The following is a 72,089-nucleotide window of genomic DNA, read 5'->3' on the forward strand; positions in this document are numbered from 1 at the left end:
TTATATTTATGTCAAATTTGAACTGACACATTGAAAGAAATGAAAAAAAGAAAGAAAATTGGAGATATAAATATTCAAATATTTGTGCAGAACTCAGCTCTTTCAAGACTGGGGGAATGCATGTGAGGTGATTGATGTGTGTGTCGGCTGTTTGTAGGTTGTAAGTGATCTCCAAGAAAAGTATTTATGACTTATAAATTTAAAGCAAATAGTGGCAGAGCTCTAAGCACTCCATTTCTAGTTTTTTCTGGGGTAAAAGGCTGAATTCTTCAAGAGGAATATCTCTGGCCCCTTGGTCCCTTTTTCTCGATCCTGAACTCAATTTGCTCCTGGTGGAGAGTTCTATCCACAGTTTTCACCCTCCGTCCTGTCTTCTAATGTGGTGCATTTTGCATGGAGCTGAATTTGCCAACTCCCAGCACCAGCCTTCTCCTCAGTCTGGCTACTGGTTCTACCCTGGTGAGTGCGTATTGTGCATCCCCCACTATTAGCTGGCAGACCAACTCCCCTGCCTGCACTCCTCAGAGCTTCTTGACTGTCTTGCACAGCACCCCTTGGGAGGGGCAGTAGTGGGATTGAGGTCTTTTCCCCTACAGGTCATCTGGCAGCATAAGGGGGGCAGTGCCATTGGCCCTGGAAAGATCCATCCTAGTTCTTGGTTTCAGCTGGAGTCAAAAACTTTAGTCGATCTTGGGAGGGCATCAGTTGGTCACTGTTTTCCCCAAAAAAGAATACAAGAAAGTGTTGGATGGAACCGTGAATTATTCTCAGCCACTGAGACCGCATTCCAGTCCATCATTATTTTGCACACCATTACACCTCTGTTTGATCCTAGCATATGAAAATCTGTCTCAACCCTGTTCAAATAGGACTATTTTATTTGAGGAAATATACAGACTCTGTCTAGGTCCTTGCTTGGGCACAGACAAAACACGTCTGTGCCCCTGCGAGGAACTCGACACTCTTTGAACTGTTGATTACTGTAAAAAAAAGTCCAAACATACAAAGAGTTTGTCTTCTTGCTTGGGCGGAGGCACACATGCCAGTCCCCCAGCGAGAAGCCAGATATCTATTAAATTATTTTTAACTTAAGAAAAATCTAAACTGCAAAGGACTTCTTGATTGGGCACAGAAATCTGTGCATCTGCCCTAGAAAGAAGCTAGAGACTGTATGTTTTTAAAGTCCAAGAAAGAAAATCCGAACAGTGTCTTTTTTCTTGAAGAATTTCAGAAGCATGCTGTGCCCCAGCAAGGAGCCAGACACAGGGGTTTTAATGAGTTTTTTAAGTCTAAGAAACACACTGCTGGGCCTCAAGCCAACCAGCACCTAAGGAAACCTACCAACACCAGGCGTTTCTGAACTCTGGATTCTTGGAAGAGACTTGGGTGGTGTAGTTTTCATGGAGCACAAAATTTTTTGTTTACCGGAATTCCCTTCCCTTGTCAAACATTAAAATAAATCCAGGATTTGTAATGGAATGGTTAGAATGTATGACTAACAGCAAAAGTCCAATAACCCAGAGCTCCCACCCACTAAAAATAGTAACTCACATGTATGGCTAGGCCTTGTGTAACTGACAGAAACAGCCCAAATCAGTTTCTGTGCAAAGTCAATTTAATGTCGAAGCGAACTTCCCATGGTTTCCATTTAGTCTATTCGTGTCCCATGCAATAGCCCCAACGCACATACCAGACTTGAAACACTGCAGACATACTTCATGCAATCTTCCCAAATAAAATTATTTTGATGTATCAGGTGTGTAGACTCCTCTCAAAGCCAAGGGAAATCCACAGGTCTGATAACCCCAGACTCAGAAGAGCTAGGGGGACACTGATTTGGCAGAGGTATGGTCCTGTGGCTTAAGGATTGAAAGAACCTGCTATGTTCTGGGCAAAACTATGCTGAAGGTTTCTTTCCCCACATTGTCCAACTGAGCGAATGAGGGTGAGGGCCGTTGGGCACCCAGAAGTAGAAACCCTGTGATATCTATATATTGATACTATATGGTTGTGGTAGGTTTCCATACATGCCTAGAGTGACACCTACAAACATTAGACGGGTAGCCTAACCTGGCATTACTCTTGCAGTTGTTCTCCAAATTCCAACTTGCACTGCAATGAATTTGTTGACTTTGGGCACCATAAACCCATAGAAATCCCATGCATGTCTGAGCTACCCATGCTGTGATGACCCAGAGGAACAAAACTGGAATATGTTTTAGTTGAAGAGAGACTGGTGGGAAACGTCCAGGTTTGGGAAAAAATGGAAACAATCTAATAAACATAATATTCAGAGTGTTATGCCTTACAGACTAGGGATTGAGAGGTTTGGATTGCACCAATAGATTCCTTAGGTAGTAAAGAATTACAATATATATAGGATTTATTCTTTCCACGTGGTCTTACGTTTTTTAATTTGGCATCAAATAAAGAGTGGACTATAAAAAGTGATTCTTCCAAAATTTTGTGATCTGTGGTAATTATGCATAAATTATTGTGTAAACTACATTCCTGAGGAAAACCCACACATATTTGGTCTTGCCAGAGTCCAGACAGTCTGAGCATTTCCTTAGCTATCTTTCTGGATTCATGTTTGTTCATTTGAGAAATTCAACAAAATATTGAGTATATTTGTTGAAGAACTCAAAATATCTCCACATTTTTCATTATATCTTCAGGCTGCTGTGAAATGATTGCACAACCGATTAGTCCTGAATGTGTCAGAAATATATTTTGTTTGTGTGGATGAACAAAGAGACATTCATTTAAACAACTTATTTAAAAGCTCCAGAACAGAGGTATGTAAACGCCCTTGGGGTGAAAGGGTTAATAAAATTAATAGGGAGATGAAACTTGTTTTACTGCTTTTTTGGAATTTCTCCTGTTTATTTTCCCATCGAGAAACGTTCTTGTAGGCGGGCTGGAGGATAGCGATAAGATATTAGGATTCGAGGGATGTCATCTACTTCATGCAGCCTGGTGTTTGATAAAATATGTTCCAGAGATTCAATGCAAAGTGTTTCATATTCTCCCTGGCACTGAGCTTGCCTCTGGCTGCAGTGATGGGTGGAAAGATGTTGATAAGGACCCAATAACTCCTCTGGGAGGAGCAGTACCCAAAAAGAAATGTGTGTAATAGGAATAGGCAGTAGACATGTTATCACTGAAACTATTTCATCCATTTCATTCTAAAGCTGAAAAGTCATGGATGGACAGCATCAGTTCTGAAAAGTACATAAAAAGATGAGAGTAAAGTTTCTGCATTCCCTGGAGTTTGGAATGTCCTTCTTTGGAGCACCCATGTAGATTATGTGCAGGAGCGACCGAGTAGAGCCCTAGTGGTTCATTTCCAGTAAAGAAAGGATCCTTTCAGCATCCTTATTGGATGTTGATCTTCTTTGCACCGGATGTACTCCATTGGCTGGAGGAGAGCTCATGATCAGAGCACGCTCTCAGGAGAGTCCCCCTTTGCAATGCTGCCCGCCTGCCATGGATTCCGCAGCTATCCACATCATTACACTGGGTCAATTTTCAAGGTAGAAACTTGGGGACACATGCACAAAGCATTTCTAAGGTCGCAAACAGCCCAATTTGCACAATTGGGCCATTTGCGACCTCAAAAATGCTTTTTTGAGGTCCCAACAGTGATTCTGCACAATTGCGGTTTGGGTTTGCTTATCGGTATTTGAAAGGGGTGTGTTTAGGGCAAAAAAAAACAATACAGTTTCGAGCACAGCACTTTGTCCCAGCTTAGAAAAACAATCTTAAATGTTGTGATTTTTTAGCTATTTTCTTTGTTCCTTCCAAGGGAATCAGCAAACCTTGTATAAATAATAATGCACACATGTGCAAACAATAGGGGAGTGCCCCCACGACTCCTCAATAAAAGGTCCTGATTGAAGACCCCCCCACCACCAAGGCTGATTAATTATAATTAAATTACTTCCCACCCTATTTCCCTATAAACCCACAACCCGTTACAGAAATAAATTACGCAAAATTCAAATAACATTAAATTCATTAATTAAATTACATTATAACATAAATAAACACTTTTAACACATAACATACACTATAAAAAAATTGATATTATTAAAAGTTCGATATTTTTATTAACCTATATTATGTACTTCGATATTTTGACTATCTATATTTTAAAATTTGATATTACATTACTTACCTTCAAGACGATATTTTTGATGTCTATATTCTTTCGATTCGATATTCTGTCCAGCCTATATTTTGTACTCAATATTATGTCCATTCGATATTTTCTAGTCGATATTTTGTCTGTTTACCAATGTGAGGGTTCTAACCTCACAATAATTGGATGACATGAAATGTGTGGAAAGTCTGTAATTTGTGATATCTCCAGTCTTAAAATGAGTATGAGGGTTCTGTTGTAAGGAAAGATCTTATTTTATTATCATCGCTTCCAGCAGCAATTTGTATATGTAATATATCTAAGATTAATGTGAAGTCTTTATTGTCTTATGAGGACGTTGATGTGAAGAGTCACTTACATATATTTATGTTTCTTACACAGGTTATTTTATATAATAAAATCTTTAGGAGGGGAGTATTCTTGTTGTCCTGAAGAAGGTATTAAATTTGTGGGACATAGAATCACAATTTGATAAAAAATTGTTTTCTGCAATGGGTTGTTTTTATGGAATCCTACAAATTGACTTGATTTTATGACAAATGTGAATGTCTTATGTGTTATCTCTCTTTTTTCATTATTGTATTCATGTGAGCCTTAAGTACCCGTTTTTATATTTATATTTATTTCAATTTTGAACTGACACATTGAAAGAAAAGAAAAAAAAAGAAAGAAAATTGGAGATATAAATATTCAAATCTTTGTGCGGAACTCAGCTCTTTCAAGACTGGGGGAATGCATGTAAGGTGATTGATGTGTGTAGGCTGTTTGTAGGTTGTAAGTGATCTCCAAGAAAATTATTTATGACTGATAAATCTAAAACAAATAGTGGCAGAGCTCTAATCACTCCATTTCTAGTTTTTCTGGGGTAAAAGGCTGAATTCTTTAGGAGGAATATCTCTGGCCCCTTGGTCCCATTTTCTGGATTCTGAACTCAATTTGCTCCTGGTGGAGAGTTCTATCCACAGTTCTCACCTGCCGTCCTGTCTTCTTAAGTGGTGCATTTTGCATGGAGCAGAAATTGCCAACTCCCAGCACCAGCCTTCTCCTCAGTCTGGCTGCTGGTTCTACCCTCCTGCTGGCGAGTGCGTATTGTGCATCCCCCCACTATTAGCTGGCAGACCAACTCCCCTGCCTGCACTCCACAGGCCTCAGAGCTTCTTGACTGTCTTGCACAGCACCCCTTGGGAGGGGCAGTAGTGGGCTTGAGGTCTTTTCCCCTACAGGTTATCTGGCAGCATAAGTGGGGCAGTGCCATAGGCCCTGGAAAGATCCATCCTAATTCTTGGTTTCAGCTGGAGTCAAAAACTTTAGTCGATCTTGGTAGAGCATCAGTTGGTCACTGTTTTCCCCAAAAAAGTATACAAAAAAGTGGTGGATGGAACCGTGAATTATTCTCAGCCACTGAGGCCGCATTCCAGTCCATCATTATTTTGCAAACCATTACACCTCTGTTTGATTCTAGGATATGAAAATCTGTCTGAACCTGTTCAAATATGACTATTTTATTTGAGGAAATATGCAGACTCTGTCTAGGTCCTTGCTTGGGCACAGACAAAACACGTCTGTGCCCCTGCGAGGAACTTGACACTCTTTGAACTGTTGATTACTGTAAGAAAAAGTCCAAACATACAAAGAGTTTGTCTTCTTGCTTGGGCGGAGGCACACACGCCAGTCCCCCAGCGAGAAGCCAGATATCTATTGAATTATTTTTAACTCCTTGATTGGGCACAGAAATCTGTGCATCTGCCCTACAAAGAAGCTAGAGACTGTAGTTTTTAAAGTACAAGAAAGAAAATCCAAACAGTGTCTTTTTTCTTGAAGAATTTCAGAAGCATGCTGTGCCCCAGCAAGGAGCCAGACACAGGGGTTTTAATGAGTTTTTTAAGTCTAAGAAACACCCTGCTGGACCTCAAGCCAACCAGCACCTAAGGAAACCTACCAACACCAGGCATTTCTGAACTCTGGATTCTTGGAAGAGACTTGGGTGGTGTAGTTTTCATGGAGCACAACATTTTTTGTTTACCCAGAATTCCCTTCCCTTGTCAAACATAAAAAAATATCCAGGATTTGTAATGGAATGGTTAGAATTTATGACCTACAGCAAAAGTCCAAGCACCCAGAGCTCCCACCCACTAAAAATAGTAGCTCACATGTATGGCTAGGCCTTGAGTAACTGACAGAAACAGTCTAAATCAGTTTCTGTGCAAAGTCAATTTAATGTCGAAGCGAACTTCCCATGGTTTCCATTTAGTCTATTCGCGTCCCATGCAATAGCCCCAACGCACACACCAGACTTGAAACACTGCAGACATACTTCATGCAATCTTCCCAATTAAAATCATTTTGATGTATCAGGTGTGTAGACTCCTCTCAAAGCCAAGGGAAATCCACAGGTCTGATAACCCCCGACTCAGAAGAACTAGGGGGACACTGATTTGGCAGAGGTATGGTCCTGTGGCTTAAGGATTGAAAGAACCTGCTATGTTTTGGGCAAAACTATGCTGAAGGTTTCTTTCACCACATTGTCCAACTGAGCAAATGAGGGTGAGGGCCGTTGGGCACCCAGAAGTAGAAACCCTGTGATATCTATATATTGATAATATATGGTTGTCGTAGGTTTCCATACATGCCTAGAGTGACACCTACAAACATTAGACGGGTAGCCTAACCTGGCATTTCGCTTGCAGTTGTTCTCCAAATTCCAACTTGCACTACAATTAATTTGTTGACTTTGGGCACCATGAACCCATAGAAATCCCATGCATGTCTGGCCTACCCATGCTGTGATGACCCAGAGGAACAAAACTGGAATATGTTTTAGTTGAAGAGAGACTGGTGGGAAACGTCCAGATTTGGGAAAAAATGGAAAACAATCTAATAAACATAATATTCAGAGTGTTATACCTTACAGACTAGGGAATGGGAGGTTTGGTTTGCACCAATAGATTCCTTAGGTAGTAAAGAATTACAATATATATAGGATTTATTCTTTCCACGTGGTCTTAAAGTTTTTTAATTTGGCAACAAATAAAGAGTGGACTATAAAAAGTGATTCTTCCACAATTTTGTGATCTGTGGTAATTATGCATAAATTATTGTGCAAACTATATTCCTGAGGAAAACCCACACATATTTGGTCTTGCCAGAGTCCAGACTGTCAGAGCATTTTCTTAGCTATAGTTCTGGATTCATGTTTGTTCATTTGAGAAATGCAACAAAATATTGAGTATATTTGTTGAAGAACTCAAAATATCTCCACATTTTTCATTATATGTACAGGCTGCTGTGAAATGATTGCACAACCGCATAGTCCTGAATGTGTCAGAAATATATTTTGTTTGTGTGGATGAACAAAGAGACATTCATTTAAACAACTTATTTAAAAGCTCCAGAACAGAGGTATGTAAACACCCTTGGGGTGAAAGGGTTAATAAAATGAATAGGGAGATGAAACTTGTTTTACTGCTTTTTTGGAATTTCTCCTGTTTATTTTCCCATCGAAAAACGTACTTGTAGGCGGGCTGGAGGGTAGCGATAAGATATTAGGATTCAAGGGATGTCATCTACTGCATGCAGCCTGGTGTTTTATAAAATATGTTCCAGAGATACAATGCAAAGTGTTTCATATTCTCTCTGGCACTGAGCTTGCCTCTGGCTGCAGTGATGGGTGGAGAGATGTTGATAAGGACCCAATAACTCCTCTGGGAGGAGCAGTACCCAAAAAGAAATGTGTGTAATAGGAATAGGCAGTAGACATATTATCACTGAAACTATTTCATCCATTTCATTCTAAAGCTGAAAAGTCATGGATGGACAGCATCAGTTCTGAAAAGTACATAAAAAGATGAGAGTAAAGTTTCTGCATTCCCTGGAGTTTGGAATGTCCTTCTTTGGAGCACCCATGTAGATTATATACAGGAGCGACCGAGTAGAGCCCTAGTGGTTCAGTTCCAGTAAAGAAAGATCCTTTCAGCATCATTATTGAATGTTGGTCTTCTTTGCACCTGATGTAATCCATTGGCTGGAGGAGAGCTCATGATCAAAGCACGCTCTCAGGAGAGTCCCCCTTTGCAATGCTGCCCGCCTGCCATGGATTCCGCAGCTATCCACATCATTACACTGGGTCAATTTTCAAGGTAGAAACTTGGGGACACATGCACAAAGCATTTCTAAGGTCGCAAACAGCCCAATTTGCACAATTGGGCCATTTGCGACCTCAAAAATGCTTTTTTGAGGTCCCAACAGTGATTCTGCACAATTGCGGTTTGGGTTTGCTTATCGGTATTTGAAAGGGGTGTGTTTAGGGCAAGAAAAAACAATACAGTTTCGAGCACAGCACTTTGTCCCAGCTTAGAAAAACAATCTTAAATGTTGTGATTTTTTAGCTATTTTCTTTGTTCCTTCCAAGGGAATCAGCAAACCTTGTATAAATAATAATGCACACATGTGCAAACAATAGGGGAGTGCCCCCACGACTCCTCAATAAAAGGTCCTGATTGAAGACCCCCCCACCACCAAGGCTGATTAATTATAATTAAATTACTTCCCACCCTATTTCCCTATAAACCCACAACCCGTTACAGAAATAAATTACGCAAAATTCAAATAACATTAAATTCATTAATTAAATTACATTATAACATAAATAAACACTTTTAACACATAACATACACTATAAAAAAATGATATTATTAAAAGTTCGATATTTTTATTAACCTATATTATGTACTTCGATATTTTGACTATCTATATTTTAAAATTTGATATTACATTACTTACCTTCAAGACGATATTTTTGATGTCTATATTCTTTCGATTCGATATTCTGTCCAGCCTATATTTTGTACTCAATATTATGTCCATTCGATATTTTCTAGTCGATATTTTGTCTGTTTACCAATGTGAGGGTTCTAACCTCACAATAATTGGATGACATGAAATGTGTGGAAAGTCTGTAATTTGTGATATCTCCAGTCTTAAAATGAGTATGAGGGTTCTGTTGTAAGGAAAGATCTTATTTTATTATCATCGTTTCCAGCAGCAATTTGTATATGTAATATATCTAAGATTAATGTGAAGTCTTTATTGTCTTATGAGGACATTGATGTGAAGAGTCACTTACATATATTTATGTTTCTTACACAGGTTATTTTAAATAATAAAATCTTTAGGAGGGGAATATTCTTGTTGTCCTGAAGAAGGTGGTTTTATTCTGCACAACCCACCGCAACGTGTCGATGCTTAGAAGGTATTACATTTGTGGGACATAGAATCACAGTTTGATAAAAAATTGTTTTCTGCAATGTGTTGTTCTTATGGAATCCTACAAATTGACTTGATTTTATGACAAATGTGAATGTCTTATGTGTTATCTCTCCTTTTTCATTATTGTATTCATGTGAGCCGTAAGTACCTGTTTTTATATTTATATTTATGTTAAATTTGAACTGACACATTGAAAGAAAAGAAAAAAATGAAAGAAAATTTGAGATATAAATATTCAAATATTTGTGCAGAACTCAGCTCTTTCAAGACTGGGGGAATGCATGTGATCTGATTGATGTTTGTAGGCTGCTTGTAGGTCTTAAGTGATCTCCAAGAAAATTATTTATGACTGATAAATTTAAAGCAAATAGTGGCAAAGCTCTCAGCACTCAATTTCTAGTTTTTCTGGGGTAAAAGGCTGAATTTTTTAAGAGGAATATCTCTGGCCCCTTGGTCACTTTTTCTTGACCCTGAACTCAATTTGCTCCTGGTGGAGAGTTCTATCCACAGTTCTCACCCGCCGTCCTGTCTTCTAAAGTGGTGCATTTTGCATGGAGCTGAATTTGCCAACTCCCAGCACCAGCCTTCTCCTCAGTCTGGCTGCTGGTACTACCCTCCTGCTGGCGAGTGCGTATTGTGCATCCCCCCCCACTATCAGCTGGCAGACCAACTCCCCTGCCTGCACTCCACAGGCCTCAGAGCTTCTTGACTGTCTTGCACAGCACTCCTTGGGAGGGGCAGTAGTGGGCTTGAGGTCTTTTCCCCAACAGGTCATCTGGCAGCATAAGGGGGGCAGTGCCATTGGCCCTGGAAAGATCCATCCTAATTCTTGGTTTCAGCTGGAGTCAAAAACTTTAGTCGATCTTGGTAGGGCATAAGTTGGTCACTGTTTTCCCCAAAAAAGTATACAAAAAAGTGGTGGATGGCACCGTGAATTATTCTCATCCACTGAGGCCGCATTCCAGTCCACCATTATTCTGCACACCATTACACCTCTGTTTGATCCTAGCATATGAAAATCTGTCTCATCCTTGTTCAAATAGGACTATTTTATTTGAGGAAAGATACAGACTCTGTCTAGGTCCTTGCTTGAGCACAGACAAAACACATCTGTGCCCCTGCGAGGAACTTGCCACTCTTTGAACTGTTGATTACTGTAAGAAAAAGTCCAAACATACAAAGAGTTTGTCTTCTTGCTTGGGCGGAGGCACACACGCCAGTCCCCCAGCGAGAAGCCAGATATCTATTGAATTATTTTTAACTTAAGAAAAATCTAAACTGCATAGGACTCCTTGATTGGGCACAGAAATCTGTGCATCTGCCCTAGAAAGAAGCTAGAGACTGTATGTTTTTAAAGTCCAAGAAAGAAAATCCAAACAGTGTCTTTTTTCTTGAAGAATTTCAGAAGCATGCTGTGCCCCAGCAAGGAGCCAGACACAGGGGTTTTAATGAGTTTTTTAAGTCTAAGAAACACACTGCTGGGCCTCAAGCCAACCAGCACCTAAGGAAACCTACCAACACCAGGCATTTCTGAACTCTGGATTCTTGGAAGAGACTTGGGTGGTGTAGTTTTCATGGAGCACAACATTTTTTGTTTACCCAGAATTCCCTTCCCTTGTCAAACATAAAAGAAATCCAGGATTTGTAATGGAATGGTTATAATGTATAACTAACAGCAAAAGTCCAAGCACCCAGAGCTCCCACCCACTAAAAATAGTAACTCACATGTATGGCTAGGCCTTGTGTAACTGACAGAAACAGTCCAAATCAGTTTCTGTGCAAAGTCAATTTAATGTCGAAGCGAACTTCCCATGGTTTCCATTTAGTCTATTCGCGTCCCATGCAATAGCCCCAACGCACACACCAGACTTGAAACACTGCAGACATACTTCATGCAATCTTCCCAATTAAAAACATTTTGATGTATCAGGTGTGTAGACTCCTTTCAAAGCCAAGGGAAATCCACAGGTCTGATAACCCCAGATTCAGAAGAACTAGGGGAACACTGATTTGCCAGAGGTATGGTCCTGTGTGTTAAGGATTGGAAGAACCTGCTATGTTTTGGGCAAAACTATGCTGAAGGTTTCTTTCACCACATTGTCCAACTGAGCAAATGAGGGTGAGGGTCACCCAAAAGTAGAAACCCTGTGATATCTATATGTTGATAATATATGGTTGTGGTAGGTTTCCATACATGCCTAGAGCGACACCTACACACATTAGACGGGTAGCCTAACCTGGCATTTCGCTTGCAGTTGTTCTCCAAATTCCAACTTGCACTTCAGTGAATTTGTTGACTTTAGGCACCATGAACCCATAGAAATCCCATGCATGTCTGGCCTACCCATGCTGTGAGGACCCAGAGGAAAAAAACTGGAATATCTTTTAGTTGAAGAGAGACTGGTGGGAAACGTCCAGGTTTGGGAAAAATGAAAAACAATCCAATAAACATCATATTCAGAGTGTTATACCTTACAGACTAGGGAATGAGAGGTTTGGTTTGCACCAATAGATTCCTTAGGTAGTAAAGAATTACAATATATATAGGATTCATTCTTTCCACGTAGTCTTAAAGTTTTTTAATTTGGCATCAAATAAAGACTGGACTATAAAAAGTGATTTTTCCACAATTTTGTGATCTGTGATAATTATGTATAAATTATTGTGCAAACTACATTCCTGAGTAAAACCCACACATATTTGGTCTTGCCAGAGTCCAGACTGTCAGAGCATTTCCTTAGCTATCGTTCTGGATTCATGTTTGTTCATTTGAGAAATGCAACAAAATATTGAGTATATTTGTTGACGAACTCAAAATATCTCCACATTTTTCATTATATCTACAGGCTGCTGTGAAATGATTGCACAAACGCATAGTCCTGAATGTGTCAGAAATATATTTTGTTTGTGTGGATGAACAAAGAGACATTCATTTAAACAACTTATTTAAAAGCACCAGAACAGAGGAATGTAAACACCCTTGGGGTGAAAGGGTTAATAAAATGAATAGGGAGATGAAACTTGTTTTACTGCTTTTTTGGAATTTCTCCTGTTTATTTTCCCATCGAAAAACGTACTTGTAGGCGGGCTGGAGGGTAGCGATAAGATATTAGGATTAAAGGGATGTCATCTGCTTCATGCAGCCTGGTGTTTTATAAAATATGTTCCAGAGATACAATGCAAAGTGTTTCATATTCTCTCTGGCACTGAGCTTGCCTCTGGCTGCAGTGATGGGTGGAGAGATGTTGATAAGGACCCAATAACTCCTCTGGGAGGAGCAGTACCCAAAAAGAAATGTGTGTAATAGGAATAGGCAGTAGACATATTATCACTGAAACTATTTCATCCATTTCATTCTAAAGCTGAAAAGTCATGGATGGACAGCATCAGTTCTGAAAAGTACATAAAAAGATGAGAGTAAAGTTTCTGCATTCCCTGGAGTTTGGAATGTCCTTATCTGGAGCACCCATGTAGATTATATACAGGAGCGACCGAGTAGAGCCCTAGTGGTTCAGTTCCAGTAAAGAAAGGATCCTTTCAGCATCATTATTGAATGTTGGTCTTCTTTGCACCTGATGTAATCCATTGGCTGGAGGAGAGCTCATGATCAAAGCACGCTCTCAGGAGAGTCCCCCTTTGCAATGCTGCCCGCCTGCCATGGATTCCGCAGCTATCCACATCATTACACTGGGTCAATTTTCAAGGTAGAAACTTGGGGACACATGCACAAAGCATTTCTAAGGTCGCAAACAGCCCAATTTGCACAATTGGGCCATTTGCGACCTCAACAATGCTTTTTTGAGGTCCCAACAGTGATTCTGCACAATTGCAGTTTGAGTTTGCTTATCGGTATTTGAAAGGGGTGTGTTTAGGGCAAGAAAAAACAATACAGTTTCGAGCACAGCACTTTGTCCCAGCTTAGAAAAACAATCTTAAATGTTGTGATTTTTTAGCTATTTTCTTTGTTCCTTCCAAGGGAATCAGCAAACCTTGTATAAATAATAATGCACACATGTGCAAACAATAGGGGAGTGCCCCCACGACTCCTCAATAAAAGGTCCTGATTGGAGACCCCCCACCACCAAGGCTGAAGCTGTGTGAAAGGTAGATGCTTGCACGCTTGTACTGCAAGTCAGCACAGAAGTGACCATGGTGCCACTGCAGGGGGCCTGGTAGGAAGCAGCTCTGGTGAGATAGAAGGAATGGTGGTGTAAACCTGGCATTGAGAGACCCTGAGGCATACTACTAGGAAACTGTTGGAGCACGGCGCTAAGCCAAGAACGCTTTTGCCGCAATCCGACAGTTTCTAAATGCAGTGATGCGCCTTATTCACAAGAATACAGTGCACCCCTGCATTTCCCCCTGCGCTGGCACTAAATGTAGCTGCCTAGCGCAAAGGCAGGCGCTCTTGCACCATTGTGCAAAGGTGCCTGTGTAGCAGACCATTACATTGCAAAACACCATTACTGATTGTTTATGTGCAGCAAGAAACACCTTCCTGCACATAAACAATCAGTAATGGTGTGTTGTAACTTCTGTGTGTGCTGCAGAATGCAGTGCACATAGAAGTTGCAACTCGTCATTTTTTTTAATGATTGTTTTAGTGCAGGAAGGGGCGCCTTCAAAGACATAAACAATCAATGCCGTTTTGCTGTTTCTACGTGTGCTGAACAATGCAGCACACATAGAAACAGCAAAAAAGCGGCAAAATAAAGCATTTTCCTTGTTTCACTATATTAAGACCAGGTCTTCCCTGGTTCTAATTTTGGCACTGCCTCCTATTTACGCCACCCTTGTAAATATGGGGCAGCGTCATATTTAATAGGTTTTGCGGTGGAACGCTCACTGCAGCACCCATTGCCCACCCCGTTCACGCTAAGTGAAATCTGAATAAGGCAAAGCCCCTATCGCCATAGGAGCGTGAGAAAATGTGGTGATAGGGGCTGGTAAATATGCCCCCCAGTGCCTTGGAGAGAGGCCATTCTCGTTAGGGTGAATAGGGAGGGTCCGAGGACCCGACATGAATAAGACACTCTGCGGGCAAGAGGGAATAACCAAACACTGAACAGAAAGAGGCTGTACAGGTTCATCTCTCCAAGTTATGCAGATCTGTAAAGCGCACTCATACCCTGAGGGTGTCCAGGCATTGCAACCCAGCACTTTAGTAGTAACTGAAGTTATGTATGCCCCCCCCCCCCTACCCCTTCAAATGTTGCTGTCTCCATTTGTTCTTGTGGTTAATCAAAGCAGAGCAGAGCGAGGCCCTAACAGCTAAAACAAGATGTGTATAAATCCCGTGGTGAAAAGCAAGATCCTCCTCTACACTGACATTTCTTCGGTGGGCTCACTCTGTGAAGGTGGTTTACTCTGTGAAACATGCCTTGTACCTGGACTCGAGCAACAGTAAATCTGCTGTTAAGAGGCATTTTTGCTCAAACCAGCCTCCTACATAAACTTCACGAGATTTTTAAAACGAGCTAATCCCTTTCCTTTTCTAAGCAAGGCACAGCTGACACATTTCATGAAATGTCATGCATACATTTTTGCATAAAAAATCGTCCTATTTCTCCCATCCCAAATTGTTATAACAAAATCCCCTCTGAGATGGTCAACCTGTGGATGGATAAAGAGATGCACTCATAGCCCTACCTAAACAGCATTAAAATAAACTCTTCTTTTGGATGGGACTGAGCCACTTTGAGCTTTTACATGTGATTTATTTCTACTTTATTTTTCAATTTTACATCATATAGCATGGGCATGGCCATTGGCGTCAGTACAGAACACACAGTTGCATGCACAAAACATTCTCAAATGGTTGCAGAACCCATGAATAATGGATAAATGAATATAATGCAGGATTATAGAAATGAGCAACACTAAGAACTATATACAGATTCCTTGTATCCATTTAGTGTCAGACGGAGAAAGCAACTATGTTGGGTTGAATGATTTACCAAAACTCTGTCATATCCAAGAATGACATCCAGTCATCTCAGATTAAGAGGACCTGTGCAATTAAACAAGGGATGGGAAAAAGAGAGTACTCAGCATTTGTTGCCGAGGTGCAATAGAAGGCAAGAGTGTAGTGCATTATGGGAGAAGAGGAATAAGAAGTGGAGGAGTGAGGGTCAAGAAGACAAATGTAGGAGAATGAGGGTGCCTGGAGAGAGAGGGGGTAAAAGATGTGAAGACACATGTAGGAGAAAGAAGGCGCCGGGAGACCCTGTTGGGTAGCCGTGTGCTATCAGTTTATAATAATAATAAAGAGAGAGGCGGTAAAAGACATAGATGGCAAGTGCAGGAGAGCAATCAACAGGGGGGGATTCAGGGGTCCAGGTTGGAAGTGTCTTTCAAAGAGAAGCTTTTTGAGGTCTTTCCTTAAAATCAAGTCTAAATAGTAGTGAGGAGCCAGGAAGGGAATACATTATTGATCTTAGTGGTGCATTCAGGAAACAGTTCACCTGTATTGCAGTTTCTGTAACATTGTGGGTTTGATAAGGAGATATTTTGCACTTCCATAAATCATTGGCCGTCTAAGATTTTTAGCTCTTTGTCAGATATTGTGCAATGTGCGTGTACCTTTATGAGTAATGGGTGTATGCAATGCTTCCCCCTTCCAGAAAACACATATCCCTTCCCACCTCTACTCCCCGGCCTCTACTCGCACCCCCATGGATCCAGCAGTGCCACACACATTTAGCACCTTCTGAAAGCAGGTGGTAAATGTATGTTTAAACCCTATGGGATTCGGAATTTTGTGGTTTTAAAACTGGTAAAATTGGCCCCACGCAATAATTCCCCAATCCATGAAGTTTGGCTTGTATTTGCACAGTACTGGGCAGATTTAACACATGGCCACAGCAAAATATCCTGCATTTTTACTGTGCCCCTAGGCAGTGGCGGCTGGTAAACTTTGAAAGTGGTTAGGCCTAAATTTCTTCCTAAAACTGGAGCAAGTAAACTAGTGGAACAAGTGACCCTAAAGTCCTTGAAGAATGTTTGGGGGTGGGTCTGGTATTGACCTATTCATATTGAAGGTATGTAAAGTTACCTCGGCCTATCGATTTTCAAAAGCATCTTTCTACACTTCATCATCCCACCCAGTCCCTTCAAAGGAGGTTCTTAGACATATGTGTGGGCTGAGGTCCTACATGGGAGGGATAGTGTGAACAAGTCAAAGGTTACACAAATCTCACATTCACAGGGCATAGAGATCACAGCTTGACAATCTAACAGGCTCACACAGCAGGGCCACTCCTCACTTCTCAAGAAACCCCATGATTGGCGAGCAGAGAGACGGCATCAATCTTACAGGCTCATGGCTCAGACAGTACTGCTGATAATATAAATAATTTACCAATAAAGAGAGTAAAATGCCTCTACCCCAAAATGTCACGCATTGGCCTCGAAATAGGAGCTCGCTTACCAAGTCATCATACAAATACATACATGTGCACATACAGTAACACCTAACCTTTAGTAGACAGAGATTAACACTCACCTGAGTTTTAGCAGGTTAATACAAATCATATGGTTATTAAAGTAAATAGCTTCGCTCCTACACCAAACAGAGGCCTCTCTTACTCTGCTCAGTGGTAGGCCGTCATCTCATAAAGATTTAAAGGTTGAGTGCCCTCTGCTGGCATTCCAAGCTATGCCCCGCACATAGCTATCTGCAGCAAATAGTCTATCCCACTGAGTTACCTTATTGTTACCTGGTCCACCGATTCATTTCACCACTTCCTGCTTTCTTTTACTTTGGCTGCACCCTCCAGAACTGTTATAAGCTAAAATATCACCCACAAATAGTTTATCAGGCAGCTACCCATAAAAAAGACTATGGACAATAAAGTGAGCTCAACCAGGCGGTGTAAGGCCACTGTCAGCGAGTGCAATATTGCGGCAGTGCCCAAGCTCACACGTGGGAGGGAGGGGAAGAGTGTGCTCACAGAGGATCCCCCTGCAGGTTGCAGACAGTCACATTGAAGACATTCTCAGACAAGGCTTTCAGAGCTGAAAAAAGACAATGGAAAAAACTTGCATGCGAGAGAGCTGGGCTTTGAAGTCTCTTCAGTGATTATCAATTATTTAAATCTTGCTTTTCTGCTATTATTTAAAGCCATTTCACTCAGGGAGTAAAGAGCAATAAAGCAGCATCGCCAAAGAGCCCCCAAAGCACTTTTTAAATATAGTGGCCTTTACTCTTTTGGAAGCAGATTCACTCTGCTCTTTGGGTGTCTCTTGCAACCCATTTCTGCTTCCAAAACTCCTCCCTGGGATTTCTGTTGATGAACCCACTGTCACAGAAGAACCTTTGTCCCACGTGGCAAGATGAAGCACACAGTCACATCGATCAGGCATTTAGGCCTTCCTTTCATGAAAGTCGCTCGCCATTACTGATTTGGTGCATGGCAGCAAAGACAATCAGAGTGGCGGGCAGTCTGCTTAAAGAAAAAAATTGAAGAAGAACTGCCATAGTAGCTGGGGGGGGGGGGGGTCAACGTCATGATCTATTTTAACAAGTGTGGAAAGTGTGGAGGGACTGCCCACGCACGATGTTGGTTATAGTGAAAGAGCACTGGCCTGAAACCTAATCTCTTAGTCAAATGGTCAAAGCTTTCCCCCCATTGGTCATATGGATCTTTGCTAGCTGACATGAAGCATTGAAAAGGAGTTTTCATCAACAATACATTTCTAACTTGGGACTCCTCAATAAAGGCTAGGAATCACTAAATATAGTTTAAAAGGGTGTATTTTAGATTATCAATGAATACATGCAAATTAGAAATAAGTTCAGTAAATGAAGGAATACAAAAGGTAAACTGAAGTATCTCAGTAGGTTAAGGCGCAACAGAATAATATGTTGAATTGCAATCATCACAAATGTATGAATACAGATTAAAGCAAACATGTGTTCCATAAAGAAACTTTGAAAAGGAAGTTTCCCTCTCCTAACATAAAAGGACATCTAATAAAAAATCTCTAAATAGAGAGTTTAGGATAAAAAAGGAAGAAAGGTGTCTGCATGATCAGGCTTCAGTAGACGTCTAAAAGAAAAGCAAATCAGTGTTTAGCATAAAGCTTCACACTTGCAAGAACAGGGCAAGCAGAGACATCTGTACCTCTCCAAGGGCCACATGTACAAAGAATCCCATTTGCGACTTCCTAATTGTGACTTTTTGTGACTCGCAATTTGGAAGTCGCAAACAGCGCTGTGCAAAAATGTTTACGATTCACAATATGGTCGTAAAAACCCTGCTGCATCAATATTTATGAGGAAGGTCACAATTTGCAAACCATTGGGAATCACAAAATACACAGGGATGGTGGCCTGCTTGGCACAGCAAACCACCATATCTGTGTTTGTTTTTAGGGCTTGCCTGCTGATGCGCTTGCGCATAGCTGGCGAGCTATATTGCGGCTTAAACAGAGCTTAACCATCTCGGCGATTTGTTGCAGTGCCCGAGAAAAACAAGCGCGTGCACATCAAAGCCACCAGCCTCCTCAGGCATCTCAAGCTTCCCCCAGCCGGCATTTCTCCTCCCCTAATTATTCACTGCATGGCCGGCCAGCCGGCACATCAAAGGCTGCTGCTCCCGGCCCCTATTCTTCCCTTCTTGCCTCTCCCCGCCCCCCTTCCCACCACAGCAATGCCGAGGGCTTGTTTATCTTGCAGCCTAACCATCTCCCACACTGCTCTTGAAACAATAACCGTTGTTGGTCATGATATAATTAAACGCTCTAAATATTTTATCAGGGCCACACAGAATTTTATAAAGTCTTTTGCTGGCATTTTCGTTTTATGCTGATTGCTATTTTACACCTTTCACATGCTGGCGATTTTCTTCAAAGGAATACATTCATCCTGAATCCTGTTACTAGAGTTTTCTCCTCTTCTGCTATATATGGGTTTTAGTTGAATTTCATTGATCTCTTTTACTAATGATTTATAAAAAGTGCCACCCATCACACAGCTCCACCTACACAGCTCCACCGATGCACCCACCACACAGCTCCACCGATGCACCCACCACACAGTTCCACCGCTGCACCCACCACACAGCTCCACCGATGCACCCACCACACAGCTCCACCGAGGCACCCACCACACAGCTCCACAGATGCACCCACCACACAGCTCCACAGATGCACCCACCACACAGCTCCACAGTTGCACCCACCACCCAGCTCCACCGAAGCACCCACCACACAGCTCCACAGATGCACCCACCACACAGCTCTACAGATGCACCCAGCACCCAGCTCCACCGATGCACCCACCACACAGCTCCACTGATGCACCCACAACCCAGCTCCACCGATGCACCCACCACACAGCTCCACCGACACAGCTCCACCGATGCACCCACCACACAGCTCCACTGATGCAACCACCACACAGCTCCACCGACACAGCTCCACCGATGCACCCACCACACAGCTCCACTGATGCAACCACCACACAGCTCCACCGACACAGCTCCACCGATGCACCCACCACAGAGCTCCACAGATGACCCCACCACACAGCTAGACCGACACAGCTCCACCGATGCACCCACCACAGAGCTCCACAGATGACCCCACCACATAGCTACACTGATGCACCCACCACACAGCTCCACCGAGGCACCCACCACACAGCTCCACCGAGGCACCTACAACACAGCTCCACCGATGCACCCACCACACAGCTCCACCGATGCACCCACCACAGAGCTCCACCTATGCACCCACCACACAGCTCAACAGATGCACCCACCACACAGCTCAACAGATGCACCCAACAGATGCACCCACCACACAGCTCAACAGATGCACCCCCCACACAGCTCAACAGATGCACCCACCACACAGCTCCACAGATGCACCCACCAGCAGGCCCGGACTGGCTACCGGGCATTTTGAGATTCTACAGAGCTGGGGGCTGATGTCACTGTGGTGGGGGCTAATTTTGTAGATGGAGACCTGCGTGTGCTTCGAAATCAACAATGCAAAACGAATTTCGTTTTGCACACGCAGGTTCCCATCAACGAAATCCGCCCCTAGCTCTGTAGAATGTCAAAATGCCCGGTAGCCAGTCCGGCCCTGCCCACCACACAGCTCCACAGATGCACCCACCACACAGCTCCACCGAAGCACCCACCACACAGCTCCACCGATGCACCCACCACACAGCTCCACCGATGCACCCACCACACAGCTCCACCGAGGCACCCACCACACAGCTCCACCAATGCACCCACCACACAGCTCCAGCGATGCAGCTACCACACAGCTCCACCGACACAGCTCCACCAATGCACCCACCACACAGCTCCACCGATGCACCCACTACACAGCTCCACCGAGGCAACCACCACACAGCTCCACCGATGAACCCACCACACAGCTCCACCGAGGCACCCACCATACAGCTCCACCGATGCACCCACCACACAGCTCCACCGATGCACCCACCACACAGCTCCACAGATGCATCCACCACACAGCTCCACAGAAGCAGCCACCACACAGCTCCACCGATGCACCCACCACACAGCTCCACCGATGCACCCACCACACAGCTCCGCTGAAGCACCCACCACACGGCTCCGCTGAGGCACCCACCACACAGCTCCGCCGAGGCACCTACCACACAGCTCCACCGATGCACCCATCACACAGCTCCACCAATGCACCCACCACACAGCTCCACCGATGCACCCACCACACAGCTCCAGCGATGCAGCCACCACACAGCTCCACCAACACAGCTCCACCAATGCACCCACCACACACCTCCACCGATGCACCCACCACACAGCTCCACCGAGGCACCCACCACACAGCTCCACCGATGCACCCACCACACAGCTCCACCGAGGCACCCACCATACAGCTCCACCGATGCACCCACCACACATCTCCACCGATGCACCCACCACACAGCTCCACCGATGACCCCACCACACAACTCCACCAATGCACCCACCACACAGCTCCACCGATGCACCCACCCACCACACAGCTCCACCGAGGCACCCACCACACAGCTCCACCGAGGCACCCACCACCCAGCTCCACCGAGGCACCCACCACCCACCTCCACCAATGCACCCACCACACAGCTCCACCGACACAGCTCCACCGATGCACCCACCACACAGCTCCACTGATGCAACCACCACACAGCTCCACCCACACAGCTCCAAAAATGCACCCACCACACAGCTCCACTGATGCAACCACCACACAGCTCCACCGACACAGCTCCACCGAGGCACCCACCACACAGCTCCACCGAGGCACCTACCACACAGCTCCACCGAGGCACCCACCACACAGCTCAACAGATGCATCCACCACACAGCTCCTCAGAGGCACTCACCACACAGCTCCACAGATGCACTCACCACACAGCTCCACCGATGCACCCACCACACAGCTCCACCGATGCACCCACCACACAGCTCCACCGACACAGCTCCACTGATGCACCCACCACACAGCTCCACCGATGCATCCACCACACAGCTCCACCGATGCACCCTCCACACAGCTCCACCGAGGCACCCACCACACAGCTCAACAGATGCACCCACCATACAGCTCCAAAGAGGCACCCACCACACAGCTCCACAGATGCACCCACCACACAGCTCCACCGAAGCACCCACCACACAGCTCCACCGATGCACCCACCACACAGCTCCGCCGATGCACCCACCACACAGCTCCGCCGATGCACCCACCACACAGCTCCGCCGAGGCACCCACCACACAGCTCCACCGATGCACCCACCACACAGCTCCACCGATGCTCCAACTAAGCTCCACCAATGCACCCACCAAACAGCTCCACCAATGCACCCACTAAGCTCCACCGATGCACCCACCACACAGCTCCGCCGAGGCACCCACCACACAGCTCCACCGATGCACCCACCACACAGCTCCACCGATGCACCCACCACACAGCTCCACCGATGCACCCACCACACAGCTCCAGCGATGCAGCCACCACACAGCTCCACCAATGCACCCACCACGCAGCTCCACCGATGCACCCACCAAACAGCTCCACCGAGGCACCCACCACACAGCTCCACCGATGCACCCACCACACAGCTCCACCGAGGCACCCACCATACAGCTCCACCGATGCACCCACCACACAGCTCCACCGATGCACCCACCACACAGCTCCAATGATGCACCCACCACACAGCTCCACCGATGCCGCCACCACACAACTCCACCGATGCACCCACCACACAGCTCCACCGATGCACCCACCACACAGCTCCACTGGGGCACCCACCACACAGCTCCACCCAGGCACCCACCACCCAGCTCCACCGAGGCACTCACCACCCAGCTCCACCAATGCACCCACCACACAGCTCCACCGACACAGCTCCACCGATGCACCCACCACACAGCTCCACCGACACAGCTCCACCAATGCACCCACCACACATCTCCACTGATGCAACCACCACACAGCTCCACCAACACAGCTCCACCGATGCACCCACCACAGAGCTCCACAGATGCCCCCACCACACAGCTCCACCGAGGCACCCACCACACAGCTCAACAGATGCACCCACCACACAGCTCCACAGAGGCACCCACCACACAGCTCCACCGATGCACCCACCACACAGCTCCACCAATGCACCCACCACACAGCTCCAGCGCTGCAGCTACCACACAGCTCCACCGACACAGCTCCACCAATGCACCCACCACACAGCTCCACCGATGCACCCACTACACAGCTCCACCGAGGCACCCACCACACAGCTCCACCGATGAACCCACCACACAGCTCCACCGAGGCACCCACCATACAGCTCCACCGATGCACCCACCACACAGCTCCACCGATGCACCTACCACACAGCTCCACCGATGCACCCATCACACAGCTCCACCGATGCACCCATCACACAGCTTCACCGATGCACCCACCACACAGCTCCAGCGATGCAGCCACCACACAGCTCCACCGACACAGCTCCACCAATGCACCCACCACACACCTCCACCGATGCACCCACCACACAGCTCCACCGAGGCACCCACCACACAGCTCCACCAATGCACCCACCACACAGCTTCACCGAGGCACCCACCATACAGCTCCACCGATGCACCCACCACACAGCTCCACCAATGCACCCACCACACAGCTCCACCTATGCACCCACCACACAGCTCCACCGATGACCCCACCACACAACTCCACCAATGCACCCACCACACAGCTCCACCGATGCACCCACCCACCACACAGCTCCACCGAGGCACCCACCACACAGCTCCACCGAGGCACCCACCACCCAGCTCCACCGAGGCACCCACCACCCAGCTCCACCAATGCACCCACCACACAGCTCCACTGACACAGCTCCACCGATGCACCCACCACACAGCTCCACTGATGCAACCACCACACAGCTCCACCGACACAGCTCCAACAATGCACCCACCACACAGCTCCACTGATGCAACCACCACACAGCTCCACCGACACAGCTCCACCGAGGCACCCACCACACAGCTCCACCGAGGCACCTACCACACAGCTCCACCGAGGCACCCACCACACAGCTCAACAGATGCATCCACCACACAGCTCCTCAGAGGCACTCACCACACAGCTCCACAGATGCACTCACCACACAGCTCCACCGATGCACCCACCACACAGCTCCACCGATGCACCCACCACACAGCTCCACCGACACAGCTCCACTGATGCACCCACCACACAGCTCCACCGATGCATCCACCACACAGCTCCACCGATGCACCCACCACACAGCTCCACCGAGGCACCCACCACACAGCTCAACAGATGCACCCACCATACAGCTCCACAGAGGCACCCACCACACAGCTCCACAGATGCACCCACCACACAGCTCCACCGAGGCACCCACCATACAGCTCCACCGATGCACCCACCACACAGCTCCACCGATGCACCCACCACACAGCTCCACCTATGCACCCACCACACAGCTCCACCGATGACCCCACCACACAACTCCACCAATGCACCCACCACACAGCTCCACCGATGCACCCACCCACCACACAGCTCCACCGAGGCACCCACCACACAGCTCCACCGAGGCACCCACCACCCAGCTCCACCGAGGCACCCACCACCCAGCTCCACCAATGCACCCACCACACAGCTCCACCGACACAGCTCCACCGATGCACCCACCACACAGCTCCACTGATGCAACCACCACACAGCTCCACCGACACAGCTCCAACAATGCACCCACCACACAGCTCCACTGATGCAACCACCACACAGCTCCACCGACACAGCTCCACCAAGGCACCCACCATACAGCTCCACCGAGGCACCTACCACACAGCTCCACCGAGGCACCCTCCACACAGCTCAACAGATGCATCCACCACACAGCTCCTCAGAGGCACTCACCACACAGCTCCACAGATGCACTCACCACACAGCTCCACCGATGCACCCACCACACAGCTCCACCGATGCACCCACCACACAGCTCCACCGACACAGCTCCACTGATGCACCCACCACAAAGCTCCACCGATGCATCCACCACACAGCTCCACCGATGCACCCACCACACAGCTGCACCGAGGCACCCACCACACAGCTCAACAGATGCACCCACCACACAGCTCCACCGATGCACCCACCACACAGCTCCACCGATGCACCCACCACACAGCTCCAACGATTCACCCACCACACAGCTCCACCGACACAGCTCCACCGATGCACCCACCACACAGATCCACCGAGGCACCCACCACACAGCTTCACAGATGCACCCACCACACAGATCCACAGATGCACCCACCACACAGCTCCACAGATGCACCCACCACACAGCTCCACGGAAGCACCCACCACACAGCTCCACCGATGCACCCACCACACAGCTCCGCCGATGCACCCACCACACAGCTCCGCCGATGCACCCACCACACAGCTCCGCCGATGCACCCACCACACAGCTCCGCCGAGGCACCCACCACACAGCTCCACCGATGCACCCACCACACAGCTCCACCGATGCTCCAACGAAGCTCCACCAATGCACCCACCAAACAGCTCCACCAATGCACCCACTAAGCTCCACCGATGCACCCACCACACAGCTCCGCCGAGGCACCCACCACACAGCTCCACCGATGCACCCACCACACAGCTCCACCGATGCACCCACCACACAGCTCCACCGATGCACCCACCACACAGCTCCAGCGATGCAGCCACCACACAGCTCCACCGACACAGCTCCACCAATGCACCCACCACACAGCTCCACCGATGCACCCACCACACAGCTCCACTGAGGCACCCACCACACAGCTCCACCGATGCACCCACCACACAGCTCCACCGAGGCACCCACCATACAGCTCCACCGATGCACCCACCACACAGCTCCACCGATGCACCCACCACACAGCTCCAATGATGCACCCACCACACAGCTCCACCGATGCCCCCACCACACAACTCCACCGCTGCACCCACCACACAGCTCCACCGATGCACCCACCACACAGCTCCACTGGGGCACCCACCACACAGCTCCACCCAGGCACCCACCACCCAGCTCCACCGAGGCACTCACCACCCAGCTCCACCGATGCACCCACCACACAGCTCCACCGACACAGCTCCACCGATGCACCCACCACACAGCTCCACCGACACAGCTCCACCAATGCACCCACCACACATCTCCACTGATGCAACCACCACACAGCTCCACCAACACAGCTCCACCGATGCACCCACCACAGAGCTCCACAGATGCCCCCACCACACAGCTCCACCGAGGCACCCACCACACAGCTCAACAGATGCACCCACCACACAGCTCCACAGAGGCACCCACCACACAGCTCCATCGATGCACCCACCACACAGCTCCACCAATGCACCCACCACACAGCTCCAGCGCTGCAGCTACCACACAGCTCCACCGACACAGCTCCACCAATGCACCCACCACACAGCTCCACCGATGCACCCACTACACAGCTCCACCGAGGCACCCACCACACAGCTCCACCGATGAACCCACCACACAGCTCCACCGAGGCACCCACCATACAGCTCCACCGATGCACCCACCACACAGCTCCACCGATGCACCTACCACACAGCTCCACCGATGCACCCATCACACAGCTCCACCGATGCACCCATCACACAGCTCCACCGATGCACCCACCACACAGCTCCAGCGATGCAGCCACCACACAGCTCCACCGACACAGCTCCACCAATGCACCCACCACACACCTCCACCGATGCACCCACCACACAGCTCCACCGAGGCACCCACCACACAGCTCCACCAATGCACCCACCACACAGCTCCACCGAGGCACCCACCATACAGCTCCACCGATGCACCCACCACACAGCTCCACCGATGCACCCACCACACAGCTCCACCTATGCACCCACCACACAGCTCCACCGATGACCCCACCACACAACTCCACCAATGCACCCACCACACAGCTCCACCGATGCACCCACCCACCACACAGCTCCACCGAGGCACCCACCACACAGCTCCACCGAGGCACCCACCACCCAGCTCCACCGAGGCACCCACCACCCAGCTCCACCAATGCACCCACCACACAGCTCCACCGACACAGCTCCACCGATGCACCCACCACACAGCTCCACTGATGCAACCACCACACAGCTCCACCGACACAGCTCCAACAATGCACCCACCACACAGCTCCACTGATGCAACCACCACACAGCTCCACCGACACAGCTCCACCGAGGCACCCACCACACAGCTCCACCGAGGCACCTACCACACAGCTCCACCGAGGCACCCACCACACAGCTCAACAGATGCATCCACCACACAGCTCCTCAGAGGCACTCACCACACAGCTCCACAGATGCACTCACCACACAGCTCCACCGATGCACCCACCACACAGCTCCACCGCTGCACCCACCACACAGCTCCACCGACACAGCTCCACTGATGCACCCACCACACAGCTCCACCGATGCATCCACCACACAGCTCCACCGATGCACCCACCACACAGCTCCACCGAGGCACCCACCACACAGCTCAACAGATGCACCCACCATACAGCTCCACAGAGGCACCCACCACACAGCTCCACAGATGCACCCACCACACAGCTCCACCGAGGCACCCACCATACAGCTCCACCGATGCACCCACCACACAGCTCCACTGATGCACCCACCACACAGCTCCACCTATGCACCCACCACACAGCTCCACCGATGACCCCACCACACAACTCCACCAATGCACCCACCACACAGCTCCACCGATGCACCCACCCACCACACAGCTCCACCGAGGCACCCACCACACAGCTCCACCGAGGCACCCACCACCCAGCTCCACCGAGGCACCCACCACCCAGCTCCACCAATGCACCCACCACACAGCTCCACCGACACAGCTCCACCGATGCACCCACCACACAGCTCCACTGATGCAACCACCACACAGCTCCACTGACACAGCTCCAACAATGCCCCCACCACACAGCTCCACTGATGCAACCACCACACAGCTCCACCGACACAGCTCCACCAAGGCACCCACCATACAGCTCCACCGAGGCACCTACCACACAGCTCCACCGAGGCACCCACCACACAGCTCAACAGATGCATCCACCACTCAGCTCCTCAGAGGCACTCACCACACAGCTCCACAGATGCACTCACCACACAGCTCCACCGATACACCCACCACACAGCTCCACCGATGCACCCACCACACAGCTCCACCGACACAGCTCCACTGATGCACCCACCACACAGCTCCACCGATGCATCCACCACACAGCTCCACCGATGCACCCACCACACAGCTGCACCGAGGCACCCACCACACAGCTCAACAGATGCACCCACCACACAGCTCCACCGATGCACCCACCACACAGCTCCACCGATGCACCCACCACACAGCTCCAACGATGCACCCACCACACAGCTCCACCGACACAGCTCCACCGATGCACCCACCACACAGATCCACCGAGGCACCCACCACACAGCTTCACAGATGCACCCACCACACAGCTCCACAGATGCACCCACCACACAGCTCCACAGATGCACCCACCACACAGCTCCACGGAAGCACCCACCACACAGCTCCACCGATGCACCCACCACACAGCTCCGCCGATGCACCCACCACAGAGCTCCGCCGATGCACCCACCACACAGCTCCGCCGAGGCACCCACCACACAGCTCCGCCGAGGCACCCACCACACAGCTCCACAGATGCACCCACCACACAGCTCCACGGAAGCACCCACCACACAGCTCCACCGATGCACCCACCACACAGCTCCGCCGATGCACCCACCACACAGCTCCGCCGATGCACCCACCACACAGCTCCGCCGATGCACCCACCACACAGCTCCGCCGAGGCACCCACCACACAGCTCCACCGATGCACCCAACACACAGCTCCACCGATGCTCCAACGAAGCTCCACCAATGCACCCACCAAACAGCTCCACCAATGCACCCACTAAGCTCCACCGATGCACCCACCACACAGCTCCGCCGAGGCACCCACCACACAGCTCCACCGATGCACCCACCACACAGCTCCACCGATGCACCCACCACACAGCTGCACGATGCACCCACCACACAGCTCCAGCGATGCAGCCACCACACAGCTCCACCGACACAGCTCCACCAATGCACCCACCACACAGCTCCACCGATGCACCCACCACACAGCTCCACTGAGGCACCCACCACACAGCTCCACCGATGCACCCACCACACAGCTCCACCGAGGCACCCACCATACAGCTCCACCGATGCACCCACCACACAGCTCCACCGATGCACCCACCACACAGCTCCAATGATGCACCCACCACACAGCTCCACCGATGCCCCCACCACACAACTCCACCGCTGCACCCACCACACAGCTCCACCGATGCACCCACCACACAGCTCCACTGGGGCACCCACCACACAGCTCCACCCAGGCACCCACCACCCAGCTCCACCGAGGCACTCACCACCCAGCTCCACCGATGCACCCACCACACAGCTCCACCGACACAGCTCCACCGATGCACCCACCACACAGCTCCACCGACACAGCTCCACCAATGCACCCACCACACATCTCCACTCATGCAACCACCACACAGCTCCACCAACACAGCTCCACCGATGCACCCACCACAGAGCTCCACAGATGCCCCCACCACACAGCTCCACCGAGGCACCCACCACACAGCTCAACAGATGCACCCACCACACAGCTCCACAGAGGCACCCACCACACAGCTCCATCGATGCACCCACCACACAGCTCCACCAATGCACCCACCACACAGCTCCAGCGCTGCAGCTACCACACAGCTCCACCGACACAGCTCCACCAATGCACCCACCACACAGCTCCACCGATGCACCCACTACACAGCTCCACCGAGGCACCCACCACACAGCTCCACCGATGAACCCACCACACAGCTCCACCGAGGCACCCACCATACAGCTCCACCGATGCACCCACCACACAGCTCCACCGATGCACCTACCACACAGCTCCACCGATCCACCCATCACACAGCTCCACCGATGCACCCATCACACAGCTCCACCGATGCACCCACCACACAGCTCCAGCGATGCAGCCACCACACAGCTCCACCGACACAGCTCCACCAATGCACCCACCACACACCTCCACCGATGCACCCACCACACAGCTCCACCGAGGCACCCACCCCACAGCTCCACCAATGCACCCACCACACAGCTCCACCGAGGCACCCACCATACAGCTCCACCGATGCACCCACCACACAGCTCCACCGATGCACCCACCACACAGCTCCACCTATGCACCCACCACACAGCTCCACCGATGACCCCACCACACAACTCCACCAATGCACCCACCACACAGCTCCACCGATGCACCCACCCACCACACAGCTCCAGCGAGGCACCCACCACACAGCTCCACCGAGGCACCCACCACCCAGCTCCACCGAGGCACCCACCACCCAGCTCCACCAATGCACCCACCACACAGCTCCACCGACACAGCTCCACCGATGCACCCACCACACAGCTCCACTGATGCAACCACCACACAGCTCCACCGACACAGCTCCAACAATGCACCCACCACACAGCTCCACTGATGCAACCACCACACAGCTCCACCGACACAGCTCCACCGAGGCACCCACCACACAGCTGCACCGAGGCACCTACCACACAGCTCCACCGAGGCACCCACCACACAGCTCAACAGATGCATCCACCACACAGCTCCTCAGAGGCACTCACCACACAGCTCCACAGATGCACTCACCACACAGCTCCACCGATGCACCCACCACACAGCTCCACCGCTGCACCCACCACACAGCTCCACCGACACAGCTCCACTGATGCACCCACCACACAGCTCCACCGATGCATCCACCACACAGCTCCACCGATGCACCCACCACACAGCTCCACCGAGGCACCCACCACACAGCTCAACAGATGCACCCACCATACAGCTCCACAGAGGCACCCACCACACAGCTCCACAGATGCACCCACCACACAGCTCCACCGAGGCACCCACCATACAGCTCCACCGATGCACCCACCACACAGCTCCACTGATGCACCCACCACACAGCTCCACCTATGCACCCACCACACAGCTCCACCGATGACCCCACCACACAACTCCACCAATGCACCCACCACACAGCTCCACCGATGCACCCACCCACCACACAGCTCCACCAATGCACCCACCACACAGCTCCACCGATGCACCCACCACACAGCTCCACTGAGGCACCCACCACACAGCTCCACCGATGCACCCACCACACAGCTCCACCGAGGCACCCACCATACAGCTCCACCGATGCACCCACCACACAGCTCCACCGATGCACCCACCACACAGCTCCAATGATGCACCCACCACACAGCTCCACCGATGCCCCCACCACACAACTCCACCGCTGCACCCACCACACAGCTCCACCGATGCACCCACCACACAGCTCCACTGGGGCACCCACCACACAGCTCCACCCAGGCACCCACCACCCAGCTCCACCGAGGCACTCACCACCCAGCTCCACCGATGCACCCACCACACAGCTCCACCGACACAGCTCCACCGATGCACCCACCACACAGCTCCACCGACACAGCTCCACCAATGCACCCACCACACATCTCCACTCATGCAACCACCACACAGCTCCACCAACACAGCTCCACCGATGCACCCACCACAGAGCTCCACAGATGCCCCCACCACACAGCTCCACCGAGGCACCCACCACACAGCTCAACAGATGCACCCACCACACAGCTCCACAGAGGCACCCACCACACAGCTCCATCGATGCACCCACCACACAGCTCCACCAATGCACCCACCACACAGCTCCAGCGCTGCAGCTACCACACAGCTCCACCGACACAGCTCCACCAATGCACCCACCACACAGCTCCACCGATGCACCCACTACACAGCTCCACCGAGGCACCCACCACACAGCTCCACCGATGAACCCACCACACAGCTCCACCGAGGCACCCACCATACAGCTCCACCGATGCACCCACCACACAGCTCCACCGATGCACCTACCACACAGCTCCACCGATCCACCCATCACACAGCTCCACCGATGCACCCATCACACAGCTCCACCGATGCACCCACCACACAGCTCCAGCGATGCAGCCACCACACAGCTCCACCGACACAGCTCCACCAATGCACCCACCACACACCTCCACCGATGCACCCACCACACAGCTCCACCGAGGCACCCACCACACAGCTCCACCAATGCACCCACCACACAGCTCCACCGAGGCACCCACCATACAGCTCCACCGATGCACCCACCACACAGCTCCACCGATGCACCCACCACACAGCTCCACCTATGCACCCACCACACAGCTCCACCGATGACCCCACCACACAACTCCACCAATGCACCCACCACACAGCTCCACCGATGCACCCACCCACCACACAGCTCCAGCGAGGCACCCACCACACAGCTCCACCGAGGCACCCACCACCCAGCTCCACCGAGGCACCCACCACCCAGCTCCACCAATGCACCCACCACACAGCTCCACCGACACAGCTCCACCGATGCACCCACCACACAGCTCCACTGATGCAACCACCACACAGCTCCACCGACACAGCTCCAACAATGCACCCACCACACAGCTCCACTGATGCAACCACCACACAGCTCCACCGACACAGCTCCACCGAGGCACCCACCACACAGCTGCACCGAGGCACCTACCACACAGCTCCACCGAGGCACCCACCACACAGCTCAACAGATGCATCCACCACACAGCTCCTCAGAGGCACTCACCACACAGCTCCACAGATGCACTCACCACACAGCTCCACCGATGCACCCACCACACAGCTCCACCGCTGCACCCACCACACAGCTCCACCGACACAGCTCCACTGATGCACCCACCACACAGCTCCACCGATGCATCCACCACACAGCTCCACCGATGCACCCACCACACAGCTCCACCGAGGCACCCACCACACAGCTCAACAGATGCACCCACCATACAGCTCCACAGAGGCACCCACCACACAGCTCCACAGATGCACCCACCACACAGCTCCACCGAGGCACCCACCATACAGCTCCACCGATGCACCCACCACACAGCTCCACTGATGCACCCACCACACAGCTCCACCTATGCACCCACCACACAGCTCCACCGATGACCCCACCACACAACTCCACCAATGCACCCACCACACAGCTCCACCGATGCACCCACCCACCACACAGCTCCACCGAGGCACCCACCACACAGCTCCACCGAGGCACCCACCACCCAGCTCCACCGAGGCACCCACCACCCAGCTCCACCAATGCACCCACCACACAGCTCCACCGACACAGCTCCACCGATGCACCCACCACACAGCTCCACTGATGCAACCACCACACATCTCCACTGACACAGCTCCAACAATGCCCCCACCACACAGCTCCACTGATGCAACCACCACACAGCTCCACCGACACAGCTCCACCAAGGCACCCACCATACAGCTCCACCGAGGCACCTACCACACAGCTCCACCGAGGCACCCACCACACAGCTCAACAGATGCATCCACCACTCAGCTCCTCAGAGGCACTCACCACACAGCTCCACAGATGCACTCACCACACAGCTCCACCGATGCACCCACCACACAGCTCCACCGATGCACCCACCACACAGCTCCACCGACACAGCTCCACTGATGCACCCACCACACAGCTCCACCGATGCATCCACCACACAGCTCCACCGATGCACCCACCACACAGCTGCACCGAGGCACCCACCACACAGCTCAACAGATGCACCCACCACACAGCTCCACCGATGCACCCACCACACAGCTCCACCGATGCACCCACCACACAGCTCCAACGATGCACCCACCACACAGCTCCACCGACACAGCTCCACCGATGCACCCACCACACAGATCCACCGAGGCACCCACCACACAGCTTCACAGATGCACCCACCACACAGCTCCACAGATGCACCCACCACACAGCTCCACAGATGCACCCACCACACAGCTCCACGGAAGCACCCACCACACAGCTCCACCGATGCACCCACCACACAGCTCCGCCGATGCACCCACCACACAGCTCCACCGATGCACCCACCACACAGCTCCGCCGAGGCACCCACCACACAGCTCCACCGATGCACCCACCACACAGCTCCACCGATGCTCCAACGAAGCTCCACCAATGCACCCACCAAACAGCTCCACCAATGCACCCACTAAGCTCCACCGATGCACCCACCACACAGCTCCGCCGAGGCACCCACCACACAGCTCCACCGATGCACCCACCACACAGCTCCACCGATGCACCCACCACACAGCTCCACCGATGCACCCACCACACAGCTCCAGCGATGCAGCCACCACACAGCTCCACCGACACAGCTCCACCAATGCACCCACCACACAGCTCCACCGATGCACCCACCACACAGCTCCACTGAGGCACCCACCACACAGCTCCACCGATGCACCCACCACACAGCTCCACCGAGGCACCCACCATACAGCTCCACCGATGCACCCACCACACAGCTCCACCGATGCACCCACCACACAGCTCCAATGATGCACCCACCACACAGCTCCACCGATGCCCCCACCACACAACTCCACCGCTGCACCCACCACACAGCTCCACCGATGCACCCACCACACAGCTCCACTGGGGCACCCACCACACAGCTCCACCCAGGCACCCACCACCCAGCTCCACCGAGGCACTCACCACCCAGCTCCACCGATGCACCCACCACACAGCTCCACCGACACAGCTCCACCGATGCACCCACCACACAGCTCCACCGACACAGCTCCACCAATGCACCCACCAGACATCTCCACTGATGCAACCACCACACAGCTCCACAGAGGCATCCACCACACAGCTCAACAGATGCACCCACCACCAAGCTCCACAGAGGCACCCACCACACAGCTCCACCGATGCACCCAGCACAGCTCCACCGATGCACCCACCACACAGCTCCAGCGCTGCAGCTACCACACAGCTCCACCGACACAGCTCCACCAATGCACCCACCACACAGCTCCACCGATGCACCCACTACACAGCTCCACCGAGGCACCCACCACACAGCTCCACCGATGAACCCACCACACAGCTCCACCGAGGCACCCACCATACAGCTCCACCGATGCACCCACCACACAGCTCCACCGATGCACCTACCACACAGCTCCACCGATGCACCCATCACACAGCTCCACCGATGCACCCATCACACAGCTCCACCGATGCACCCACCACACAGCTCCAGCAATGCAGCCACCACACAGCTCCACCGACACAGCTCCAGCAATGCAGCCACCACACAGCTCCACCGACACAGCTCCACCAATGCACCCACCACACAGCTCCACCGAGGCACCCACCACACAGCTCCACCAATGCACCCACCACACAGCTCCACCGAGGCACCCACCATACAGCTCCACCAATGCACCCACCACACAGCTCCACCGATGCACCCACCACACAGCTCCACCTATGCACCCACCACACAGCTCCACCGATGACCCCACCACACAACTCCACCAATGCACCCACCACACAGCTCCACCGATGCACCCACCCACCACACAGCTCCACCGAGGCACCCACCACACAGCTCCACTGAGGCACCCACCACCCAGCTCCACCAATGCACCCACCACACAGCTCCACCGACACAGCTCCACCGATGCACCCACCACACAGCTCCACTGATGCAACCACCACACAGCTCCACTGACACAGCTCCAACAATGCACCCACCACACAGCTCCACTGATGCAACCACCACACAGCTCCACTGACACAGCTCCACCGAGGCACCCACCACACAGCTCCAGCGAGGCACCTACCACACAGCTCCACCGAGGCACCCACCACACAGCTCAACAGATGCATCCACCACACAGCTCCTCAGAGGCACTCACCACACAGCTCCACAGATGCACTCACCACACAGCTCCACCGATGCACCCACCACACAGCTCCACCGATGCACCCACCACACAGCTCCACCGACACAGCTCCACTGATGCACCCACCACACAGTTCCACCGATGCATCCACCACACAGCTCCACCGATGCACCCACCACACAGCTCCACCGAGGCACCCACCACACAGCTCAACAGATGCACCCACCATACAGCTCCACAGAGGCACCCACCACACAGCTCCACAGATGCACCCACCACACAGCTCCACCGAGGCACCCACCATACAGCTCCACCGATGCACACAGCTCCACCGATGCACCCACCACACAGCTCCACCTATGCACCCACCACACAGCTCCACCGATGACCCCACCACACAACTCCACCAATACACCCACCACACAGCTCCACCGATGCACCCACCCACCACACAGCTCCACCGAGGCACCCACCACACAGCTCCACCGAGGCACCCACCACCCAGCTCCACCGAGGCACCCACCACCCAGCTCCACCAATGCACCCACCAGACAGCTCCACCGACACAGCTCCACCGATGCACCCACTACACAGCTCCACTGATGCAACCACCACACAGCTCCACCGACACAGCTCCAACAATGCACCCACCACACAGCTTCACTGATGCAACCACCACACAGCTCCACCGACACAGCTCCACCAAGGCACCCACCATACAGCTCCACCGAGGCACCTACCACACAGCTCCACCGAGGCACCCACCACACAGCTCAACAGATGCATCCACCACACAGCTCCTCAGAGGCACTCACCACACAGCTCCACAGATGCACTCACCACACAGCTCCACCGATGCACCCACCACACAGCTCCACCGATGCACCCACCACACAGCTCCACCGACACAGCTCCACTGATGCACCCACCACACAGCTCCACCGATGCATCCACCACACAGCTCCACCGATGCACCCACCACACAGCTGCACCGAGGCACCCACCACACAGCTCAACAGATGCACCCACCACACAGCTCCACCGATGCACCCACCACACAGCTCCACCGATGCACCCACCACACAGCTCCAACGATGCACCCACCACACAGCTCCACCGACACAGCTCCACCGATGCACCCACCACAGATCCACCGAGGCACCCACCACACAGCTTCACAGATGCACCCACCACACAGCTCCACAGATGCACCCACCACACAGCTCCACGGAAGCACCCACCACACAGCTCCACCGATGCACCCACCACACAGCTCCGCCGATGCACCCACCACACAGCTCCGCCGATGCACCCACCACACAGCTCCGCCGAGGCACCCACCACACAGCTCCACCGATGCACCCACCACACAGCTCCACCGATGCTCCAACGAAGCTCCACCAATGCACCCACCAAACAGCTCCACCAATGCACCCACTAAGCTCCACCGATGCACCCACCACACAGCTCCGCCGAGGCACCCACCAAACAGCTCCACCGATGCACCCACCACACAGCTCCACCGATGCACCCACCACACAGCTCCACCGATGCACCCACCACACAGCTCCACCGACACAGCTCCACCAATGCACCCACCACACAGCTCCACCGATGCACCCACCACACAGCTCCACTGAGGCACCCACCACACAGCTCCACCGATGCACCCACCACACAGCTCCACTGAGGCACCCACCATACAGCTCCACCGATGCACCCACCACACAGCTCCACCAATGCACCCACCACACAGCTCCAATGATGCACCCACCACACAGCTCCACCGATGCCCCCACCACACAACTCCACCGCTGCACCCACCACACAGCTCCACCGATGCACCCACCACACAGCTCCACTGGGGCACCCACCACACAGCTCCACCCAGGCACCCACCACCCAGCTCCACCGAGGCACTCACCACCCAGCTCCACCGATGCACCCACCACACAGCTCCACCGACACAGCTCCACCGATGCACCCACCACACAGCTCCACCGACACAGCTCCACCAATGCACCCACCACACATCTCCACTGATGCAACCACCACACAGCTCCACCAACACAGCTCCACCGATGCACCCACCACAGAGCTCCACAGATGCCCCCACCACACAGCTCCACCGAGGCACCCACCATACAGCTCAACAGATGCACCCACCACACAGCTCCACAGAGGCACCCACCACACAGCTCCACCGATGCACCCAACACAGCTCCACCGATGCACCCACCACACAGCTCCACTGACCCAGCTCCACTGATGCACCCACCACACAGCTCCACCGATACATCCACCACACAGCTCCACCGATGCACCCACCACACAGCTCCACCGAGGCACCCACCACACAGCTCAACAGATGCACCCACCACACAGCTCCACAGAGGCACCCACCACACAGCTCCACAGATGCACCCACCACACAGCTCCACCGAGGCACCCACCACACAGCTCCACCGAGGCACCTACCACACAGCTCCACTGATGCCCCCACCACACAGCTCCACCGAGGCACCCACCACACAGCTCAACAGATGCACCCACCACACAGCTCCACAGAGGCACCCACCACACAGCTCCACCGATGCACCCACCACACAGCTCCACCGATGCACCCACCACACAGCTCCACTGACACAGCTCCACTGATGCACCCACCACACAGCTCCACTGATGCATCCACCACACAGCTCCACCGATGCACCCACCACACAGCTCCACCGAGGCACCCACCACACAGCTCAACAGATGTACCCACCACACAGCTCCGCATAGGCACCCACCACACAGCTCCACAGATGCACCCACCACACAGCTCCACCGAAGCACCCACCACACAGCTCAACTGATGCACCCACCACACAGCTCCACCGATGCACCCACCACACAGCTCCACCGATGCACCCACCACATAGCTCCAGCGATGAAGCCACCACACAGCTCCACTGACACAGCTCCACCGATGCACCCACCACACAGCTCCACCGATGCACCCACCACACAGCTCCACTGACACAGCTCCACGGATGCACCCACAACACAGCTCCACCGAGGCGCCCACCACACAGCTCAACAGATGCACCCACCACACAGCTCCACAGATGCACCCACCACAAAGCTCCACAGATGCACCCACCACACAGCCCCTCCGAAGCACCCACCACACAGCTCCACCGATGCATCCACCACACAGCTCCGCCGATGCACCCACCACACAGCTCCGCCAATGCACCCACCACACAGCTCCGCTGTTGCTCCAACTAAGCTCCACCAATGCACCCACCAAGCAGCTCCACCAATGCACCCACTAAGCTCCACCGATGCACACACCACTCAGCGCAACCACAGCATCACAGCGCAACCACAGCATCACTCAGCACCACCACCGCATCACTCAGCGCAACCACAGCATCACTCAGTGCAACCACAGCATCACTCAGCGCAACCTTAGCATCACTGGTTCAAATATGTTCTTTCAATGTTTCAAGCTGTTTTCAAGCTTTCACGCTTTATTACAAATCACAAAAAGATGTTAATATTTCACTTCTGTTCTTGGATTTTCGTCACAATAAAAAACACTGAACATAATCTTCATAAAAAGTTATTTACAAAAGTTTAAGCTATTGCCATTACAAATTAAATACATTATTTAAGTATTAATTATTTAAAAAAATTAAAAGCCATTGTTATTTGTAATATCAATACATCTAAGTCACGTAAATACAAAACATGTTGCATTACAAATGCTATAGGTGTCACATTTGCGAAAGGTATAACTATTGGCATTGTAAATGACAAAGCTATTAGTTTAGCTATTTAAAAAAAAAACCACATAAATAAAAAAAATTCATTTATAAGACCAATAGCTCAAACTTTCCTAATGCGAACATCTATTGCATTTCCAATGCTTGTTAAATAAAGCAACATATTTTTTCAAAGGAAGCCCATTTTTCTTAATGAAAAACGGGATGTATTTAAAAACAGAAAAAACATTGAAAGTTTTCTTTTCATTTTTTAAGGGCAGGCAGTGGTCCATGGGACCACGGCCTGCCCTTAAAAAACATTCAACACCATTCACAAAGGGGAAGGGGTCCCTGGGGACCCTTTCCCCTTTGCGAATGGGTTACCATCAAATTGAAAATGATGGTAAACTGAATGTTTTGCAACTGGGATTCTGATGCAAAAACTTTCCACATACCTGTGTGACTCGCTGTTAGGAAGGGACAACTTTAAAATGCCCCTTCCTAATGCCGCCTCGCAAACCTATTTTGCAATTCCGTAACAAGTTAGCAAATTGCAAAATATGGGCTTGTACATTGAAAAAGCCTTTTTTGCATTTGCAAATGGGCCGTGTGGCCCCAAGTCTAAAGGGAATTTGCTCTGCGCTACTTACAAATGTGAGAACACCAATTTAAAGTAATGAGATTCAGAACATAATTATCTCTCTCACACTAGCAGGGTCCAATCAGGTCACTGCTTGAATGCATCTAGGATATACGTTTAGGTTCACACAGTATCGAACCGCAGCTTCAGTTCTCAACCTTGAACATCTTGCCATCCTGGTACATGATTAACAGAAGCCTTCTTACGGCCATTATTTCTCCAAGGTCACTGTCAAGTTTCCTCTCAGGCCTCTCCATCAGTCATATAATACAGACAATAAGCCCTTCTCTAGCTCACAAATACAATGATAATAAACCTGCAAGGGAAAAAGGAAACCTGCTCGCAAAGCAAAATTAATTTCTACTAAGGACTGTAGACGGGCTAACTTTAGTTAACCCTTTCGACGCTGATGACGGAACCGCTCCGTCATCAGCTGCGGGTGCGCTGTGCTCATGACGGAGCGGTTCCGTCATGGCCCTTCCGCGGCGCCAGCGCGGCGCGGATTCCGCGCCTGCGCTGGGCGTTCTATTGAGCGGGCGGGGCCATGACGGAACCGCTCCGTCATGAGCACAGCCCACCCGCGGCTGATGACGGAGCGGTTCCGTCACCAGCTTGCGGCCGCCGTGCGGCCGCCCCGCCCGTTTAGCACTGCGGCGGAATAGCCGCCGCAGTGAAGGTGTTAAGCATTTTAAAGTGCACTTCGAATACCTAATGATACATGCACATGTAACTTTAGGAATACCCCCAAAACATGAGTAAATGAGTGCATGTTTACATATGCAAATGTCACTTTCAAAATAAATGCCATATAGCTTTAAACGCAAGTGTAAAATGTAAATGAGAATTACATCTCTTCATGTTTAAAGAGAAATGTAGAGCACACATATATACATCTCTAGTTTCTACCATGAATACATTTCAGTAATATGTTTAAATGTTTCACACATGTTAATAAAGTTAAGGCACACAGTGAATATAATGTCATGTGCACATATATAGGTTGCACTTCTGTGACATATGAGGGTGGAGTCTAAATTACACTGGTCCAATAGCATGCAGAGCTTCAGAATGCGTCTTCCAACTAGGCTTACGTTGATCAGCATTGAGCGACATGAAGGCTCTAGTTAGCTTCATGGGAACAAGGTGTAAAGAGGTAAACACAGCATAATGATGCACATTACATGTTTCAGCATGAACCGCAGGCCAGGCAACCAGGTAGTGATGTATTTTAAAAGTACTAAGTTTAAAGAATAATGATCCACCAATGTTAAGGAGCATGCCTGCACTTCAACGGGGCGGCTCTCCTGTGCCCTAAGGTACAAACCTCTACTGCACCAGTACTGTGCAACTCGGAATGAGGGCTTAAGTTTCATGGGAAGTATTCACATCCAGCCTTCAATGACCTCAATGGTGTTGGTTGGATGTGAGAAATCTTCAGGTGTGGAGCCCTCGAGACATAGCCGAGTGTCATCAGCACTTTGATGGTGATGCCTGACTTCTTGAAAATGTCACTCTGTAAAGTCTGAAAACTTTACAAGCCAACATTGATCATTGTAGTGCCCCTTGGAGGATGGTGACAAGGCTGGAGAAGGATTTTATAGGCTGGATCTGTTGAGGGCATTTGTTAAACAGACATGTTAATCTGTTCATTTACTGGTTACCTATGGAAAAATCTTGCATATGGTGTGAGGTAATGTGCAGTGCTGTAAAACATATAAGAGAAATAATTATTTGGAGCCAAACCAGTTTGCTAGATCACACACAATATTTTGAGGAACATGTCTTCCTGGAACTTTCACAATCCATGTATGTAAATACATGCTGCCTCGGAATGGGGGTGGTGGGGCGGGGGGAGGGATTAAACAAATAAAATATAAAGGAACCTTCTTCGCCGCTGCTGCACATCTCTCCTCCGTTCTCGCCAGCACCCAGGCTACCGGACTATCCCAGCCAATCACAACACTGGAGGAGCAGCGTTGTGATTGGTCGCAGCAGCCTGTTTGGCCGCTCAGGCAGTACCTGGGAGGCTAGGGATGTTCTCCAATGAGCATTGGGATCAATCAATCAATCATAACCTTTGTAAAGCGCACTACTTACCCATGAGGGGTGGGGGATGCTGCTACTGCTCGAAAAGCCAGGTCTTGAGGATTCTTCTGAAGGTCAGCAGGTCTTGGGTCCGCCGTAGGTGTGTTGGGAGGGTGTTTCAGGTCTTGGCAGCGAGGTGGGAGAAAGATCTGCCGACGGAGGTCGCTCTTCGGATGCAGGGGGCTGTGGAGAGGGCGAGGTCAGCGGAGCTGGTGGGTGGGGGTGTAGAAGCTGAGTCGTCTGTTGAGGTAAGCTGGTCCGTTGTTCTGGAGTGCCTTGTGTGCGTGGGTGAGGAGCTTGAAGGTTATCCTTTTGTTGACCGGGAGCCAGTGCAGGACTCTCAGGTGGGGTGTGATGTGGCTGCAGTGAGGGATGTGGAGGATCAGGCGTGCAGAGGCATTCTGGATGCATTGCAGCCATCTCAGGAGTTTGGCCAAGGCTCCTGCATAGAGGGCATTTCCGTAGTCCAGTTTGCTGCTGACGATGGCCTCAGTGACCGTTCTTTTCGTTTTGGTGGGGATCCACTTGTAGATCCTGCGAAGCATGCAGAGGGTGTTGAAGCATGAGGAAGAGACAGCGTTGACCTGCTTAGTCATGGAGAGGGTGAGTCGAGGATGACCTCTAGGTGGCATGCGTGGTAGGTGGTCTTAGCGGAGGAACCACCACTGTGTAAATATGTGGTGTTTGTATCGCAAACCTAGCCAAAGTTCTGTACAGGGTCAAAGGAAAGCATACAGTCGACGAGTGATAGGAGTGGTAGCTAGATTCTGGGAGTAGAAGAGTACTGTTACTACAGTGTGATTTAGTATTCTCTATGGAGGTTCGTCTTCAACTCTTTACTAAATTGAAGCCTCGTTGGGGTGGTCCTGATGGATGCAGGGATGTTGTTCCAGACCCTGCGTGGAAAAATTGAAAAGGCCTGCTGCCTTGTTTTCTCTTTTTTACACTTCTTAATCTGCAGCCTGATGGTGTCCTGGCTGTGGGTGTGCAGTGAACCACTGGAGATGGTGAGCTTGTTCGCAAGTTATGCAGCGGTGCTGGTCATGATGGATCTGTAAATGATCCATCTGGTTTTGAAGATATTGCGAGCCGGCAAGCGGGTCCAATGGAGTACCATCAAGAAGGGGACGATCCTAGGCCAGATTCACAAAATTAAACTTAGACCAAAAGTCTAACTTTAGTACTTTTCGGTATGCACAGAGGTAAGATATGAGTGTTATCTTTACAACTTCAGAGAGTCCGTACTCAGGGCACGGATTCCGCTCTAGGGGTGGAATCTCTGCACTCAGGGCAGAATTCCGCCCCTTGCACTATTATGCAAGGGTGCCTGCGTTGCAGGCCATTACATTGCAAAATGCCATTACTGATTGTTTATGTGCACAAAGGGACACCGTCCTGCATAAGCAATCAGTAATGGTGTTTTGTAACTTCTACGTGTGCTGCAGAATTCAGCACACATAGAAACAACAAAAAGGAGAAATTAAGTATTTCACAGAATTGTGCAAATGAAGATGAGTGCCTCCTATTAGGCAAATGTCTCATTCCAAAGTTACCGAAATCTAAGGCAATGTAGCCCAAATGATGCATATGCTCACACGTTATGTAAACGAGGGCGGTGGTGGACACGAGAAGCCTCAAAGGCACTGCTGTAGGGGGGCGTGGTCTGGCCACGCAGGAACATGGCCACCTGACCTACGAACTCTGCTGTGGGACGGACTCCTGAAGGGATTTATCCACGTACCTGGGTTGTTGGAGTCTCCTCTTCGTGCCCTGCTGTTGTTTGCCGACATGAGGTGCTTCCTTGTCTCCGACTGCTGGTGAGGTGACTCCACTCCGGGGGCTCGTACGCCGCATTAGGCCGCGCATCCTAAGGCCAAACTTCCTCGGGCATAGTACACGCCCACGCTTGCACCGCGCCTCCTCCTGGTGCTGTTGTGGCGTTTTTTTTCCAGAAATTCCGGCAATACTCCCCAGGCTCTGGTGACAATTCCCACACAGCGCTTATTTATGTGGAGCATTCCTTTGCCTTACAGCTTTCCTTCACTCGATGTCAACGCGCTGAATTTTCCTTCACTAAGTACATTTCCCTAATATCACACGCTGTGCCTTTTCTCACAACTAAATTTAAAATGTTGCTTCACACCATGGTTATTGGAGGAAACTAACAGTGTTGATGGCGCGAAATACATTGCATTATTGGAAGTGCCTATATCTTTAACTGGGCCAGTTCTTCCTATAGTGTCTTTCACCTCAACTAAGTTAAACTTATTGCTTCACAACATGGTCATTTGAGGTGAACTATCTTTGATGCCTATGATGTTCTTTTCTCACACATTTTCAGGAGCATCTCCTCACAGTGCTAATGGCGCACAGTGTCTTACTTTACTGAGAATGTGCCTTTTTTTGCAGGGACAATTCTTCTGGTAGTGTTATTTGAGCGCTTTTAACACCTTTGTCAGTTAGCTAATGCCTTTGCATGGACAATAAATCACTTACATGCTGTAGTTTACTTTGCATAATCCTCGCTGCTGATATGTCTATATCTTCACCTTCATATGCGCATGCTGTTGGCTACCTTTTACCATCGCCAAAGCTGCTGCTACGTGATCTTTGAACATTCTACACATCTCAGCCTTATTCTTATATGGTTTATAACTTTTTCACTGCCATAGACTTTTCCTTCATTGGTCTGCTACAGTTTTTATAGGCTTGTTTGTTGAAGAAAAGAGTGTTTGTTACTTACCTCTTTAGTAGTGCATAATCTTCCTCAACATGTATTTCTTATAACGAACCTCATTATTGCCTTCACATGTGTCATATACAAAGCTCAGTTTGAGACATTGCACTATTTGTTGTATTGCTCTCTTTACTTATTGTTATTCATTGTGAGTTTGTTTTCATCATTGCTTCCTTCCACGTTCCCACATCAATTTGTTTTTGTAGAACGTTTGTGAACCACAACATAACAATGTCTTCCAACAGGAACAGTAGTAAAATACCCAAACAACCTCTATTCACCGACGTTCTGAAACAATCTACTGCAATGCCGACGAAAGGGAACTCGGCATCTTTAACGAATATACCCCAAGTTTCGCCATCCCATGGTGACCAGTCACTGACACACACCATGCAAAAAATTTTGCAGGAACTTTCTGGAGTCAATCGAGAATTGGAAGGGATGGATATCACAATTACATCTTTGGCTGCAGAAACTAAATCGATTAGAGCAGACCTTACAACCTTTCACACAAGAATTGAAAATCTTGATTCTAAAATACTGGCCATGGAGAACCTTCTTGACTCAGTCCAAAGCTCAGATCAGGATCTTCTCTTTTTACACAGTAAAATCATTGACTTGGAGGACTGCAGTCGAAGGAACAATGTCCGCTTCTTTGGATTTCCAGAAAATATTGAAAGACATAACATGAAATTGTTCCTCTGTGATACTCTTACACTAATGACCGGTATCTCTTTTACTCCACCTCTTGAAATTCAACGAGCTCACAGAATTGGTCCTTCACGTCCAGATCCTACTGCACGTCCGAGGCCAATTATTGCCTGTTTCCTTAGACATGAGCAAACTTGACAAATTCTGTCTGCGGCTCTCTCACGCAGCTCTTTTCTTTTTCAGGGTCATAATATTTATGTAGCAGAAGATTTTTCTAAGGAAACAAATGAACGTCGGAAGGCATTCCTCTCCATGCGGCCTCAATTACGTCGATTAATCATTAAATATGGCCTGTTTGAGCCTGCACGTTTCCGTGTTACCAGAAATGGAGAATCCAAAGAATTTTTTGACCCTGCACTTCTACAACAATTCTTGGATGACATTCAATCCCAAGATATGGACACGCAGTCTTCTCAGTGTGTGCAGTCTCAACCATCTTCTTTCTCCCCCTCACACCTATCGATGCAAAAACCACGAGCTACCAGTAACTCCAGGCATCGAGGTAGAGACCTTAATAGGCTCAATCGCTCCCAGGAAGATAAGGCTTCAGCTTTGCATTCTGTTTCTACCCTCACAAAGGAACCGCAGAGGGGCAAATTTAGATCGCCTCTTAAAACTCCTTCTGATGCTGATTGAATAATCTGAATAATCTGAATTATGATATTCATTTGTTCCAGACTCCCTAGTTATTTTGTCACCATTTGTTGCATTTTTCTCTCACTATATTATTATTGCTCTATCGTGCTACAGTTCTGTCTATTGCTATTTTGTTAATAAGCTGTTCTGCGATGCTGCAGGACATGATTTCATACAGTTATGATAATATTGGACCGGTTACTTAGTATTTCTGGCATTCCTAAATTGTTTTCTTATTATTTCTCTCTTATACTCCACTATATTTATATATCTTTGTTAATTCACTCTTCTGGGCTCTTTACCTTCACTATCACATAATCCTTAGCTCCATACTTTTTCTTCTCCTAGATGGGGTCTTGTCCCACGGTGCTGCTCTAGTGTGCCCAGGCCCGCGGTTCACAGTCTAGGTTTTCTAACTCTCCTCGTAACTTTTCTCTCACCCACTTCTTCTAATTTCCCTTCCCTATACATTTCTTCTATTTACATTTATTCTCCTAAATACGTCATAGCTGCCTCGTTGTTTCTAAACTACTCACATATCCCTATTCTGTTAGCCTCCCTTTTTTCCTTTCTACTTTTATTCTATCAGTTTCTTATGGTATTCTTCTTTCTTATTACTTACTAATCAGAGTAACTCCCTCTTCTATCCTGCCCTAGACCTCCCCCTCTCTTCTTTTCTTCTTTTCCTCTATTCTTTCTCTGTATATTTTCCAATATGACTCATCTTCATCCTTTATCTGTTGTTACATGGAATGTACATGGTCTCACACATTACATCAAAAGAAAGAAAGATCTTTCATATTTGCAATCCAAACATGTGGACATAGCAATATTGCAGGAAACACATTTAGATGAACTTGAATCTACCAAACTCAGTAGAGACTGGGTTGGGAAGGTCATCCATAGCAGTATTCTCAAAAATGATCCCACCAACCCTAATCCTGTCCGTAAGTGTGGAGTGGCTATTCTTATCAGAAGATTGCTTCCCTTTACAATTTCCAGGACGTGGTCTGACCCGGATGGTCGCTATGTTTTTGCTAAACTACGAATTGGGGACTCTTCCATTTGTCTCGGATCCGTCTATGCTCCAATTGGTACTAAAAAACAATTTTTCCTCCAATTGAATCGTCTTCTAACAGAGATCAATGCCTCCCAATTTGTCATTGGAGGGGACTGGAATTTGGTTCAAGATCCTATTCTAGACAAGACGGGTCGATTTGACCGTGTTAATGCTGCAGATAGAGCCATCTTGCAAGATATACTTTCTGATAATGGTCTAGTTGATCATTGGAGGCTCAGACATCCACAGGATAAGGAGTATACATTCTTTTCTTCCTTACACGGCACATTTTCCCGCTTGGATTATTTTCTTTTGTCAGATAAAACGGTCCAATTGGTCACAGATTCTAAAATCCTGGAAGCTGCTATATCCGATCATTCTCCTGTTCTTCTATCTCTTGATTTAGGTTTATCTAGGCCAGGACAAAAGGCATGGAGAATGAGCTTACAAAAATATAAAACACCTGGGGGTAAGCTTCTTCTCCAATCTCATCTCCAAGACTATCTTAATATTAATGAGGACTCTGTCTTTTCCAAGAGAACAGTCTGGGCAGCAGCTAAAGCCACTATTAGAGGACAGTTAATGCACGATGCTGCTCTTATCAACAAAAATAATGTTGTAAAACAAACAGAATTAAAACGAGACATTCAGCATTACTCCCAATTATATCTATCGAACCCCACCTTACAGAATCGCAAATCATTGGAACAAGCCCGCATGTCTCTTAATAGTCTTTTAACATCTAAAGCTGAGTATGCATTGCAAAAGATGAAAGGGAGACATTACGAACAAGGAGAACAGGCTGGCCGACTATTGGCTCCACAATTGCGTCAGAGAGAAGCTGCCATGGCTATTCCTGCTATTAAGTCGACCCACAGTGACATACTCACCAGACCTCAGGAAATAGTTAATGAATTTGCTTCCTTTTATCAATCTCTATATTCCCCAAGTAATCAATTTGACTTAAATAAAATGTCAACTTTTTTAGACCAGGTAAATCTTCCACAGCACTCGGACGATGGCAGAGCTTTACTTGAAGGTAATATCACGAGAGACGAGATCTCTTCGGCTATTGCTGCTTTGCCGTATCATAAAGCCCCGGGAGAGGATGGCTTTCCCGCTGAATTTTATTGATGGTCTGGCCAGAGTATGATAGACACTTTACATGCTGCGTTTCTAGAAGCTGACAAAGAATCCTCTTTGGGCCCCCTTTCTAATAAAGCAATTATAGCTGTTTTGCCCAAACCAGGCAAAGACCCTCTGTTATGTGGAAGTTATCGTCCTATATTTCTCTTGAATTCTGATATTAAGGTCCTAGCTAGTATTCTTGCGCCCCGTCTTCGCAAAGTATTGCCTTCCCTGATACATAGTTCTCAAGTAGGTGTTGTCCGGGGTCGTTCCTCCCGGAATCATCTTTGTACACTAGCTCACACATTATGGTCTGCTAAACATCTGACAGAAGGTGCTTTGGTTCTTTCACTAGATGCTGAGAAAGCATTTGATCGAATTGAATGGGAATATCTCTTTACAATAATGCATCGATTTGGCTTAGGCGACTAATTTATCAATAAAGTACGTTTACTATATGATAGCCCGTTATCTCAAGTCAATTGTGGAGGTTTTCTATCTATCTCTTTTCCAATTCGCAGAGGTACACGCCAAGGTTGCCCGCTGCACCCTCTTCTTTTTCTCTTGGCGATGGAACCTCTAGCTACTGCAATCGACAATCTAATGATGTTGTAGGTGTCCCTCTTCCAATTGGTCATTCTAAAATCTACTTATATGCAGATGATATTCTTCTTACTCTTACTAACCTCCCCCGTTCTCTTCCTGCCCTTCTTCAAATTATTACTGATTTTTCCTCCTTCTCCGGTTATAAGATAAATTGGGACAAAAGTGAAGCGTTACCTATTTCAATAGGCACTACGAAATCGGCGATTTCTGGTTTCCCTTTTCATTGGCAATCTTCACACCTGAAGTATTTGGGAATTTTGATTAACGCCTTGCGTGCTGCCCCAATTCCCTCCTGTGCTGAACATTCCTTAACTGGGTGTGGTTGTGACAGAACCATTCCGTCATCAGCACAGCTCAACCGTGACTGATGACGGAATGGTTCCGTCACAAGCATCGAAGGGGTTAATAGAGGTTTAGACAATATGGTTGTGGATAATCTAGCTCCTTTATTCTCTCAAATGCAGAGGGACTTTGACAAATGGAAAGCTTTAGGTTTATCTTTATTGGGTAGAGTTCAAGCGATCAAGATGGTTACCTTACCAAGATTTCTTTATGTTTTAGGTATGCTACCCCTTCAAATACCTCTAGCTACTCTTAGATCCATTGACTCCAAGATAAAGCTTTTTATTTGGGGTACGGCCAAACCGCGTCTTGCTGCTTAATTAAAGGCCCACCAACTATATGGAGGCATGGGTCTTCCCTCTATTGAACATTATTCACTTGCCCTACATCTTTCTCAACTTTCATTTTTCCTACCCAAATCTAAAGACATCCCACAATGGGTATCAATTGAACGTCATCTTTTATCTCAAGATCCGGAATTATCCCTTTTATATGGTACAGGTACTAGTTCTTCTGATCCTAAAAACCCTATCTTATCAGCAATGCATAAATCTTGGCAAAGAAGTCATCACATATTAAGTTTGAATCCGCGAATTCATATTAAAGCTCCCTTATGGAGTAATTCCGCTATTCGTATCAATGGTCGTACCTTGTCCTGGCCTTTGTGGAGAGAAACCGGCATTTATTCTATTGATCAACTTCTCCATGATGGAGATTTTAAAACTTTTTCCCAACTTTGTGAGGAATTCCATCTCCCGCTTCTACACTCCTCTAAATACGTTCAACTTCAACATTGTCTTAAAAAACAATCTGGCTCTCCACCTTGGTTGCTTCAGGTTTCTCCAATTTTATCTGATCTGCAATTATGGGGGAAATTCAAGGGAGTGACTTCTGGTCTCTATAAAACGTTTTTGCACCCTATTTTTTCACAGGCCCCTTTCACATACTCTTCAGACTAAATGGCAATCTCGTTTGTCTCTTATGTACTCCAATGCTCAATGGGATCAAATTTTAGAGGGGTTGCACAAAGGTGTCCGAGAAGTACGTCTCAAATTCTGTATTTTTAAAATCCTTCATAATTGGCACTGGTCACCAGTTAAATTACATCAAGCTGGGTTATTATCACATACATCTTGCTGGAGATGTTCTAATCCCGGTTGTGACATAACACATATCCTTTGCGAATGTCCACTCACTAGACCCTTCAGGATCTTTGTTGGGAAAACTTTGAACTCTACAATGGCACTAATCTTACCTCTCACATCTGCCGCCATTATTCTACATGATTTCCGCGGTTTTATAAAACTTTCTAAGCCACAGACTCGCCTTCTCCATACTGCTTTGGCTACAGCCAAGATCTGCATATCACGTCATTGGAAGTCTTCCTCTGCTCCTTCCCAGGAAGAATGGTTGGTGGCAATGATGCAGACGGCCTTGCATGAACGCACAATCTACAACCTTCAGGACCGTGTTTTCCCTATACTATTTCATTCTGGTTACCCTTTTTCTTTCCTTTTCCCCACTTCTCACCCCTACCCCCCTCCTGTTACTGATTCTCCTTTTCTTTCTGATTATCCTTACCTAATTATTCTAGTACTACAATATAAGATATGTCCATACCTTTTGTATTATTACTACATAATAGGTTATGGAGATTGTACTGTTAGTTTTTCCTTTCACTTCCTTCTTAGGAATATCTTTCATAATCTATTACTGTATTATTCCTTTTAATATTCTGCAATTAAGATACATTATAATGTTTTTATTTTTGCTGCTCTGATGTTTTATGAATTTGATACTTGTTATGTATTTTATTGCATAATTCAATAAATAATTTCAACACAAAAAAATAGGGCACTGCTGTAGGGTAGCCTGTCAACATGCCCGATTGTGAGAATCAATATTACCAAATAACCTGTATGTCCGGACAATAAACAGAGATTCACAATCACCTGAGTTTGAGCATCTTAAAACAAATCATATGGTTAATAAAGTAAATAGCTTGAATCCTAGACAAAACAGAGGCCTCTCTTACTCTTCTCAGTGGTAGGCAGTCATCTCATAAGGATTTAAAGGTTGAGTGCCCTCTGCTGGCATTCCAAGCTATGCCCCGCACATAGCTATCTTCAGGAAATAGTCGATCCCACTGAGTTACCTTATTGTTACCTGGTGTCCACCGATTCATTTCACCACTTCCTGCTTTCTTTTACTTTGGCCGCTCCCTCCAGAACTGTTATAAGCTAAAATGTCACCCACAAATTGTTTATCAGGATGCTAGCCATAATATAGACCATGGATAATAAAGTGAGCTCAACCAGACGGCGTAAGGCCACTGTCAGCGAGTGCAATATTGCGGCAGTGCCCAAGCTCGCACGTGGGAGGGAGGGGAAGAGTGTACTCACAGAGGATCACCGCGCAGGTAGCAGAAAATCCCTCTGAAGACATTCTCAGACAAGGCTTTCAGAGCTGAAAAAAGACCTTGGAAAAAAACTTGCATGCGAGAGAGCTGGGCTTTGAGGTCTCTTCAATGATTATCAATTATTTAAATCTAGCTTTTCTGCTATTATTTAAAGTCATGTCACTTTGGGAGTAAAGAGCAATAAAGCAGCATCGCAAAAGAGCCCCCAAAGCACTTTTTAAATATAGTGGCCTTTACTCTTTTGGAAGCAGATTCACTCTGCTCTTTGGGTGTCTCTTGCAACCCATTTCTGCTTCCAAAACTCCTCCCTGGGATTTCTGTTGATGAACCCACTGTCACAGAAGAACCTTTGTCCCACGTGGCAAGATGAAGCACACAGTCACATCGATCAGGCATTTAGGCCTTCCTTTCATGAAAGTCGCTCGCCATTACTGATTTGGTGCATGGCAGCAAAGACAATCAGAGTGGCGGGCAGTCTGCTTAAAGAAAAAAATTGAAGAAGAACTGCCATAGTAGCTGGGGGGGGGGGGGGGTCAACGTCATGATCTATTTTAACAAGTGTGGAAAGTGTGGAGGGACTGCCCATGCACGATGTTGGTTATAGTGAAAGAGCACTGGCCTGAAACCCAATCTCTTAGTCAAATGGTCAAAGCTTTCCCCCCATTGGTCATATGGATCTTTGCTAGCTGACATGAAGCATTGAAAAGGAGTTTTCATCAACAATGCATTTCTAACTTGTCAAGTCAAGGTGACTCCACAATAAAGACCAGAAATCACTAAATATGGTTAAAAAGGTATACTTCAGATTATCAATGAATTCAGTATACATGCAAATTAGAAATTAGTTCAGTAAATAAAGGAATACAAAAGGGAGACTGAAGTATATCAGTAGGTTAAGGCGCAACAGAATAATATGTCAAATTGCAATCATCACAAATGAATCATCACGGTTTAAAGCAAACATGTGTTCCATAAAGAAACTTTGAAAAGGAAGTTTCTCTCTCCTAACATAAAAGGTCGTCTAATAAAATATCTCTAAATCAGGAGTTTTGGATAAAAAGGGAAGAGAGGTGTCTGCATGATCAGACTTCAGTAGACGTCTAAAAGAAAAGCAAATCAGTGTTTAGCATAAAGCTTCACACTTGCAAGAACAGGGCAAGCATAGACCTCTGTGCCTCTCCAAGGGCCACATGTACAAAGAGTCCCATTTGCAACTTCCTAATTGTGACTTTTTGTGAATCGCAAATAGGAAGTCGCAAACAGTGTAGTTTAACACTGTTTGCAATTCACAGTGGGGTCGTAAACGACCTGCTGCATCAATATTTATGAGGAAGGTCGCAATTTGCAACCTATTGGGAATCACAAAAAACACAGGGATGGTGGCCTTGCTCGGGACAGCAAACCCCCATAGTTGTGTGTTTTTTTTTTTTAAATAAAGCAATTTTTTTTCAAATGCAGCCCATTTTCCTTAAAGAAAACAGGATGCATTTTAAAAAAAAGAATTATGTTTTCCTTTCATTTTTAAGGGCAGGCAGTGGTCCATGCCCTTAAAAACCATTTCCACCACCATTCACAAAGGGGAAGGGGTCCCTTGGAGACCCTTCCTCATTTGCGAATGGGTTACCATCTAATTGAAAGTGATGGTAAACTGAATGCTTTGCGACCGGTATTGAGTTGCAAATACTTCCCACATACCTCTGCGACTCGCTGTTAGGAAGGGACACCTTTCAAATGCCTCTTCCTAATACCAGCTCGCAAACCTCTATTGCAATCCCGTAACAAGTTACTGAATCGCAAAATATGGGCTTGTATTTCGAAAAAGCCTTTTTTGCATTTGTAAACGGGCTGATTCATTTGCAAATGCAAAATAGGTTTGTACATGTGGCCCCAAGTCTAAAGGGAATTTGCTCTGCGCTACCTACACATGTGAGAACACCAATTTAAAGTAATGAGATTCAGAACATAATTATCTCTCTGACACCAGCAGGGTCCAATCACTGCGTGAATGCATCTGGGACATCAGTTTAGGCTCACACAGTATCGAGCTGCAGCTTCAGGTCTCAACCTTGAACATCTTGCCATCCTGGTACATGATTAACAGAAGCCATCTACTGCCATTGTTTCTCCAAGTTCTCTGCCAAGTTTCCTCTCAGGCTGCTCCATCAGTCATATAATACAGACAATAAGCCTTTCTCTAGCTAACAAATACAATGAGAATACACTTGCTAGGGAAAAAGGAAACCTGCTGGCAAAGCAAAATACATTTCTACTAAGGACTGCAATCAGGCTAACTTTAGTTAAGCATTTTAAAGTGCACTTCGAATACATGATTATTCATGCACATGTAACTTTATGAATAATTCCAAAATAAATGCCATATAGCTTGAAACACAAGTGTAAAATGTAAATGAGAATTACATCTCTTCATGTTTAACCCCTTGCATGCTCATGACGAGCTCAGCTCGTCATGAGCTACAGTGCTCCGGTGCTCATGACAAGCTGAGCTCGTCATGACCTTTAGAACGCTCGCACGCTGGGCAAATTCCCCTGCTGTGCTGAGCGTTCTAAAGAAACGGGTGTGGCCGTGACGAGCTCAGCTCATCATGAGCACAGGAGCACTGTAGCTCATGACGAGCTGAGCTCGTCATGAGCACCGGGGCGCTGCGCGCATTCCCCCCCACCCCAACACAGCAGGGGAATGTGCTGAGCAGGGAAGGGGTTAAACAGAAACTTAGAGCACACATATATACATCTCTAGTTTCTACCATGAATACATTTCAGTAATATGTTAAAATGTTCACACATGTTATTAAAGTTAAGGCACACAGTGAATATAATGTCACGTGCACATATAAAGGTTGCACTTCTGTGACATATGAGGGTGGAGTCTAAATTACACTGGTCCAATAGCATGCAGAGCTTCAGAATGCGTCTTCCAACTAGGCTTATGTTCATCAGCATTGAGCCACATGCAGGCTCCAGTTAGCTTCATGGGAACAAGGTGTAAAGAGGTAAACCCAGCATAATGATGCGCATTACATGTCTCACCGTGAACCTCAGGCCAGGCAACCAGGTAGTGATGTATTTTAAAAGTACTAAGTTAAAAAAATACCACCAATGTTAAGGAGCATGCCTGCACTTCAGAGGGGTGGCTCTCCCGTGCCCTAAGGAACAAACCTCTACTCCACCAGTCCTGTGCAGCTCGGAATGAGGGCTTAAGTTTCATGGGAAGTATTGACATCCAGCTTTCAATGACCTCAATGGTGTTGGTTGGATGTGAGAAATCTTCAGGTGTGGAGCCCTCGAGACATAGCCGAGTGTCATCAGCACTTTGATGGTGAGGCCTGACTTCTTGAAAATGTCACTCTGTAAAGTCTGAAAACTTTACAAGCCAACATTGATCATTGTAGTACTCATTGGAGCATAGTGACTATGCTGGAGAAGGATTTGTAAGTTGGATCTGTTGAATTCATTTGTTAACCAGACATGTTAATCTGTTCATTTACTGGTTACCTTTGGAAAAATCTTACATATGGTGTGAGGTAATGTAAAATGTAAGAGAAATCATTTTTTTGGAGCCAAACCAGTTTGCTAGATCACACACAACAGAGGAACATGTCTTACTGGAAATTTCACAATGCATGTATGTAAATAGGGTGGTGGGGCGGGGGGAGGGATTAAACAAATAAAATATAAACGTACCTTCTTCTTCACCACTGCTGCACATCTCTCCTCCGTTCTCGCCAGGACCCAGGTACCGGACTCTCCCAGTCAATCACAACTCTGGAGGAGCAGCGTTGTGATTGGTCGAAGCGCCCTGTTTGGCCACTCAGGCAGTACCTGTGAGGCTAGGCATGTTCTCCAATGAGCATTGGGATGACACTTCTGTCTTAGGGGAGGAGCCACCACTATGTACATATGTGGTGTTTGTATAGCTCAAACCTAGACAAAGTTCTGTACAGGGTCAAAGGCAAGTCGACGAGTGACAGGAGTGGTAGCTAGATTCTGGGAGTAGAAGAATACTGTTACTACAATATGATTTGGTATTCTCTATAGAGGTTCGTCTTCAACTCTATACTAAATTGAAGCCTCGTTGGGGTGGACCTGATGGATGCAGGGAGGTTGTTTCAGACCCTGCGTGGAAATATGGAAAAGGCCTGCTGCCTTGTTTTTGTCTTTTTTACACTTCTTAATCTTCAGTCTGATGGTGTCCTGGTATTGGGTCTGTAGTGTACCACTGGAGATGGTGAGCTTGTTCGCAAGTTAAGCAGCGGTGCTGGTCATGATGGATCTCTGTAAATGATCCATCTGGTTTTGAAGATATTGCAAGCCGGCAAGCGGATCCAATGGAGTACCATCAAGAAGGGGGCAAAGTAATCCTGGGCCTGATTCAGAAAGGTAAACTTAGACCAAAAGTCTAACTTTACTACTTTTCTGTATTCACAGACGTAAGTTATGAGTGGTATCTTTACAACTGCAGAGAGTCCGTACTCAGGGCAAGGATTCCGTACTAGGGGTGGAATCTCTGCGCTCAGGGCAGAATTCCGCCCCAGTGCAAGTATTCTGCCCCGATTGCAGAGATTGCACCCCAAGAGCTGAATCTCCAGCCAGAGTGTGGAACCTATGCAGTTGTAAAGAAACTACTCGTAACTTACCTTTGCGAATACCATAAAGTAGTGAAGTTACACTTTTGGTCTAAACCTAGACTTTTGGTCCAACTTTCCATTTGATAATCAGGCACTCTGTGTTTTATAATTCTCATGATGTCCAACAAAAATCTAAATGCATCTTCAAACATTGGAAAGTACCACAAATACCCTGGTGCCTCATATACAGACCCAATCTGGTAAATTCCTAATGCATCACATTTTTCTACCAAAAGCACCTTCTATCCAGAAGAAACTGAGTAGTCTCATCTCTTTTATAGTAAAATGCTGTCCATGCATCCCTGGAGAATTCCTCTACTTCTCCAGAAATGCCAAGAGCAATATGAACTTAAACTAAAAATATTTTCATGGAGCATGATGAAAAGGATGTTAGATTGGCAGTTATCTCATTTGCATAATGCATAGCTCATTAGCGTGATAAATATTTATGAGGCAGTACATTTTTATCCTCTGATTACTGAGATGCTCTGATGTCTTATTGTCTGCACATCAATCTGTCATGTACAAGAGAAGTGAACATAAATTCTGTGCCTATCAGAAGTTTTGGAAATATAAATGACACTTTATAAGACATGTGCGGGGAATGAGATTTTGATATCAATTTATGATTATGATCAATTTAATAATTTATCTCATTCGTCATCTTCGGACCGAGTTGTATCTGTCATTGAGTAAAAGACAACCCCCGCATAGGTTAGACAAACCCCATTAACTGACGCCACTCTGAAGAACCACTTACAACTGATAAAGTTTAAGAGTTTTATATGAAGTAAATTTGAATGCAATACAATCCACTCTAGGATAAAATCTCAAAGTATACAAAATACAAAATCAGTTACAATATCAGCCGCTTAAGCTTCGATGTGAAGTGGTTCCTTCTGCGTCATCTGCAGTAAGATAAAATAATCAAGTTAAACTGTCCCTACTCTATGCTATGTGACATCCCTACTTCGCAAGTTTCTTCCCTAAAAAGGTGTCAGCAGTTTGACTTCCAAAGAAGTTCAAACTCTCTTAGCCTCTAAAGGAATCTTAAGTTTCAGAAGCAGTACCCTATCTGCCTACCCATCCGCTCTCACTAAGGGTCCTCGGCCTACTGCTCCCTTGCGCTCTGATCTCTCAGCGCATCTGCTCAAGGCATCTACCCTTGTCCTCGCTCTGAGCAATTCGCCCTTCACTGATTGCCCTCTCCTGATTGTCAATTGCTCATTGCTACCTCCTCCCCGGGGTGCTGTCCCTAAAATACACAATCACAGTGTGGGTGGAACGCCCCTTGACGCCCACCACGGACTTTCCCCGATGATGTCAACTTCCTGCTTCTTCCATTGGTCAATTCCTTGCGTCGTTCGTTAAGTTGACCCTTCTCCTGGGATGTCATCTTCATCATCTCGTTGGCGACTTTTACTGGCTCTTTCAGATCAAATGTCATATGAACTTAGACAAGGCTTTAACTTATACCTGCAACTCTTTAACCTTCTAGATCCTGTGAATGGTCTTGTCAAAACATAGTTCACCTCAAAAGTGTCTCTCCTCACGTTCGAGCAATAAGCTCCGTCCGGCATTGTCACCTTAAATCTAACAAGTGCTAGACTTCTTGGCTCTCACGTCCACATCAAGCTATTTACGACTTTTACAAGCCCTCTAAATTACATACATTTGACTATGCTCCTGCGAACTCTTGTTCAATTAGGTTACAATCACAAATGACCTAAGCTCTTCCAACATTCCTACAGAAACCCTTTACACAGTATAACCTTTGGCATACATTTATATACTCGTACTTTAGCAAAAAGTCTTAGTTATACTTGAATACATTTTACATCGAATATATAATACATAGAATACGACTGCGTAGAGTATAACTTATGCATTCTCCTTGGTTACATCGTCATGTAAGTTCTCTATACATTTATCCACGTTATTTCTCCACGTTTCTCCATTTAAAGTTACACACGTACACGAATTCTACTGTGCACGTTCTACATTTCTTAAGCATTTCTACACATTCCTATGTTTACCCATCACGTATACGGGCCTTCTAAATCTAATGCATATTTAACATGTGAATACATTTACATTTCCTATACCATATTATCACGTTAGTTGGCCTTTATGCTATAGTTGTCAACTTTACATTACGATATGCGTTTCATTCCTACGTTTATAACATATACGTCTAGATATGGCTACGATATACTTTATATTCAAATTGCGCTCTCTCAGTTCCCCCCTTTGATGACTTTTAGGAGTCATCACTAAAAGCAATTTGAATACATCTTTTATACAGAACTCGTTACATCAGTTCCTCTTTTTATCGATTCAAGTGCTCTCAGACTTTTATACTGTTGATCTTGTAGAACAGCTAGTCTCCTTTCCTGGTCTCTCATCGATCTTTGTAACTGGTTCGACCTATACCATTTATACAATTTTACTAATCCTAATAATGTAATTATGCAAATTAATACTATTAATACAGGCTTTAATATGTACCATATTATACCTTTGCCAAGATTAGCAAACCAACTTCCAACCTTTCCCACTCCATTTCCTACTTTTTCCCAAACATTTATTTTTGATAAATCTTCGATTTCTTGATGAATCTGTGTAATGTTCCGTATGACTTTCTCAAGTGGTTTTGAATTATCAGGAATATAAGTACAACATTCCTGAACTTTCAAAGCTTTACAAACTCTGCCTTCCTTTGCTAATATCACATCTAAAGCAAGTCTGTTCTGTAAAACCAGTGCTCTAATCGACTGCATCTCACCTTCTACTAACATTAATGATCTTGCAGTACTGGCAGATAATCTATCCACGACTGTCGCTAACCTTCTAATTTTAACATCGTTGAGGATCAAGCCTAACAATGGAAACATCGCTCCAAATACATCTCCTACTACCTCTGCATCTCCTACTTCCCTTTTCGTTCTCGTCGAAGCCTTTCCTTCTATTATCGCCAAATCCTTTGCATGATATATTTTGGGGAAGACAATTGCCAAGTAACACGAACCATACCAATTATCAGGTAGTTTTACATAGGCATTTCTCCCACATACAAAATATACATTCGGAATAGCTTGCATCCCTTTCATAAAATCTTTCGTGTAGTACTCTAGTTTAAAAGAGTGCTCGCAACTAACTTCACCTACAAATTCACTCTCATAATACGTTTTGCTTCGAGCTAAACATAACTTTCCTTTCTGCGTTCTATCCAATGCTATTGGACCATTGCTACCTTTCTTTTTATGTGCCTTCTCTTCTTCTGTCCAGTCTATTTTCCATTGCCCTGACATTTTTAGAATCTTCTGCCGTCTGCATCGGTCATCTACTTGTGCTATAAACCTTTTCTCTACCTCTGACACTTTGCAAGTCAGATTATTTCTACGTGCATATGATGTATCTAATGTATCCCAAGGAAGAAAGAATTTAGCCAGTCTATCCTCCTTTTTGTAATAGTCCCACTTATTCATTTGCTTATAATTCGGAACTTCAGGCAGTACCGAATCATAATTTGAAAAGTAGTACTCAAATCCTTCTCTACCATCAAATATACTAAGCAGTAAACTACATGTTATCCCATAAGTTAATGGGAGATGATGATATCTAATGCCTTCGTCTACAGAAGCCGGCAATTGCATACAAACGTAGCAATCTTTGGCCTCCATGGCATCGATATATTCGTACAATAATTTGGCATATGCATTTGACCTAAAGTTTCCCTGTGACTCGTCTACGTGTAATCTACGAGCTTCATCTGTAAGTAACGCCTTTTCACGTATAACAGTGCTCTCCTCCCTCTTTCCCACAAGAGCAGGTTTCAAAGTCGTTACAGTTTTTACATTCGCTATTTCTTTATCATTCTCATGTCCTGTCATGTAAGATATCGTTACTACTATGATTATGAGGAATATCACTATTGCTATAAGTGTACCTACTATACATCTAGCTTTTCTGTTTGGGTTGCCGTTCTCCATGTCATCAGACAGCGTACCTCGTTCTCTAGCGAAAATTTTCTTTCCAGTCTTTGGTTGCTTGTTTGCTTTCACAGTCTTTAAAGTGCTTTTTATCAACAAAGTCTCTCTTTCAAAAAAATGTCATTTCTCTTTTTAGCAGCAGACAACCCTAGCCCTTCTCCGTCCTCTAAATGTAATCCCTAATTTTATTCTTCTTTCCACTCGGTGCTAGGTTATCTTCTTCTTTATAACATACGTACAAAAGTCTTTTATGCATCAACAATTATTTTCGGACCTGCAGCTTTCACAACAATTATCAATAATTCAAAGCGAATAACTTTTTCTTCTTCTTCTGACATTTGCTGACCAACTGTTGGAAATTGTAATCTTTTTAGCACTAAATCTTGAATTTTACTCAAACGTGGGGGTATGGGAAGTGTGAAAGTCAGTAACCCTTCAGTCTCGAGTCCAGGCGCCAACATCCATATCTCCACTGCCACAAATGGATCGAGATCGATTACTTTCACACTCTTCACTCTCCCAGATTTCTGTCCCCAATACATCTGCTAGATAAGTCCACTCTGGGGTGGCGTACCTTCTGCAGGGCACACGTACCCATCTCGATCTTCGTGGACTCTCCGTTCCTGAGTCTGTCGTGTCTTCCTCCTGATCCGATTCTTCAGCGATCGGGGCAAGAGTTCTTTCTTTCTTCCCTTCCGAACTTGGCCTTTTCCTTCTCTCCGGCCAACTGGCTTCGTCACTCTTTGTCTTTCCGCTCCTTGTTCTAGGACCTGTCTCTTGGTCACTCTCAGTTTGCTCAATATCTGTGTCGGACTCCCAATTACTTTCTTCTCCTGAGGCGACTTCGGTCCCACTAGTGTCCTGACCTTCGTCGTCCTGTTCCAACACTGTCTCAGTTTCTTCGATCACCTCCCCAGCTTGGTTTTCCCCCTCTATGGCTTCTCCGCTTCCCGCCGGATTCTCATCCGAGAGAGGAGCTGTTTCTTCTGGAGGTGTTGGCACTCTTCGGGTGTGTGAGGCATGTATCCAGTTTGGCAGACCTCCACACTTCACTGCGGTATTCGTTACAAGTATGACTTGAAATGGTCCTCGCCAACGCACGTCTAAGCAGTTCTTCCTGACATGCTTCTTCACCAGGACCCAGTCTCCTGGACTCAGGTCATGGCACAAGTCTTGTACTGATGGAACCTCTGCAGCCTGGACCTGGAGGGACACAGAATTAACAGCATCAGATAGTCCCTTGCAGTAGTCCAAGATCAAATCGTCTGTGATGTTCACTAGCGCTGCAGTCGGAACCGATGGCAATCTCATAGCTCTCCCCATTAGCACTTCGTGTGGAGAGAGGCCTGTTCTTCTATCAGGTGTGCTACGTATGCTCATAAGAACTACTGGAAGTGCGTCTGGCCAACTCAGGGATGTCGATGAGCAAACTTTAGCCAGTCTGGACTTGATAGTACTGTTAATTTGCTCTACAATCCCTGAAGCTTCTGGTCGATAGCTGCAGTGTAACTTCTGATCGATATTCAAAGCTGAACACAGCATCTTCACCACTTCGCTATTAAAATGAGTTCCTCTGTCCGATTCCAAGGAGGATGGCACCCCAAACCTCGGTATCAACTCCCTAAGTAACAATTTTGCTACTGTAAGTGTATCGCACCTACGTGTAGGGTAAGCCTCAACCCATCTAGAAAATATGCAGACAATCACTAAAACGTATCTGAGTCTGTTGCATGGAGGCATTTCTATGAAGTCAATCTGCATCCTATTGAAAGGCCCCCCAGACCTCCCAATGTGACTCAATGTAACTGGTGTTCTCTTTCCCACATTTAGTTGCTGACAGATCGCACATCGCTGACACACTGCTTCTGCCGCTACTCTAAACTTAGGATTGAACCACGTCTGTCTGAATACTCTCACCATAGCATCTCTTCCTATTTGTGCTGATCCATGCAATTTCCTTGCCATTGGACTAACAAGTTCATTTGGTAAAACTGCCCTTCCGTCGGCAGAAACCCAAAAATTCATCTCACTTTTCCCGCAACCTGCTGTTTCCCAGCTCCTTTTCTCATCATCTGGTGCATTTTCTTGTACAGCTCTCAATTCATCCCATGTATCTACAGTATCTAGTAACATGGTCAATTCAGTTCTTTCCTGGATTCCCCCCACTTTTACATCAGTGTGAGAATATCCCTGCTCTGCGCAGTAACGCGCTACTTCATCTGCGTATCTGTTTCCTAGTGATACAAAATCAACATTTTTGGTATGCGCAACACATTTGACCACAGCTATGGCCATAGGTTTTTGCAAAGCCTCTAACAAAAGTCTCACGAATTCCCCATTCCTAATAGGAGAACCCGAGGAGGTCATGTAACCTCTTTGAGACCATAACTGCCCATAATCATGAACTACCCCGAAACCATACTGGCTATCGGTGTATATGGTGACTCGAAGTCTGTCGCCTGCTAAGCAAGCACGAGTCAAAGCCACGATTTCAGCTACCTGTGCGGAGTGTACTCCTTCCAGGCAAGCGGCTTCTATAACTCTGGTAATCGTGCATACTGCATAAGCTGCTCTCAGCTGACCGACATCGTTTCTTACGCATAAACCATCAACGAAGAAAATTTCGTCTGGGTCTGTCAATGGCTCATCTACGATATCAGGTCTCGGTTTGGTACATAGTTCAGTCACATCGAGGCAGTCATGATCTGTACAATTTTCATCGTCCACTTCATTCGGAAGTGGCATCAAAGTTGCAGGATTCAAGACAGAGCATCTCTTTAGAGTCACATTCTCGGCAGCCAGTATGACTTGCTCGTAGCGTGTGAGCCTGCTATTCATCAGATGCTGAGTCTTTGTCCTGGTCATTAACAATTCCACAGAATGCGGCACATACACCACTAACTGGTGTCCCATTACTACACTCTCCGATCTCTCAATGCTGACACCCGTTGCAGCTACGGATTTGAGACATCCGGGCAACGCTGCGGCTACTGGATCTAATGTAGCCGAAAAATACGCCACTGGCCTGCGCGCATCTCCGTGGATCTGAGCTAAAACCGCTAAAGCGCATCCCTCTCTCTCGCAGCAGTAAAGCAAAAAAGGTTTGGTGTAATCTGGCATTCCCAAAGCCGGGGCGCGACACAAGTCCTCCCTCAGCTGCAAAAATGCCATCAAACACTCTTTGTCCCATGGTACCGGATCACTTACTCCTTTGTGCGTCAGTTGCAATAACGGTTTGGCCTTCAGTGAAAAGTTTGCTATCCACTGTCGACAATAACCAACCATGCCTAGAAACATCCTGACTTCTCTTTGTGTCGTAGGCGCGTTCATTTTCATAATCGCCTCTATTCTGTCTGGAGACACCTTCCGCTTTCCCTTTTCGATCCTATGGCCCAAGTATTGCACCTCAGTCTTACAATATTGCAATTTACTTGGAGACACCTTGTGTCCGTTCTCGGCCAAGTGATTTAACAAGGTGATGGTGTCTTCTCTGCAAGCTTCCTCAGTTTCTGACGCAACCAGGAGGTCGTCTATGTACTGGACCAGAACTGAATTCTTGGGCAGTACTAGACTCTCAAGATTTCGTTTCAATAACTGGTTAAAGATCGACGGGCTTTCTGTATACCCCTGAGGGATACGACACCATGTTAAGACGCGATCTTCCAGTTTGAAAGCGAAAAGATACTGGCTCTCTTCGTCTAACGGTATCGAAAAGAAAGCCTGGCACAAATCTATCACGGTAAACCATTCAGCTTGGAACGGTATCTGAAATAATATCACTGATGGATTCGGTACCACTGGACAACATGAGACAACAATGTTATTAATCTTTCGAAGATCCTGCACTATCCTGTATTTTCCACTAGGTTTCTGCAAACCCATGATCGGGGAGTTACATGGACTACCCACGATCTCCTTCAGTATTCCCTGCTTAATCATGGATTCGATCACAGGCTTTATTCCTGCAATCGTCTCTGGCGTTAGCTTATACTGTGGTGTTCTTGGATACTCAGCATGGGGTCTTACCAAGATTTTTACCGGTTCTACTCCTTTGATCAATCCTATTTCTTCCCCAGTAAAATCCCATACCTCAGCTGAGACTTTCTCCCTCAAGTCCTGCGGAAGCTCCTCCACTGTTAAGGTAGGATATAGTTCCACACACTCCTTTGAGTTTACGACTTTAAAATCAGCATCCTCATCATTGGTCTGCACTTCTACTCCTTCTGGTGTGCAATGTATCGTGCAATTCAGTTTGCACAGCAAATCTCTCCCTAGTAAGCACACAGGACTAGAATCGCAGATCACAAACTGATGTTCGTCACTGTAATTCCCTATCCTTACTGACACTGGTTCGGTCAAGGGATTCGTCATCCTTTTGTTCGCGACTCCTACCACCTGAACCATTTCTCCTGATATTGGCAGACCTGGGACTACCGCAGATCTCAACGTGGATCGAGTGGCCCCCGTATCCACCAAAAAGGTTGTAGGACATCCCGCTATTTCAGCCTCTACGTATGGTCCTCTCTGATCTACTTCCAAAGCGGCTCCTAGAGTACAATCTTCCTCCCTATTCGCCCGCTGCCCTGTAAGTGGATCAACGTAGTAGCATTCCTCTCCTCCTACAAACAATGGCATCTGTCTGTAGGTTTTCCCTCCGTTTGAGATGCGAGGTGGTTGAGGAAACGGGGCTCGAGGAGTCTGAGTCCCCCCTTTGACAAACTTGCCCTTCGGGACCGTGGCTCCCTTAACCACGTTGTTCTGAACCTCTTCCTCCTCCTGCTCTAATTCCCCTGACTCAACATTGTAAGGACACTCTCGTCGCCAGTGTCCCACCTCGTTACACTGATGGCATCTCGTCGTCTTTTTCAGTGTCGCGATATCCATTCTCGGTCTCGGTCTTTCTTCCTCATCTCTGCTCTGATTATTCTGTTTCTTTGCCTGCGTTCCTGTTCCCTGCTGCCGCGGTTTATCCTTTCCAGCAGCTTGCATTTGCACTAGCATTAACTTTTCTTTAAGCTTCTTTGCCTTAGAGTCTATCTCGTCACTACAGTACCTTGCATACCTCAGGATTTCGTCTAAAGGTTTGTTCTGCCAACAGATTAGATGCTGTTGTATCATCAGGCTTATATCTGGTCTTAGTCCGAGAACAAGCTTTGACACAAACTGTCCTATGTCCTTAGGATCCATTACATCTAACCCACTGTACTGCTTGAATGCTTTCAGCAATCGCTCATAAAACTCATGGACTGTTTCCTTCGGCTCCTGAGTAGTTCGATCTATCTTAACCCAGTCTATATCGTGTACTGGCACTTTCTCTTTCAGCCATGTTATGACTCTTTCGTATTTCTCCATGACTCTGACTGATGGACCATTCGTCCGGGTGTCTCTCGGAGGCTCACAAGTAGGCCATTCAACACTAAGCTTGCATGCCGTCCACAAATCTCCGGGTACTACGATATCGAACAACGTGTTCAAATCGATCCACAGTACCTTCGAGATCTTCACAAATCTTTCTACCTGCTTGTACCACTCGACGGGATTTTCCCTAAGCTTTGGGAAGGAATTGGTAAATGCCGCCAAATCCCCCCTACTCCAGGGCACGTGAACGTAGCTTCCATTCGCAATTTCTCGCAAAGGGAAGGCTTCCATTCGCATCAAGTCTGCGTCCTGGGACTTCTCAAGCACACTCCGTCTAACTGAGCCCTTCTTGGACCATCTTTCCTCCCATCTATCCAGATCTCTCCATATTCTGATGCTTAAAATCAATTCCTTTATGTGTACCTTCAGCGCGATCGTTCTACGCTCATCCAGATCCCGATCTGTGCAAGTTAGCCTATGGTTGCTCTGTAAAGCCTTAGTTCGTGACAGGTCTACCATGTACCTGTTTGCCAAATTAGATAAGTTCTCATGAGCTGACCTCGCTCTTCGAGTAATATCCTTGGATAGGAACAGTATTTCGTCTGGTGTATACAAGTCTAATCTCTCTAGTGCCACTGTGCCATCAATCATTTCATCCAAGTCTGACTTCAAACTCATCACGTCAAGTCGTTTTGCTTTTATTTCAGCTTTCAGCATTTCAGTTCTATGTTCTTCTCTCATATCCCTCTCACCTCCACTATGCGCCCTACGCCTGAGCACAGGTGAGTTATGAGGAGTCTTCCTTCCTTCTCTTCGTTCCCACCCCTCTAGATCCCAAGCCTTTCCATCTCCACGTGGGGTATGGTGGAATAATGCTCCGTCCCCCAACCCTACGTTCCGATTTTTAGGCTCGGTTTCTCCAGATGTGAGATAGGATCCACCGTTCTGCTCTAACCCACTATAACTTGCTTGTTGTCTGGTGTCGCTTAATAAACGATAAGATCCTTCACGGCCCTCCATGTTCCCGTGATCTCTTTCGCGATCACCGGATGGATGGCGAGACGTTTCGCGACTTCCTATGTTCTCCTGACTCCGTCCACTATCGCCGGATGCATGTCGAGACGCTTCACGACTCTCCATGTTTCCGTGACTCCAATGTCTCACATCTTCACCTGGGGCATGGTGTGTGCACCTAAAGGAATTCCGGTACTCCTGTGTCCTACGTTCCCCTTCACTGAAGGTGACGCGAGGCACTTCGCCACACCCTGCACTTCTGTCTTCGCACATTAGCCTATTGCCGCTATTGGTAGGACAAGTATCTCTTCTGCTCTCTTGGCTTCCTCTCTCCCACTCGGGGCTGCTTTCGCCAGCTCCACAATGAGAGAGAATCCTGTTATCCTGCTCTCTCCACTCGGATCCCGTTTCTAAACTTCTATTCCGAGCCTCTTCGGCAGTGTCCCAATCCTTCAAATATTCTCTTAAATCTTTAAAAGTCTTTGGTTTAGGACCCCTCAAATCCATTGGCCCTCTTTGACCTCCCTGTTCTACCCTGAGACCCGTTGCAGAATCTAATGGGGTACTCCGACTTATTGGTGCTCGTATTTGCCTGTGGGGATTCATTGTGGCATTCCTATTCTCCACTTCTGCTCCTTCACTGTCCCATCGTGCCTGTTCATCCTGCTGGACCCCTTCTGGGTTATAGATTGACACAATAGGGCCTATGGTAACCGGAACCTGCAAAGCGTCTGGCATTTGGTACGACCTTGCGCGCTGCGTCTCTGGAACCTTCTGGACCACAAATCTTCCCACTACTCTCTGTTCAGAACTAGTTTGGGGTATTTCCTCAGTCTTGTTAGCGTCCCACTCCGTTACCGGGATCGACTTATATTCCCCCCACCTAGCTCCGTCTGTTTGCGGTAATATGGGACTCGCAAGTTCACCGCTGTATGGAGGTGGTCTATCTGTTAACAACCTTTCTATCAGATCCTCCTCCGACTCGCTTTCCTCATCTTCTTGTTCTAGAGGTTTCCTTTCTCCCGTGGCCTCTATCATGGTGAACAGGTTGTCCGCTTCTATCTTCTGCATCCTCCATTTCTTAGCTTCATCGTCCCATTTAGCATCCTGCACTGCCTTTACCGATCTTCTCACTCTTTCTTGGCGCCTCTTTACGCCCCTTTCGTGTGCTGTTCTAAACCACACACCAAGAGCTTCAAATTGTGTTGGCCTCGGTAGAGGTCTCATTGAAAGCATCGTCGCCTTCAGTTGGTTCAACACTTCTAATTTAAACGTTCCGAATCTTGGAAACGCCAGTTCTTTTTGCCCTTCAGTTAGCCTATGCCACTCGGAGATCCATAATATCGAATGTAAGCCTACATTGACTGCCATATGATATGCTGGTGTGCCTTCTGGTGGAGCTTCTTCTCCGGCATATAAATTTCTCCTTTTTCTTTTAAAGATTTTTCCTAAACCCTTGAAACACTTCATTTTGATCCTTGCTAATTCTTTTCCTTGTTTGCGTCTTGATAACAACCACCAATCCCCGTGCGACTCTCGCTTAACCGCCTATCCCAGCACGGTTCTACGCCAATCGACCAATCTCAGCGCGGCTCTACGCTGACGTCACTTGTCTCTTCTTCAGCAGCTTCCCTCGTTTCTCAACTCGTCTCACGATCTCACATGCGTTTTCATTCATACACTGAAAAATGACTACTTCCGTCCAAGCGATCACTTTTCTCTGACTGTACGGCCACAGTCTAACTGTAATTGCTACCTCAACTGGCACAGCGTCTTTCCTCTTACGGTCGGACACTTGCCTCAACTGATAGGTTACTTACACACAGTAAACGTACGACCAGCGTCCGCTACTCATTCACTCACACATACGCTCCCCCTATCATCGGTCTGTCGGGAAATCAATGGTACCTCATGACCCCCTTTCAATGGTAGACAAATTACTCTGGGTGTTCGATACACCCGAACCACTTAAGTCCTCTGGACATAAGATTTCATCCGGTTGCGCGCGCTCACAACCTTCCCCCAATCACACTACAGGCATTAAACTCCGCTTGACATCACAACACAGGAACAACATAAAACACCGCAATCTTACAACGCATGACCCTTATACTCACTCTCGACCGACTCTGCTGCTTTTCTCTCGACGCACCGTCAGCACCGTCTTCGGCTGCAATTCTTCTTCTGGTCGACGATGACTAGGGACCTTGGGGTAAACTAACCTGGCCTAGGTCGTCTTCCTCAAGAAGATAACCATCCTCTGCTACCAACTGCGGGGAATGAGATTTTGATATCAATTTATGATTATGATCAATTTAATAATTTATCTCATTCGTCATCTTCGGACCGAGTTGTATCTGTCATTGAGTAAAAGACAACCCCCGCATAGGTTAGACAAACCCCATTAACTGACGCCACTCTGAAGAACCACTTACAACTGATAAAGTTTAAGAGTTTTATATGAAGTAAATTTGAATGCAATACAATCCACTCTAGGATAAAATCTCAAAGTATACAAAATACAAAATCAGTTACAATATCAGCCGCTTAAGCTTCGATGTGAAGTGGTTCCTTCTGCGTCATCTGCAGTAAGATAAAATAATCAAGTTAAACTGTCCCTACTCTATGCTATGTGACATCCCTACTTCGCAAGTTTCTTCCCTAAAAAGGTGTCAGCAGTTTGACTTCCAAAGAAGTTCAAACTCTCTTAGCCTCTAAAGGAATCTTAAGTTTCAGAAGCAGTACCCTATCTGCCTACCCATCCGCTCTCACTAAGGGTCCTCGGCCTACTGCTCCCTTGCGCTCTGATCTCTCAGCGCATCTGCTCAAGGCATCTACCCTTGTCCTCGCTCTGAGCAATTCGCCCTTCACTGATTGCCCTCTCCTGATTGTCAATTGCTCATTGCTACCTCCTCCCCGGGGTGCTGTCCCTAAAATACACAATCACAGTGTGGGTGGAACGCCCCTTGACGCCCACCACGGACTTTCCCCGATGATGTCAACTTCCTGCTTCTTCCATTGGTCAATTCCTTGCGTCGTTCGTTAAGTTGACCCTTCTCCTGGGATGTCATCTTCATCATCTCGTTGGCGACTTTTACTGGCTCTTTCAGATCAAATGTCATATGAACTTAGACAAGGCTTTAACTTATACCTGCAACTCTTTAACCTTCTAGATCCTGTGAATGGTCTTGTCAAAACATAGTTCACCTCAAAAGTGTCTCTCCTCACGTTCGAGCAATAAGCTCCGTCCGGCATTGTCACCTTAAATCTAACAAGTGCTAGACTTCTTGGCTCTCACGTCCACATCAAGCTATTTACGACTTTTACAAGCCCTCTAAATTACATACATTTGACTATGCTCCTGCGAACTCTTGTTCAGTTAGGTTACAATCACAAATGACCTAAGCTCTTCCAACATTCCTACAGAAACCCTTTACACAGTATAACCTTTGGCATACATTTATATACTCGTACTTTAGCAAAAAGTCTTAGTTATACTTGAATACATTTTACATCGAATATATAATACATAGAATACGACTGCGTAGAGTATAACTTATGCATTCTCCTTGGTTACATCGTCATGTAAGTTCTCTATACATTTATCCACGTTATTTCTCCACGTTTCTCCATTTAAAGTTACACACGTACACGAATTCTACTGTGCACGTTCTACATTTCTTAAGCATTTCTACACATTCCTATGTTTACCCATCACGTATACGGGCCTTCTAAATCTAATGCATATTTAACATGTGAATACATTTACATTTCCTATACCATATTATCACGTTAGTTGGCCTTTATGCTATAGTTGTCAACTTTACATTACGATATGCGTTTCATTCCTACGTTTATAACATATACGTCTAGATATGGCTACGATATACTTTATATTCAAATTGCGCTCTCTCACATGCAAGAATGCTAATGTATCATTTGGCAGTGTAACCTGATATCAACTGGCCGGCTACACAAAGGGGATAGGATGTGGGGGGCTAGGCTATTTTAGTTGCTTGTAAATCCAACTGTAAACAAAGGGAGTCATGTAGGATTTGGCAGAGTGAGAGAACCACCCTAAATATGGGAAATGCCAACTTAGTACTGGTAAAACATCAAATTGGTCTGCTGGCACACACCTTTGATTTGGCAGCCCACTGGCCTCAGGGTGCTAGGTCATAGTGACCACCATTCCCCGGTACAGCGGGTGGAGGGACTGTCACTGGTTTTCCCTATCCAGGACCACCATACAAGGAATGGTGGTTCCAAGCAGGGAAATCAGTTAATAGCCCCGACACACACAGAGGCAACTCCCTGCACATCAGGACCATGAGTTTGTTTTTTGCTTCCCAGAAACTACCCCCTGCATCTAGGTTTTTTTTCTGGACAAGAATAAGCTTTGTAGAGTGAGTGCAACAAACATGGTGAGCATTTGCAGTGCTAGTTTCAGAGATTCCTGCCTGTACCTGGGGATCATTAAAGACTGCGGTAACTCCTCAGCCAGGGGAGCAGAGGAAGAGCCCACAGGCCACTCGTCAAACCATAAATCTGGCCCTAAATTATCTCCATGTGACATGTACAAGAGTTGACCCTAGAAGTAGAGGATGAGGTTGGAAGAACAATCAGGGATGACAGATGAATTGGGATGTGCCCTTGAGCTTGGAGTTAGTAAAAGAGATAGGGGCATATTATCAACGGCCAGCGATAATTATCGCTGGCCGCGCTTAGCGATAGATTATTTATCGCAGGCTATCGCAGGAAATTATCGCCATGCTAGCGCTGAATCAACAACGCATAGTGCAATTGTGATAATTATTCCTGCAATCGTGGTGTTTTCCATGGAACATCGCTGGTTTTCCAGCAATGTTCCATGGAAAACGG

The sequence above is a fragment of the Lissotriton vulgaris genome, chromosome 10 (assembly GCF_964263255.1).
Source record: "Lissotriton vulgaris chromosome 10, aLisVul1.2, whole genome shotgun sequence".
NCBI lineage: Eukaryota > Metazoa > Chordata > Amphibia > Caudata > Salamandridae > Lissotriton > Lissotriton vulgaris.